This window comes from Macrotis lagotis, chromosome 1, assembly GCF_037893015.1.
Source record: "Macrotis lagotis isolate mMagLag1 chromosome 1, bilby.v1.9.chrom.fasta, whole genome shotgun sequence".
NCBI lineage: Eukaryota > Metazoa > Chordata > Mammalia > Peramelemorphia > Peramelidae > Macrotis > Macrotis lagotis.
Window position 1 is genome coordinate 925,861,413 of NC_133658.1, and position 71,806 is coordinate 925,933,218.

A 71,806-nucleotide genomic window follows, 5' to 3' on the forward strand; every position below is an offset into this window, starting at 1 on the left:
ATAGAATTCAGGGAGATTGATGAATTTACCAGAAGTCAGGAATCAATACTTTAAAACCAAAAAAATGAAAAATTAGAAGAAAATGTGAAATATCTCATTGAAAAAACAACTGATATGGAAAACAGATTTAGCAAAGATAATTTAAAAATTATTGGAATACCTGAAAGTCATGATCAGGAAAAGAGCATTGACATCATTTTCAAAGAATTACTACAGGAAAATTGATATTCTAGAAGCAGAGGGCAAAATAGAAATGGAGAGAATCCACTGACCCCCCTCTGAGAAAGAGATCCCAAAAAACCAACCCCTAGGAATATTATAGCCAAATTCCAGAACTCCCAAGTCAAAGAGAAAATATTACAAGTGGCCAGAAGGACACAGTTCAAATATCATGGAGCTGCAGTCAGGATCACGCAGGACTTAGCAGCAACTACATTGGAAGCTTGTAGGGCTTGGAATACAACATACCAGAAGGCAAAAGAGCTTAGAATGCAGCCAAGAATGAACTACCCAGAAAGGCTGAATGTCCTCTTCCAGGGAAAAAGATGGACTTTCAATGAACCAGGGGAATTTCAAATGTTCCTTTTGGAATGGCCAGAGCTGAACAGAAGGTTTGATCTTCAGATTACAGGACTCAGGTGAAGCATGGAGATTGGAGGAGAGGGGGAAAATATGAGGGACTTAATGATGATGAACTGCATGCATTCATGCATAGAAAAATGACACTGATAATACTCATATGAACCTTCTCAGTTAATAGAGCAGGTAGAGGGAGCTTTTATAGTTGAAGCACAGGAGAAAGCTGAATTTGAAGATAAAATATGGTGTAAAAATGGAGTCAATAGAAAAAAAGGGAAATGTAATGGGAGAAAGAAAAAGGAGAGGGGGAACAGGCCAAGATATTTCATATAATAAAATTTTTCTTTATTACAATGAGCTATTGCAATGATATGGAAGGGGGGAGGCAAGGGGGAATGAGGGAACCTTTGCTCTCAACAGAGGTGGCTAGGAGAGGAAACAGCATATATACTCAATGGGGTATAGGTATCTGGAGTAAAGGGGGGGTATGGGGAAGGGGGGATGTGAATGATGGAGGAGAGGATGGACCATGGGGGGAGAGTGGTCAGATATAACACATTTTCTTTTTTTACTTCTTGCAAGGGGCTGGTATTGGAGGGCCTGCCCAGGACCATAGGGCCAGGTGGATGCTGGGCCTAAGGGGTGGTATGGGGGCTCAGGGCTTCTTGGCCCCAGGACCAGGGATCTGTCTGCTGCGCCACTCAGCTACCCTACAGCAGAGTCAGAGTGTAAGGAGAGAGAAAATATAGTACATGGTAGTGGAGAAAAAGAAAGGAGGGAGTTGCGATCAGCAATGGCAATGTTGGAAAAACATGGAAGTAAGTTTTGTGATGGACTTATCATAAAGAATGCGATCCACCCATGACAGAGTTGTTAGTGTTGGAACAAAGACTGAAGCACATTTTTTATTATTATTATCTGGGGGAGGGTGCAGGGCAAGTGGGGCTGGGTGGCCCACCTGGGGCTGCATAGCAGGGTGATCGTTGGGTGTCTGAGGCCTGATTTGGACCCAGGTGCTCCTGGCTCAAGGGCCAATGCTCTGTCTGCCACCCAGCCACCCCTACTATTATTACTATTTTATTTTATTTTGGGTCCTTTTTTTTCCCCTTCTTTTTGGTTTTTGCAGGGCAGTGGGGATCGGGTGGCTTACATGTCACACGGCTGGGTGATTGTTGGGTGTATGGGGCTGGATGTGGGCTTGGATGTTCGTGGCTCCAGGGCTGGTGCTTCGTCCATTGCGCCACCTGGCCATACCTACAATTATTACTATTATTTTTTTAATTTTTTTAAATTTTAATTTTTTTTCTCTCCCTTTTACTTTATTTCTCAAGCAAGTCTCTATTTATGGGGGGAGAGGTATTGCATTTACTCTTAAACAAGAATATTAATGTAAAAAAACATTTGTACAAAAATATTGTAATAAATAAATAATACATATAATAGAAAAAAAATTTTAAAAAAGAAAAAAAAAGAAAACAAGAGAACCCCCAAACTGTAGAAACCTTAAAAATAGGGTTAAAACAAAATGGAAGAGGGCAGCTAGGTGGTGCAGTGGACAGAGCACTGGCTCTGGAGTCAGGAGGATCTGAGTTCAAATCCAGCCTCAGACAATAAATGCCTAGCTGTGTGGCATTGCCTTGCAAAAACCTAAAAAGAAATGGAAGAAAATATAAATTAGACATGAAATTGAATTCTCTATGATTTACTATTTAAACCTTTTTTTTTTGGCAAGGCAATGGGAAGCTCCCATAAGTGGCTTGCCCAAGGTCACGCAGCTAGGTCATCATTAAGTGTCTGAGGTTGGATTTGAACTCAAGTCCTCCTGACTCCACAACCGGTGCTCTATTCCCTGCACCACCTAGCTGCCCTACCATTTAAACCTTGAGAAGGTTAGTTTAGAAAAAAAAATGACCACATATAACTGGAAAAGAAATTCATCTTTTAAGCAAAAACAGAGTATAGAGAAAATTATTAAGCCATTTTGTGCCTTAACCATGAAAGTTGCACAATATTTCTACCCAAACAGACGATCATCCTTGAACAATAGTATCAGGTCTCTTGGCTCTTCCTACTAGGTCATCTCTGATCATTGTGATCATTGTCCTCAGTTTGTAATTAGCAATTGGTTATATTCTGGAGTCTCACTGTCTTACTGATATGTAAAGACTGAGTACTTTGTAAAGAAATTAATTTAAAACCAGGATTTCAGTTTTGAGAAATTATTATACTTGACAGTACTACAAGGCTGGAGAAGGCCAAATGTCCTGATTTCAAAGAGTGCAAAGATCAAAAACTGGGGGGCTGGCAAGCTTGGTTTTGATTTCCGGACTTTCCCTTCGCTGCCCACAGAGGTCTCTCCAGCCACCATAATGCCTGTTGCCTCAGTGCTCTTGGATGATCTCCCTTCTCCATCTCTGCTTCAATCATCTTCAGTGGATTCTTCACCCTCATTGCAGGCTTCCTCAACCCCTTCCTCTTCTCCACTTCCATTACTTCTGTTCTGCCTCACTTTTCTCCAGTAATCCTACCTAGAGACAGCCAGGTCTACATTCTCCTTAACCCTTGAATTCCCCTGTCCACTGGTCCTTGTCACTGTCCAGACTTCATCAGGCCCTAACCACCAGCCTTTTCTGCATCTTCTACCATGTTCTTGAAAGACATTGGACAAAGCACCTTGACCATGCTGACTCTGCACTCTGTGCTCTTGTTGCTGTATTCCATCTTGGGTTTCACTACTGTACATCCAATGCAACCAAAGTCAAAAAGGACTGTTTTTGGAAGACAGGGTATCAAGGAATGTGTTCAGAATTTAATAAACAGCAAATAGAACCAGCATTTTCATATACTAAGTAGAACCTAAAAAGAGGGGGGGATTATACATGAAATAATATTATATGCAGTTTGCTTTTCCTTTTAAGTATTTTCTATTTTCAGTATATTTCATTAGCCTTCCTCCTGTTGTTTTCAATAACCCTCACTTCCTTCTTTTCTTTCTTTGCTTAATGCTATGCATAGGCTCTCTCCCTGAATTTAAAATAAATGTTATTGTATAAATTGTTGGTCCTTGGTCCTATTTATTTCACTTGATATTTGTTCCTTAAAGACTTCCCAGGTTTCTTTGAAGCTAGGTCTCATAATGTTTTATGACACGATATCATTTCATTATATTCACATAGCATATTTGGTTCCGATATTTCCTAATTGATGAGCCCTTTCAGTATCTCATTGATAGCCTATCTAAGAGCCTCTATCAATATTTTTGTGCATGTGGATCCCCATGATCAAATCACACAATATTTGTAAAGTGTTTACACATCATCTGGCATACAGTTGGCACTTGATAAAGGTTTATTCCATTCCACACTTGCCAATATTCCTTGAGCCTCCAAGGAGAGTCAGGGTGCTAGGCTTTCAGTATTCCAGAATGACTTTCTTCTACATTATTTTTAAAAAGTGACTGTCAAAATTGAGAAGATCCAGTCTCTTCCATTAGATGTCTGCTTCCTGGTTATGGGACAAGGAACTCTCATTTGAGTACAAAAAGTCAAATGGGACTTTGTGAGGTGATTATCAGCACTCACTTCCTCCATTCTTCCCTGCAGATGGGGAAGGAAAGATAACTCTACAGGCAAGATCACTTGTGGGGATCACATTTGATAGAATGTAAATACAGTGAACAGAAGGAATAGTTTACTTTTTTTAATTCACTTTTGTGTTTTGAAGAGGCAGTGGGGGACCATAGGTCGAGTCACCCTGCACTTATTAAGTATCTATGACTTTGGCTTTTAAAGGCAAACCAGTGGAGCAGGGATAAAGCTTTGGGCATAGTTAGATCTGAATTTAAATTACATCAACACTTTACAGCAGTGCAACCCTGAGAAAATCACTTATTTTCTATCTGCTGCAGTTTTCTATCTGTAAAATGGTGAGGGCAGGTAGGTAGAACAGTAGATAAAGCTCTGGGCCTAGAGACAGGAGGGTCTGAGTTCAAATCCAGCCTAGGTCAATTACTACCTCTGTAACCTTAGGCAAGTCATTTCACCACTGCCTCAGTTTCTCATCTATAAAAATGTAACATAATGGAGAAGAAACTGCAAACTACCTCAGTACCTTTGCCAAGAAAGCCCCACCGACAAGTCCACGAGGCCTTGGAGATTTAGACATGACTGAAACAACTAAACAGCAAAAAGTCAGAATAGCAGCAGCAACTACTTCCAGAGTAATTGTGACAATCAAAAGCAAAAGTCCCTGCCCTGGAGGAGCTCCAGTCTACTGAGGAAGACAACCATACATAAATGAGTTATAGACAGGATCAAGTGGAGATAATCCACAGAGGAAAGGAACTAGAATTAAGGTCGATTAGGACTTACAGAAAGTAAAATTTTAGGGAATATGAAGGAAGCAATGGTAATCTGGAGGTGATAAAGGGGAAGAGCATTGTGGGTATGGGAACAACCAGAGAAGATGGACAGTGTAGGGACAGTGTCTTGTTGGAGAAGTGGCAAGGTGCTAAGATGACGATAGGAGTGAGCTGGGTTATGAATGACTTTGAAAGTCAAACATTTGATCCTGTAGGGGATAGAGTCATTCAATGGAGTGCTGGTAAACTGTTTTGCGTGTGTAGAGATACATATACATTATATTAGCAGTCTCCAACCCCCCCATTAAAATCCAATTCATGTGCTTGTCGTGGCATGACCTCCCCTGATTATGTCATGGTCATCTTTGAGAACAAAGGACAAATATCATCAGCATCGTGTGTATGTGTATATATATATATATATATATATATATATATATATATATGTATATATATATGTATATATATGTGCATATATATATATGTTTATATAAATATACGTTAAGTTGTTTTCATCTATGTCCAACTCTTTGTGACACCTTTTGAGATTTTTGTGACAAAGTATTGGAGTAGTTTGCCATTTCCTTTTCCAGTTCATTTTATAAATGAGGAAACTGAGGTAAAGAGGGTGAAGTGTGTGTGTGTGTGTGTATATATATAAACATGTTCATAAGTTTATATAAATTTTACTTAATATAAAGAAAGCAAAGCACACAGTTTGCAATTCATAATGAAATATATAATACTCTTTATTGTAAATTCCATAGAGCCAATGGATTCTTACATAATGTTCTTGATGACTTTTGCCGAACTCTTGTATCTGTAGCCAACCTATGATTGCAATTTAACCATGATTTGACAAATGGAGTCGCATCCCAATCTGCTAATTCTTTTCCCAATAAATTTATTGTCATTAAATCAGATACATGATTTACTGTTAAACTATTTCTTACCCTTGTACAAATTATATTCATTAAATGGAAACCTCTCTCCATTTCATCTGTACTGATGGCAATAGTGTTAACAATCTTTTTAGCTTTCTGTATGGTCGCAGGTATGGGAATGTTTGTTTCTACGTTATCTATAAAATCACGAAAATCACTCAAACCAATATCAAGCTTTAAAATTTCACTTAAGTGATGTAATTTTTTTTCAACAGTTTTCCATGGTGAGGTCAGCTCTTCGAAAGGCCAAGTAGATGGCTCTAATAAATCAAAATAATGAAAAATGCTTTCATCATTTCTGTCTGATAAGAGACGTAAGTTCATGTGTTGAATGATATTTTCCAGTAGCACATCCCTAGGAAGAGCATTAAATGTATTATATTTACCAAATGGAATGTCTTTAAACTTCTCTGACTTCATTAAATCTTCAACTTGAGATTCATGCTTTCCAACACCAATCTTTAAGCTCTCCAAAGCTCTTATGGTGCCTTTGATTACTTTTTGCGCTTTCTGAATATTGGTTGAGCTTGCCTGCACATGCAATGCAGTGGACAGTAATGAAAGTTCTTCAAGAATGTCAATCATTAAAGCGAGATCTTTCAAGAAATTAATGTTAGCTAATCTCTTTGCCAAACCAGAATAAGAAGAAGAAGAATGAGAAAAATGTGTATATAATGTCGGATATGCGCGCCATACAGCAGTAGCAGCTTGCAAACTGCATGCTGCCCATCTTGGGCCCAAGACTTGACCAATTTTAATAATTTCAATTTCAAGTTCTTTAGCTACAGTTTCCAGCTCAGTTTGATTTTTATTCGATTGGTGATAAATAGAATACATTTTATCCAAAAATATTTTTAAATGATTAACTTGTTTTATTTCAGATACTGAATCATCAAGTGATAACTGCAATCGGTGATTTAAACAGGGCCAAAAGAGGATTTTAGGGAAATTTTCTAGCAGCTTTGTAGTCACTCCAGACTTCCTTCCCAAAATTTTATTAGCACCATCAGAACAAAATGCAATTAAGTTTGCTTTCAAATATTCATTATTAAAGCCATAATCATCTAAAGTAGACAACAATGTATTGTAGACATACTCTGCTGTGGTTGACACTAATTCTTTTAAAGCAACAAATAACATTATGGGTGAAGGTGCAGACTGAACTGTGCACTGCAGATAAATCACTAGGGTGCTCTTCTTTGAAATTGCTGATACCTCATCAATGATGATGCAGATTTTGGCATTCTCTTCTATGATATTCTTAAATATCTTCAACTTAATTTCTTTTGCAATGTGTTCTGCTATTCTTGTTGCACTGTATCGTGTACGTAAACAATTGCCTATATCTATCCCATTTTTCTCTTGTAATTCTATTGCCCCCTCAATATCAGATAAAGGCCTATTACATTTCACTAAACTATAAACAGTTTTGAAAACTCTAACAGTAGCATCAATATTTTTATTATTTAATTTACGCACTATGTTTGAAATTGAGTCATTAGCTGACTCTTTTAACAAATTCTGAATTTTAGTGTGGGCTTTAGAAACATCATGTTCCCTAATTTTTTTCCTCAGAGAAGCTTGCCTAGTAATTTTATTACTACCATTTGGGGTTATTAAATATGCACTCCATTCTTTGGACACATGGACATGCTTTTCTGCTGTCATTCCTAAGTGCCGAAGTGTTGAACAATCCTTACATCCTAATTTACCTTCTTTTATCTCAAGCCATTTGTACTGTTCTGTAAACAGAAATGCTTGTTTTTTGTTCCAACAATCTGGAAGCACAAGATTATCTTCCTTTTGGGAACATGATGGCTCTTCTTCAATAACCAGTGGTTCAATAGATTCAAAATTGGATTCTGTTGCCATTAGTGCTTCCCAATGATTTTCATGGCTATCGTTATTTTCTGTATCTGTCTTCACCTTCTTCACATTTAAAAAACTCAAGAGATCACTTGATCGTTTTGGTATTTTAGGGAACATAATCTGAAAAATAATTGTATGTTAAGTTAGTAAAATTCTTTGATACCATTTGAGTAGAACTCACAATTTTTTGCAAAATTCATTATCAATTTAAGAATTCTGTTCCTAGCAATAGTGCCACTCTATGAAGAAATGTTTAATTATTATCTGATTCAGCAAAGAAGTCACTCACGTTATGTAGTTCCAACACAATTGTTGACTGATATTTTCATCTAAGTTAATGAATAGGACAAAAGTGAAATAAATTGTCACTCACTTGTCCATGATGAAGCTGACTTCATTGCTGAATTGGGTAACATTTTCGAAGACTGGAAGGAAACTTTCACAATTGTTTGTATTCTTCCCAATGTAACAGCTCTGACATACATGACACCCTTTTAAGAGGAACCTGCATACCTTTCTTAAATCTAGGTTGGAATGTGGATGGAGACTGGTCTCAGACTGAAATGTTTCCCAGATGCCTCACCTGTGGCATACTCACCTCACTCAAAGTGCTCTGGACAGCACCTGCTGCCTCCTGGGCCTGTGTTCCTGACTTGACCTCACCTTCTCCACATTCCCCTATTGTGGGATACCAGGGGCCATCCCTTGGTTCTCTTTCCTTGGCTGATGTGCCCAGGCAGATGCTCTGGGTCACAGCTGAGTCTTCAGTTTCATCCCAAGGCTCTTGATTGAGTGAGTCTGAAGGAATGTGTAAAAATGGGTCATTAGCCACTCTCTTCATCCTGAATTCCTTAGCTTCCATCACTGGGGTCAGGTGATAAAATAGTGGCAGTGGCAGACACCCCGCCCACAACAAAATCCTTTGTTTCAGGGTCCTGCAAGGACTCACAAATGTCATTGAAAACCATGTTTTCAAATATACAACTCCTGTTAAATAAAGTGATGGAAACATGGGGAAAGGTTCAAAAATTACTCTGCTCATTTTTCTCAATTTCTTTCCCATATTCTATTGTATACACTTGAATCAATAAATTGTTCAAACACAATGGCTATTCAGAACATTCAAAGGTAGAGCTAGACCTTGAAGGGATCTTAGTGGTCATCATGTCCAGATCCCTGACTCCAAGCCCATGGTGTAATGGTTCCCTCTTCTTGGTATACTACTTATCTTCTGGTTTTTTAAAAAATGTTATTTATTTAAGGCAATGGGTTTAAGTAACTTGCCCAAGGTCATACAGCTAGGCAATTATTGAGGCCAAATTTGAACTCAGGTCTTCCTGACTCCAGGGCTGGTGCTCCATCCACTGTGCCACTTAGCTGCCCCTGTTCTTTACCCCAACTCTTAACTGACCCCACCCTCATGAGAAAGAAAAGAGTTAAGCCAAACCCTCCAACAGACCCTATTCAGAGTACATACCATATTTGTTATTGAGACCATGAATACAACTTTTCATTACCCCATTGGGATTGTCTTGGCAGACAGCCAGGGGTGGTTTGTCATTTCCTTTTCCAGCTCATTTTACAGATGAGAAAACTGAGGCAAACAGGTTGAAGTGACTTCCTCAGGGTCACCTAGCTAGTATCTGAAAGGGACTTCCTGACTCTAGGCCCAATGCTCTACACCGAGCCACCCAGCTGTCCTTACTTCACACGCCACATTCCACACTGTTAATTCTCTACCTCTAAATTGAGATTGAGATGGGGGGGAGGGTGCAGAGAAAGATGGATTCTATTTCCAGCTATCTACTACTGAGCTGTCTAACATAATTCACCAAAGTCTGACAGCCTTTAAGACTCTATTATTTATGAGAATGTAGATACTGTATTCAATGGAGATTGATAAACTAAAGCCCACAGGTCAATATGGCCCAGCATCTTTTCTTGTATGGCCTTATGAGCAAAGAATGGTTTTTATACTTTATAATATTTTACTTAGTAAATACTTTATTGAAGAGTGTAAATACAATTCTCAGCTCATGAACATAAATAATGAAGCTATACTGGCTCCAAGGCTATAGTCCATCCCCTTTCCCTCTAGCATATTCTGTTCTCTCTGCCCTATGTTGCTTGAAACAAGCTCTTGTGTTTCTCTGAATCTTTCATATTTCTCATATAAGGCATTCTTCAAGACAAAATTGCAAAAATGCAATTCAATTGCATTCAGAGACCATAATTTATTGTCCCTGACTAATGGAAACCCATTTTCGGTATTTTGCCAGAAGCTTGAAGGAGCAGTTGTACCTCTTCCTTCCTTTTTTGTCTTCAGAGGACCAGGGAAGGCATCTCAAGGCCCAGATTATTTCTCTCATCCAGTTAAGTTTCCTGGACCAATTTCAATGTCCTTTAAGCAAACCCCAACATGGCCTGAGTTGTGAGGGTCTTAGGAAAAGCTAGTCTAGTCTACACAGCAGGGTCCTGTGAAATATTGTTCTGATTACCCTGTTGGACTTGACTCCTGGGTTGATTGGTTTTGCTCAATTCTCCCTTTCATTTTTATTCTTTCCTTTAAGTGAGGAGTCTCTGGTTGGGGAAGGGAGAAGGGACATGTTGGGAAATGAATGATATAGCAAAACATTAAAAAAAACCCCACATCTCCTCTAATCACAGAGCTGAAATTTGGCAATGTGCCCCAGAAACGAGTGAATGCAGTCATCCAGGGTTCAATAAATCAAATGAGGTAAACTACTGAGGAAAGAACATTTTCTTCAATGACAGCTGTTCTGAAAATATCATAGACGTCTAAAACCTTTAACTAAACATGAAGAATATACATTTCATATAAAAAATAAAACAGTAGTCTCAGGGGAGAAAATCAATCTTAGAAGATTATTTAAAAAACTATTCCAAAGCTATAATGACTTGACAAATTCAGCAGCAAATAATACTTCTAAACATGGTCAAGTAAGAAGGCAGATAAATAGTGCCGTGGAGAAAGTGCCTAGCCTAGAGTCAGGAAGACTGGAGTTCAAATCCAGCCTCAGAGACTGTGATCACTTAACCCTGTTTGCTTTCGTTTCCTCATCTGGAAAATAAGCTGGAGAACGAAATGGAAAATCACTTCAGTATCTTTGCCAAGGAAACCTCAAATGGGGTCACAAAAGCCCAAACCATGAAATGACTGGACAATTACTATTATAAGATAGCGTTCTCAATGAAAAAGTCAGAAATGATCAATGACCTCTTGAAAAACTGTTCAAATTCTCCAATAATTATAGGGAAAAAAATTTCTTAAAATTTAATGTTGATGGACTCTGAAGATATAGACATTTAATCATACTCCTAGAATTGGAATTAGAAAAGAGAACAATAATGAACAATAAATAGCATGGGTTCATGCTGGTGGGTCCAGCAAGCCTTATCCTAAGGGTCCCCCTCAAAGGAAAGGAAAAAAGACCTTCCTACCTGAGTATTCCCAATGCCTGACTGACAACAGCAAAAACTGGGGGGGAAGCCCCAATGTCCAGCAATTAGTGATGGCCAAAACACAGTGAAGTTCCCCTGGGAGACTGTAATCGCGTCCTATGAAACTACAATCATGAAGAAAGAGTTGCTGAATGCACCCACAAAACCGCCAACACTGAATCTCAGTGTTTTGAATTGCCTTTGCTAACTGCTGGGCATGAAGCTGACTTTAATTTAAAGTGGCTTTAATTGTCTCTTGGATACCAGTGAGATCGAGCATGATGTCAATAGACTATTCACAGTCTGTTTCTTCTGCTGAATTTTCTGTTTCCTTTGACCTTTTATCTACTTGGGACTGGAAACAACTGATGAAAAAAGGCAATCGAGGACAAATTGGTGGAATCACTGACAAGAGCTTTGATGCTTGAACAATCATTTTTCTAGGAGGAAGCAGACGTGATGCCAGGAAAGAGCAGCCAGTCTGGCTCACATGAACGACAGATTAAAGAGGGACAGTCAGACTCCCCAAAGACCCCCGGGCTTTCAGGAGAATACCTGCCGCTTTCCATGAGTCCCATGGGCTCACCTGGATAAAAGGTTCGGGAGACATTTGCCTGGAGCACCCCTGGGGTTCCTCCTCTCTCCAAAAGGGAAATCACCTTGGGCTTGGATGCTGGAAGCCCAGCTCCTGGGGAGAGAAATCCGGAACAACTGGGCTTAGGTCAGCCCTGGCCGCCTCCTCTTCAGGAAAAAAAGAAAAGAGCAGCTGAGAAGACAAAGAGGACAGAGTGTGCAAAGGGCATGGGTGGGAGTGGTTGGGATAGTCTGTCCAGATTTGAGTTCAGGTCTCCTGTCTGATTTGACCTACAGGCTGCTAGGAATGACCTGGCCCCTGATAAGGGGGGGGGGGTCTTCATCTGATGAATGCATCCCTAATATCCCATTCTTGACCCATCCTGCACATTGCACAGACTCAGGGAGCCTTCCACACCTGAGGAGGCAGAGAGAATGCCGAGGGGCCAGGCCCAAGGCCCCAGCCTTACCCACGGAGACCAGGTTCTCATAGTTCTCCAGCATCACATCCCTGTACAGGAGTCTCTGGGCCAGGTTCAGGTGTCTCCACTCCTCTGATGAGAAGTGCACAGCCACATCGTTGAATGTCACTGGAAGCTGAAACATCAATCACATCCCCACTCAGCCCGGGCTGTTCCGGGGGCTGGGGGTGGGGGGCTTCCTGAGGTACTGAGAGTTCTGGACTGACAGAAGGGAGGAGAGAGTCTGTTGTGACCCCTGGGCTCTCCACCATCCTAGTGTGCATTCAGATACCCAAAGCATATGAATGGAGAGAATTGGGCTGTTTCTATCTTTCCTCCTCTTCATCTGTGACTGGCCCATTTCTGCTCTGCATCAAGCCCAGAATACTTCCATGCCCCACCAAGACCCTAGGGAGAAGAGGAGCCCATAGCACCCAGAGCCTCCCACCAGATGGCCCATTGGCAGAGGGGCCATGACAGAGCTGCCCTCTCTATCTGCCAAGCTACTCAGAGTAGCCAGAACACTTTTGTCTCCAATCCTGGCCTTTGGTGAGTAGGAGTGAGGGGAACCACAAAATATCAACTCCTGAAATGGAAGCTGAGCTGAGGAGACCCAGCTGCTTGTTCCTCAAAGGCCCCAGTGCCCCTCCAGGCCAAGATCATCTGGGGGGCCAGAGGGTGAAGAGAAACCTCTAATAGGCAGTGGGGGGTAGGGGGTACTGTGACATCTGGTGATCTGATACCTTTAGAGTGAACACCAGGGTCTTCTTTTTGTCTAATTTTTATCATTTTTTGCAAGGCAATGAGGTTGACTTGACAAGACCACACAGCTAGGTAATTATTAAGTGTCTGAGGCCGGATTTGAACTCAGGTACTCCAGACTCCAGACCTGGTGCTCTATCCACTGCACCACCTAGCTGCCCCCCCCCCGCCTTCTTTAGACATGCATCCAACATAAGGCTTAGCAGGAGGAGGGATGACTGCTTGTCCCTTCCAGGGTCTCCCACAGGTACAAGGGATGCTCCAGGAGACTCAAATGTGGTACAGGAAATGGCCAAGGGGAGGGCAAGCACCTGAAGACAACAGGAACACAGGTGGGATTCCCCTCCTGGCCATCAGGGAGATAAAACTAAGTTTGGACTTGGATCAGCTGTCTAGCAAAATGGCACCTGAGAATGGACCCCTGCAGGGATGATGGACATCTGGCCAGGGATGTAGCCAGTGTGCCTCACCTTGGGGAGGATCCTTGTTGGGATAAAATGGAGGTCACAGGGAAGCCAACCTCTTCCACAAATCCCAAGGATCAGGGTAAGGAAATCTGAAAAGACTCCATCTAGAGCAGAAGTGCCCCAAAAGAGGGTCACACGAGGGTGGAGGCAGGGAGGTTAAAAAAGGTCCGAGGGCAGCTAGGTGGTACAGTGGGTAGAGCACCAACACTGGAGTCAGGAGGACCTGAGTTCAAATCTGGCCTCAGACACTGATTATCTAGCTATGCAACCTTGGGCAGGTCACTTAATTCCATTGTCTTATCTATAACCAAAAAAACCAAAACAAAACCCTGGAACAAAAAAAGAACAAGGTAACCCCAGTTAGCCAGCATATCTGCCCCCACCAGACCACTGGACCCCAGAGGCAGCAGGTGGGGCTCAGAGTCAGAAACCTCCAGGGGGAAAGGGCCGAGGCCTGGATCCATGGTGGACAGTCAGGAGAAGGCGGCAGGAGCAGGTCAGGGTCCCCAGCAGAGGACCCAGGGCCAGCCAACTCCTCCGGACTGGCCATGGCATCTGGGCTAGTTAAGGAGCAAGGAGGGAGCAGGTTTCCTTGGGAGTCACCAGTCCCATCTGCCCCCATGGAAGGGCATGGAACAGAGGTCAAGTCCACCCTAGCCCCCCCGGCTGGGGCTTCCCTCCACATGCTGCTCTGCCCCCAGGCAACTCCACAGAACAAGGGGAGCCCCCTCTCATGCCTCCCGATGGGCATCTCCCCCATGAGACCGTGGGCTCCCTGAGGGCAGGGGCTGGTGTGCCTCTGTTAACTGCTTCCCGGGGCTTAGCACATGGTAGGCTGTTCCCAGCTCTGCCCTGGGGCGACTGTGGGCCATGGTCAGCCCCAGACTTTATGCCCAGCTCCACAAGAGCCTCTAGTTAAAAAGGTACAAACCCTTCTTAGCCTGAGGCTGTGCCAAAACAGGAGGTGGCCGGCCAGTCTGGACCCTCAGGCTGCAGTCCCCTCTTATGAGGTGACTTTCAAGAGGGGTGACTGCTGCAGCGCCCGACCGGGGGCTCAAAAGCCAGGGCAGTCGTGACTCCGAGTCTCCCTGGTTCTGCCACCAGCAGAACGGCCACAATATTCGGGCTGAGGCAGACGGAGACCGCCGAGACCAGGGAAGGGAGAGGAGGAGGCATCTGGGAAGAGGAGGTGCTGCCTCACCTGCGGCCTGGCCGCCCGAGGCCCAGACATCATCTTGTCCTGGGGAAGGGCCGCGTCTTCACAAGGGTGGGCTGTGGGGAGATCAGAAGGGAGGACGGCCGCCGGTCACCCCGTGACCCCCAAGCCCTTCCACTGTCTAGCCCCTGGGGGCCCAGTCTTTCAGGAGGTGTGTACGTGTGTCTGTCTGTGTCACACAAGGGTGCCCCGATGCCCGCTCCTGCCAGTCCACCCCCCGCATCTCCTCACACTTGGCCACATTCTCCCACATTTTGGGTGGCATGTGAAGTGTCCGATGGCTCAGCATCCAAAACCAGTCATTAAAGCGTCCCTGGGTGATCCAGGGCCCAGAATGCTGGTTCTGGAGGCAGGAAGATCTGAGTTCAAATCCTGACTCTGACTCTTTCCGGACACGCGGCAAATCATTCACCACCCTCTGCCTCACTTTCCTCTGTTGCAAAATGGGGAGCACAGCCCCCTGCCCAGGTCACGAGAGAACAGTAACCCCCTGGCACCGTGCCCAGCTCAGAGCAGTCAAAGAAACTGAATGGGAATTAGGGAAAACTGTGCGGAGCTCGTGGGAAGCCTCGGTGCCAGCCTTGCCGCGGGGCCCCTGTGCCCGGGCTGCAGCGGGTGATGCAGCTGTGCCGGTGCCACAAGTTGGCAGTGCCTCCCCCGGGGACCCTCTCCCCTCCTTGCCAGACCTGGCAGAGGTGCCCGGCTGCCCTCGGCCTGGGCACCTGAGTGTCCGGGGCCTGCGGGCACCCCCGTTGGCTGGGTCGTGCCCTGTTCCGGGCCTTGTCCCCCCCCATGCCCCAGGCAGGTCCCGAAGGGGCCACGGGGGGAGGGCGACCCCGAGGGCGGAAGGGCCTCTGCGCCTGCGCACTCCACCCCTCCCCCGCGCTAGCCCACGCCTCCGCAGGCCGGCAGAGAAGCTTCTGCGCATGCTCACTCTCGCCCCCTCCGGCACCAGCCCGGGGGCCCGGCCGTCGTCAAGCGACGGAGACGCTGCACTGTGCGCATGCTCGCCCTCACCCTTTCACCACCCCCGCGATTTCCAAATTCACCCCGGTCCCCTACAGAGAAGGCCGCGGTCGCCCTCTGCGCATGCCCAGTCCCCCCCCTTCTGTAAACGCCCCATCTTCCTCGGTCGGCCGCCGAGCCTCTGCGCATGCTCCGTCTCACCCCCTCCTGCGGCCGCCCACGTTCCCAGTAGCCTAGCGGCCAGCCCCGGCGCGTGCGCAGTCTCTTCTGTCTCGCGCCCCGCGGCCCTCGCGGTCAGTCCGGCCGCCGAGCCTTCTGCGCACGCTCGGCCTCACCGCCTCCGGCGACCGCCCACGTCGCTAAGCGTCGGGCTGGCCGCGGGGCCTGTGCGCATGCTCAGTTCGCGCCCGCGGCTTCCCCCGCGCCCTCCCGCTCCGGCCCTGCTTCCGCCCGGCCGCCCCGCTCCCCCCGCCCCGCCCGGCCGCCCCTCCCCCCCTCCCGGCCGCCCCTCCCCCGCCCCGGCCGCCCCTCCCCCGCCCCGGCCGGCTCACCGGCGGCGCTCTGGAATGGCGGCCTCCCGCCGCGCACGGGCGCGCGCCCGCGCCTCGGCCAATCAGAGGCCCCGGGGCCTCCGCGGCCCGCCCCCGGCGCGGGGCTGTGCTGGAGCCCGCTCTGCCGCCTCCCCCGGGCCCGGGCCCCCGGCCGGACCCCACGGCGCGGCGGCGGGCGCCGCGCTGCCCCTGGTGCCCCGCCGGGCAAGGCCGAGAGGAGACCCAGGGGCCGCCCCCCCCAAGCCCCCGGCCTCCCCGAGAGGCCGAGGGGGCCCTGCGGCGCCCCGGCAGCCGCCACCCCGCGCCCAGCCGCGCCACATTTGCACTCAGAGCCCGGGCCTCCGGGCCAGTCACGCGCACGTTGGTCCCCCCCCACGGAGCGTCTTTAGAGCAGATTGGCCTTGACCTCTTTTTAAAAATAAGCCTTGATTGACATTGTGTTTGTTAGATCCTTCTAGTTATTCCAAGCATCCTGCCGCCCCTTCCCGCAGACCATATAATCGTTACTATTTGGGGGGAAATCAGTACAACATCAAAAGGCCCCAAACCGGCGACGCGGGCCGCCTGTGGACCCCCTCGGGCCGGCCTGGGGCCTCATCTCTGAGTCCTCACTCTTCACCCCCACGGCTCGTGCCTCTGCCCTGGGCGGCGCTTCTGGCCTTTCCCTTCTAGTCCCGCACGCGGTTTTCCTGCCCTGGCTGACCGCCAGCGGCTCCCGGGTCCCACGCGCCGCCCCACGCAGGACACGCAGTGCCACTCTGCACGGACCCCGGCTTGTGCAGCCACTCCCCACCTCAGGGCGACCGACTTTGTTCCCAATCTTTAGTTTTTGAAGCCTACAGGAATTTTTTCATATTCGTGGTTTCTTTAGATGATAAACTCAGAAGAGCCTCTGGTCTAAAGAGCAAAGGCCTTTTAGTCGTTTTATTTGCAGAATTACAAATTCCAAAATGGTTGCATCTCACAGCTCCACCAACAATGTATTTATGGGCCTATCTTTCTGCAACTCATCCAACACTGTTATTTTTTGTCATTTTAACCCATTGGCAGGGCATAAAACCCAGGGCTTTTTGATTTGCATTTCTCTTACTATTGACTTTGGGCATTTCAAAATAACACTACGAAAATTTTGAAGTTTCATGGAATAAAAGTTATCTCTTTAATTTTTTGGGACCTTTGTCTTTTGGTTAAGAATATATTGTCTTGGGGCGGCTAGGTGGCATAGTGGATAAAGCACCGGCCTTGGCGTCAGGAGTAGTTGAGTTCAAATCTAGTCTCAGACACTTTATAATGACCATGTGGCCTTTGGCAGGTCACTTAACCCCACTGCCTTGCAAAAACTAAAAAAAAAAAAAAAAAAAAGAATATATTGTCTCCCTGAGGCTATGAGAGCTTATTATCTAGTCCTTTTTTTCCCTCATCTTAAAAAAATATCTTGACCTTTAAATGAAAGTCCACTTAACCACTTAGAATGGATTATGGAGTTTAGTAGAAGGGGTTCATCTAAACCTTGTCTTTTGCCTCTCTTTGTAGCTCAGCACTTAGCCAAGGGCTTAATAAATACAGGGCTGACTTTTCACTCTAACTTGCTTGCTACTCCTCACTTCTTTATTGAGATTCACTTCATCCAAATATATCAGCCTATCAAGTCCTAACGACTCTTTATCCACATCCCCTCTTTCCTTTCTTCTTCAATCTCTCTGAACTTAAATTTTTTTTCTGAACAAATAAACACTAAACAAAAATAGGCATTGCCATATACATAAATAGAACAGAAAAAGGGAACCCTACATGAAAATTTAGATGGACAACTTCCTTTTTTTTCTAAATATTCAGATTCAGTACAGAATTTTAAAATTTTTTCAAATTCTTTTTAAATAAAAAAGTTTTTTTTTACTTTTTACAAATATATTTTTTATTTTCAAAAAAATTACTTTTTACAAATATCCATATTTTTTCCTTCCCTATCCTCCTTCCTCAATCCCTAAATCAAGCAAACTGAATTCCCACATTGGTCATGCTAAAAATTAATTCACTGCACTCTGGATGTGGGTCTGTCAGGAGGTGGCTAGTAACAGCACATAAATTTTAAAGCTGCTCTGCTTGGCTGTGATTCTTTCTGGCATCCTTTCTGTTTTCTTCTGTATATGAAAAACAAAGTGTCTAACTCTCCTTTCTCTTTAAGGTGGGGGTACTAGTCTTTTCTGAGCTTCTGTCTCCTCACCCCACCCCCATTAAAAAAATTTAAGATCCAACCCTTGTGCAGTGTCAAGCTAAACAAAGTTTTATATTAGTCACTTCAAAAATGTGTTTCTTGTTCTACATTTTGTTGTGAAGTCACTTGCATAGTTCGATGAAATTGTGAACTCAAAATGGACAGGTTCTGATGGCAAGTTCGGACAAAAGGTAATCTGGAGAAAGAAAGGGCAAGCCAATTCAGTATCTTTGCCAAGAAAACCCCCAAAACAGTACTGAAATGATAAAAGAGATGAACCCCACAGGTTGGAAGGAATTTAACAGAAGAAAAGAAGAAAACTACAAATAATCCCATACTAGACCAGATACTGGACCAAAATTGAAGAGAAGTTCAATGGCAGCTGTATCTAGTGATAAAAGAAGTAAACTTTGATGCTGCAAAGACGGAAACTTGGAATGTAAGATCTCTGAACCAAAGTAAGCTGAGGTCAAACGGGAGATGGAAAGTTTAAAAATTGACATCTTGGGTGTAAGTGAACTTAAATGGATCAGAATTGGTGAGTTTAATTGAGATAATTACTACATACCCAAGAATTTCTTAGAAGGGTTGAAGTAGTCCTGATAGTCAATACAAAGGTGAAAAAAGCAGTGTGGGGGTATATGCTCTAAACAAGACCAGATATCTGTTCAGATCCAAGGCAAACTTCAATATTACAGTCATACAAGTAATAGCCAGTAATGCAGTGTTCAAGAGGACAAAACTGATCAGTTCTATGAAGACTTACAGTATCATCTAGAAATAGCACTCTTTCCCCACTCCCTTCTTTTTTTAAAAGATTTTATTTATTTTGAGTTTTTATAATTTTTCCCCTAATCTTAGGGGAAGACAGTCTGATAGTCTTTACATTGTTTCCATGGTATATATTGATCCAAATTGAATGTGATGAGAGAGAAATCATATCCTTAAGGAAGAAAAATAAAATATAAGAGATAGCAAGATTACATAATAAGATATCAGTTTTTTTTCTCTAAATTAAAGGGAATAGTCCTTGGTCTTTGTTCAAACTCCACAGCTCTTTCTCTGGATACAGATGGTATTCTCCATTGCAGAGAGCCCCAAATTGTCCCTGGTTGTTGTACTGATGGAATGAGCGAGTCCATCAAGGCTGATCATCATCCCCACGTGTTGCTGTTAGGGTGGACAGTGTTCTTCTGGTTCTGCTCATCTCACTCAGCATCAGCTCATGCAAATCCCTCCAGGCTTCCCTGAATTCCCATCCCTCCTGCTTTCTAACAGAACAGTAGTGTGCCATGACACACTTCCTTCCTTCTTATCCCTGCAAATGTCACATTCATCTTAGGGAACTGGAATCTTAAAGAAGGAGACAAAAGACAGTTGGAATAACAGGAAAGTTTAGTCTTGGAGTACAAAATTAATAGGGGCAGAGACTAATAGAATTTGGTCAAAACAACTTACCAATCATAGCAAACAATTTTTTTAACAACTCAAAAAATACTTCTACACATGGATATGACCAGATGGTAGACAATGAAATCAAATTGATTATGTACTTTGTAACCAAAGGTGGAGAAGCTCTATTGTGGGTTAGTTAAAAACAAGACCTAGATCTGACTGTCTTAAATTGAAGGAAAAAAACCACCTGATGGAAAACCATCAGACTTCATGAATAACATTCTTCCTGAATATGAAGTTGTGATGATCAATAGATTTGAGATTGTGACCAGAAGTTCATCATTTTGTGCAGGAGGTAGGAACAAAAACATTACAAGAAAGCAAAATGATTGTCTGATGAGACTTTACAAATAATAGATGAGGAAAGAAGGAAAGCAAGAGGGAAAGGAGTAAGGGAAAGATATACCCAACTGAATGCAGAATTTCAGGGAATAGAAAGGAAAGATAAGAAGATTTTCTTAAATGAGCAATGCAAAGAAAAAGAACATAACAAAAGAGTGGGAAACAACAGATCTCTTCAAGAAAATTAGACATGGGAATGTTTCATTAAAAAAGACAAAAATGATAACAGAACAAAGATTAAGAGGTGACAAGAATACAAAGAAGAATTATACATGAAAGATCTTACTTTACTGATTACATTACTGATAAGTATAATGATGGAGATTGAAGTCAAGTGGACCTTAGGAAGCCTTGCTAGCAATAAGTCTACTGTAGGTGCGGGAATTCTAGCTGAGACATTTAAAACCCCCCAAACTGATACTGTTAAAAGACAACATTTTGAAAACTCAACAGCGGCCAATTGATTGGAAAAGATTAGTTTATGTCTCAGTCCTAAAGAAGAATAATACCCCAAATATTCAAATTACTAACATTTGTGCTCATTTCACATGACAGCATAGTTATTAAGATTCTGCAAACTAAGCTTCAGCATATATCAAAAGAGAATTACCAGAAAAGCAGGTTAGTTTTTGAAGAGGCAAAGGAACTAGATAGCAAATTGCCAACAAAAGCAAGGGAGTTTCAGGAAAAGGTCTACTTCTGTTTCATTAACTACACTAAAGCCTTTGTGTAGTTCACAACAAAATATAGCAAGTCCTCAAAGAAATGAGAGTACCAGAACATCTTACTTGTTTCATGAGAAACCTGTATGCACTCTAAGAAGCAACAGTTGGGACCAAACATAGAACAATTGATTGGGTTAAGATTGGGGAAAAAAGTAGGGCAAGGCTGTATATTATCACCTTATTCATTTAACTTTTATACAGAATACATCATGTGAAATGTCTAGCTGAAATGAATTAAGGTTGCTGGGAGAAATATCAACAATATCAGATAATATCACTCTGATGGCAGAAAGTGAAAAAGAATTAAGAAGTTTCTTGAGGAGAGAATGTGAATGTTTATTGGAAGGAAAACTATGGCAGATCTAGACAGCATACTAAAATGCAGACATCTGCTTGCTGACAAAGGTCTAAAATCATAGCTTTGTTTTTTCCAGTAGTAATACATGGCTTTGAGAGTTTGACTGTAAGGAAAGCCAAGTGCTGCAGAATTGACATATTAGAATTCTGGTGTTTGAGAGAATTTTATTTTATTTTAGGTTTTTGCAAGGCAACAGGGTTAAGTGGCTTGCCCAAGGCCACACAGCTAGGTAATTATTAAGTGTCTGAGGCCATACTTGAACTCAGACACTTCTGACTCCAGGGCCGGTGCTCTATCCACTGCGCCACTGCTTGAGAGAATTTTTGAAAGTCCCTTGAACAACAAGGAGATCGAATCAGTCAATACTTAAAGAAATTAATTCAGGCTGTTCACTGAAAGGTCAAATAATGAAGTTGAAGCTTAAATATTTTGTCTACATAATAAGAAGGTGAGACTTATTGGAAAGGACCCTGATATTGGGAAAGATTGAAGGCAAAAGGAGAAGGGGATATCAGAGGTTGAAAGGGAAGCATGGGACATGAGCTTGAACAGACTTCGGGAGAGAGCAGAAGAGAGAAGGTCCTGGCTTGTCATGGTCCAAGGGGTCACAAAGAGATGGACATGACTGGAATAACTGATAACAACAAAAGTCATATAGGCTTTAACATTTTCAAAAATACTTTACAAACATTATATCATTTGCTCCTCATAACAATACTGGGAAATAGGTACTATTATTATCTCCATTTTACAGATTTTAATTATCTAAAGGAGAAAAAGAATATAAAAATGTCTCTTGCTACCATCCATCAAAGTCTTTATGAGCCACAAGGAAGTGTTATGACATTGTTAACACAAACAAAACATTTTCTTTTTCAACTGTTTTATCTCTATCAGCTAGAATTTCATCAGGCACAACTCAATTAAAAATTTTTTCAATTAAAAATTCTATTTCTCTCCCTTTCATTTCCCTCCATTGGGAGAAAAAAAGAAAAACAAAACCTGGTCAAAGTCAGGGATAATGAATTCTTATTTTGCCCATATCCAAAAATACGTATTTCAATTTGCAGTCTGATGAAATATGCTCTGCATTTGCCGACAAAGAGGTTATGGACTCAAGGCAAAGATTGAGAGGTATTGTTCTTGGAAAAGGTCAAAGGAAAAACTGATTTTCCTTGTTTTTTATACTGCTCCAAACTCTTAAGCTTTCAAAGTTGTTTGTCTTTATGTTATTATTGTATAAATTGTTCCCCTGGTTCTTCTCATTTCACTCAGCTTCATTTTATACCAGTCTTCTAATATTTCTCTGAAACTATCCATTTCACCATTTCTTACAATACAATAATATTCTATTACATTCATTATTCATTTACCATAACTTTTTCAGCCATTCCCCAATTGATGTGCATCTCCTTAGTTTCCACTTCTTTGCCACCACAAAATTGCTGTTATATTTTGTTTTTGTGGGTCCTTTCCCTCATTCTTTCATCTTCCTGAGGGTATAAACCCAATAGAGATGTCTCTGGCTCAAAGGGTATATATATATATATTAGTAACTTTGGGGGCATAATTCCAAATTGCTTTCCAAAATGGCTGGACCAATGTGGCTCCACCACAATGAAATAGGGAAAGAAAATAAACATTTCTATGACCCCTACGATGTGCTAGGAGAGGTCCTATGAGAAACACTTTTTATTATTTGTATCTCATTTGATCCTCAGCAATCCTGTGAGCTCAGTGTTGTTATTGTCCTCATTTTATAGGAAATGTCTGGGGATAGATTGGAATTCAGGTCTTCTTGATTGGAGGTTCCATTTACGGCACTACCAGCTTTACCTCTTTTCTCACTATCTTCTAACATTTGTCATTTTCATTTTTCTTTTATACCAACTTTGCTATTTGACGAATATGAGGAAGAACTTCATTTTCAAATTAGTGATCCGGAGTATTTTTTTAATATAGCTGTTGATCATTTCTTCCTCTGTTTACATTCTTAGAGCATGTGTCAGAGTGGCTCTTGTTCTTATAAACATGAATCAGTTCCCTGTACATCTTGGGAATGATCATTACATAAGCTTGCTGCAGAGATTCTACACACACACACACACACACACACACACACACACAGATCCATTATCTGCTTCCAGTTTAACTTTAGATGCATTGGTTTTATTTGTGAAAAATATATCTCATTTTTATTTAATCAAAAGTGCTTCTTTGGCCTTCTTGATCCTCTGTATCCCTGGTTTGGTCTGGAACTCTTCCCATAATCAGATTTGAAAGACACTTTCCTCTTTAATTTGCTTATAATGTCATCCTTTATGGAGCTTATCTTGGTGTATGCTGTGAGATGTTGGTCTGCACCAACTTTCTGCCAGACTGCCATCTAGTTTTGTATTTTGATCAAGTAATATATTCCCAGCCCAGGAGGATCTTTGAGTACATCAAATAGTAAGCTAAAATCCTGTGTTTATTTGCTTAAATATATTTTGTATCTAATCTCTTCCACAAAAAACTCTGTTTTTTAACCAGTACCAAATCTTTCTGTGCTTGATTACTGTTTTGGAATAATATATAGCTAGGCTATGATTAATGTATGTTTCAATAATGAGAAATTAATTTTGTGCAAATTATAAAATGTCAGATCTTATATAATGTGAGTCAAAATTCGATTAATGTGATTTGCGCAAGTTAGTCAAAGGTTTTAACACTGCTGTGTGTCATCAAACTGCACTTCTGGTCACTGAATGTGAATAGAATGTTCTTCTGTGTACCATATTACCAAAAGTTGAATTAAACTTTTTTGAAAGATCCCTTAACAAAATGGACAAAGTAAAAAATGCTTCAAAAAATGTTTACAATGTGCCTGATCAGGTACAGATAAAAATACTGTCAGTGCAAAGAAGAGGCTTGTATCACATCTGAACAAAAATTTGATATAACTGAATGGCGTTAAACTCTAAAATAGGACAAGATGTCAGAATACTTAAATCTATGGCATAGGATATTATAAAATGCAGACAAAACAAAAAAAAAGGCAAGGTTCCACAACTTTTTGTATTTGTATGTGACTACAAGGAACAGCAGTGCTACAATGATAGAAATAGAACGTCTTTTACTGTGTGAAGAGTGAAATGAAAAAAATGCTTTCCTCTTAACTAAGCAGTCATGCCCAAAGGATAATAAAACTGTATATAACCTTTGATCCAGCAAATACCACCACCAGTCTATTTCCCCAAGAGGTCATCAAAAAGGAAAAAAAGACCCATATACACAAAAATATTCATATCATCTCTTTTTGTAGTGATGCCCAACAATTGGAGAATGGTTAAATAAATTATGATATATGAATGTTCTGAAAAAAATTTTGAATGGGCAGACTTCAGAAAAGCCTGGAGAGACTTGTATAAACTGATGCTGAGCGAAGTCAGCAGAACCAGGAGAACATTGTACAAACTAACTGCCACATTGGGTGATGAGGATTCAGCTCCTCTCAGCAATTCAGGACAATTCTAAAAGGCTCGTGATGGAAAATGCCATCCACATCCAGAGGAAAAAATGGACTCTGAATGCAGAGCAAAGCAGACTATGTTCATTTCGTAAAACTTCTTTTGTTTTTTCTTTTTTTCTCATGGTTTTATCTCCCCTTTAGTTCTAATTCTTCTTTCACAAGGTAACTAATATGGAAACATGTTAAACACGATTGTTTATGCATAACCTATATCAGAATTGTAACTGCCACGGGGAGGGAGGATGGTAGAAAATTGTGGAACTCAAAAGCTTACAAAAAGATGAATGTTGAAAACTATCTTTGCAAGTAATTACAGAAAATAACATAACAAAATAATAGCAACAGAAAAGGAGAATGCCCAGTCAGGGTTTGAAATGTGTTGTTCAAGAAATGGCAAAGAGGTCAGTGTCACTGGGTAAATGTGTAAGGTAAAGTGTCAGAAGACTAGAATGGTGGAGTGGGACAGGTTATGAAGGACTTTGAACAATAAAGTATTAGATTCTGGAGGTGATAGGGAGCCACTGGACATAACTGAGGAAGGAGTGACATGATCACGACTATACATTAGGAAGATAATCGCTTTAGGAAGTTGAGAAGAGGAAAGAGTCAAGGGATGAGAGGCACATTGTGGCAAGGAGATAGCCAGTTATGTGTGAGGTGATGAGAGCTGGCATCAGAGTGATGGTAGTGTAAGGAAAGGAGGTGTATCTTGAGATGTTAGAAAGGCAAAATTGAGAGGCCTTGACAGTAGCCTGAGTATGAGGTGTGAGAGACAAGGATGAGCTCTGAATTGTGACCCTTAGGGACAGGAAAACTTTTCCCCTTCTCATTTGTTGCCTTGTTTTGGAGTTTTCTTAGTTGGTTAGGGTTGGAGTTGGATCCCTTTTCTTGCTTCATTCTAATTGATTCTTCCCTTCTTCCTTTTCCCTTTTCAGTTAAGTAGTCAAATAAATACCCACTATTCTCCATGACTCTAACTTTTGTTTTCACAATTCTACTCCCTTTTCATCATTTTAAACTCCACAAATCTGTTTCAGTTTCTTGAAAACAGTGTTGCCTTCTGCTTTAGAACAGATTTGGTTATTCTCTTTTTAGTTTATCCCATTTGTTATTGCTAATTCTTAATTTTTCTTCATCATAATTCTCTTCCATCTCTCTTTACAGAAATGATAGTATGATCAATGTTAGTGATGTATATTTGAAACAAACTGCCTCCCTTCAGCCAATACACAATCACTTATGTTTATATATTTATTTAAATACTCCCTTTAGGACGTTTCCTTAGAAGTTCAAGTTTTGCTTCATTGGACTATTATTCCATCAATGCTGGCTTCCTCTGAAATCCTTACCCATATTATTCATGCTTATTTCTTGTTGGGTTTAATATCTTTTCACACTATCCTCTCAATCTCTTTATTCAAACATCCATTTTCTGATTCAGAAGAAAGTGGACCCAGTTCATGCTATAACTTGCTCTGTGACACCTGAAGACATTAGGGTTCTGATGAGAAGCTATTTGGGGGAGTAAGTAATCAAGTCATCATCATAATAGCCTCTTTCAATTACTCAAATGAATGTACTTATCTAGGTTTTTCCTATAATCTGAATTTGCATTTCAAATGTTCTTCTTGATTCTATTCTTTTTTTAAGGGGAATGTCTTTTAAATTCTCTTCCATTAAAAATCCATTTTTCTCTTCCAGGATCATGTTGAATTATTATTGGTTGTAAACATGCATATTTTGTCTCTAGGAATACTGACATATGATCCTGATTGGTTCATAGGCTTTGTTTTTGACCCTTAAGTTCTGTTTTTTTGGCTATGATATTCCAGGGAATTTCTGTTTTGGAGTTCTTTTAAGGAAGTGATTGGTGGATTCATCCCATTTTCACTTTTTCTTTTGGTTCCAATAGAGCTGTGTTGTTATTTCTGATTTCTTAAAACATTTTTAGTTTTTATTGTTATATTCTTTCTTCATCTTTCATTTTTGGTGGTAGTAGGAATTCTGGATAGGTCTAAATCTTAGCTTATGTATGCTTGACCTAATTCCTAAGTTGTTTTTGCTGGATTTTCCCCCACAGTGCTGGGTTTGATGAAAGTGATTACTGAAGTTTCTCTTTGAATTTCTTGATCATTATTCATTTTGGTGTTTTTTAGATATCTGAAGAATATGTGAATGGTAGGCTCCTCTGTGATTATACAGCAATCCCAATATGAAATCACCTCCCACTGCTTCAAGGAATTCCCTCAAATCTACTTCTCACCTCCCAACTAACTGACATAAACAGGCATGTATATTCTCCTTATCATTGAGTGTCTTTTTATATAAGCAATTGTATTTGATTCAACATGTTAATCTACTCAAGCCTATATGACAGTTGGTTGGTTGGTTCTTGTTCTTTGTTATAGAAGACGACCAAAATGACATCACTATGTTTGAGACAAATGACAGTGTGTCTGACTATGGCTGATCAGACCAATGCAAGCTTGGAATGCTCTACCACAGTTCAGACACATATAGACCACAAGAACACCTTGTGATTTCTCTAAACTTACAAATGTCACATTTCCTTTGAGTTACTTCCATTCTGCCTTCCTCATAGAGTGCAGCCCCCTCGCTGATAAGGACATGCCATACTAAGTGGTCCTGCGCCAGTGTCTCCCAGGCTGCACGATCAATTCTAAAGTTCTTAAGAGAGAACTTCAGGGGGTCTGGGTATTGCTTCTTCTGACCCCCTTGTGAGTGCTTGCCCTGTGTGAGTTCTCCATAGAATAGTCTTTTTGGCAAGCATCTTTCTGGCATTCTAATCACATGTGCAGTCTATTGCAGTTGCACTCTCTGAGGTAATGTTGGAATGCTTGGCAGTTTAGCTCGACAGTATGGCTAGGAGAACCTCACCATTCAGTCTAATGAGTAGCTCCACCCAGAAGCTAAGACCTCATTGTCCCTTACATAGAATGGTCAATGGTGTCTTTTTTTGTTTTTTGCTTTTTGCAAGGCAGTGGGGTTAAGTGGCTTGCCCAGCTAGGCAATTATTAAGTGTCTGAGGCTGAATTTGAACTCAGGTCCTCCTGACTCCAGGGCTGGTGCTCGATCCACTGCGCCATCTAACTGGCCCTCAATAGTGTCTTAAATCAAATATAGCTGCATTGTATAGCACTTTAGCTTAGTTTGATATATTGCAAATGTTATCCTCACAATCCTGTGAGATAGGTACTATGATTATCCTCATTTTACCTAGAAAGAAATGGAGGCAGAGTGATTTCTCCAAGGTCAGATAGTTAGTAAATAGAAGGTTAGATCTGAATTCAGGACTTCTTCCTGACACCAAGTTCAACACACTATATCCCTTGTACTATCTAGCTTCCTGAAGTGAAATTTCAAGATTGTTTTGATTTGTGACTGTTAATGTTAACTGATGGGAGCATTCTTTAATACTTAAGAGTTTAAAAATTCATTTGAGAACCAGTTAATTAACATGCCTTGACCACTTATCTTTAAGAGAAGGCTTTTGGTTCTATGTATTTTTGTTGACTGTCCATAAATCTTACTTAAGAAATCTGATGCAAAGATATTTCTCCCATTTAACCAATTGTTTGGTTCTTAGCCTTTGTTATTGAAGAAGACCAAAATGGTATCACTAAGTTTGAGAAAAATTACCATGGCTGATCAGAACAATATGAGCTCAGAATGCTCTACCATAGGTTGGGCTCCAATAGTGCATGTGAACCCCTGGGATGGGTACTATGGATATTTAACCAATTACCTTTTTTTAAAGATACCTGGTAAAATTTAATTCAGTTAGCTCCAGCTACATTTGATAGAATCTAAGTTCCATGAAGGGGAAACTGTTTCTCCTGTATCTTTGTATCTATATTGACCTTTTGATCATGACTGATGCAACCTCAAGTGATGCAAAATTTGAGTTAGCACAAATTGCAAAATAACAGTTGCACTGAATGAGTCAAAATTCATTTAATGTGACATATGAGCTTGTCGAGGGATTTTAGCGGGTAGTTGTATCTTTATTCTGCACTTTCCTGAAGTTGTATGTGGATATGTGTGCTGCTGCAAACCATATAACCCACCATTATGTTGCATTTATATTTTAGAAAGTCTTTTACAAAATGGGCACATGGAAGAATACTTTAAATGGAAACATTACCAGCCCAAAAAAGAAAAGGTTTGTTCTTATAGCAGAACAAAATTTTGATGTATCTGAATACTAGCATGAAGGCACTCATAATAAATCTAGACAATATAAAGAATATTATAAAGTGCGTAGGTAATGAAATAAATGAGATAAAAGGAAAAGGTCAAGTTGCATCAGCTTTCTATAGTTTGCAAACAACTACTATGAATAGAAACGTTGGAGTGACAGAAATGGATCTCACTCCGGTTGTATGAAGACTGCAATAAAAAATACATTCTCAGCAGAGTGGCCTTTTACACCAAAGCCTTTTTTAAGGCAGTGACGGAAAGCAGAATTGAAGGGGAAGGTAAAGAAACATTTATTGTAAACACTAATTGAAGTGCTTTAAAAATTAAGTTCAACTGAATGTTAAATGATCAGAGAAGCGGTTGGTGCAGACAAAAATATAGAAGTGAAACATTCTGTTCTGAAGAAAATAAGTGAAGAAGGTGGATACACAAATCCACAAAATATTAATGTGGATGGAACAGACTTATTTTAGAAGTGGATGTCTTCCAGAACTTACATTTTTAAGACGGGAGGAAAAAAAACAGTGGATTTAAAGTTTCTAAGGTTTACCTAGCATTTTTGTTGATAGGTAAGGAAGAAGTGGATTTAGGTTTTTTTAGATTTTTGTTTGTTTTTTTGCTAGGCAATGGGGTTAAGTGGCTTGCTCAAGGTTACACGGCTAGGTAATTATTAAGTGTCTGAGGTCGAATTTGAACTCAGGTCCTCCTGACTCCAGGGCCCGTGCTTTTATCCACTGCGCCACCTAGCCGCCCTTTTTTTTAAAGGTGTTTTTTTTTTTTTTTGCTAGGCAATGGGGTTAAGCGGCTTGCCCAAGGCCACACAAGGAAGAGGATTTAAAATCAAAGTCAATGCTTGTTTATCAATCTTGAATTCCTTGTGCTATGAGAGGTTTCTAGTTCTTTGGCAGTGAAATAACAACCTCTGGGAGCCTGGAGTCATTTTCTTTTTTTTTTTTAGGCTTTTTTTTGCAAGGCAATAGGGTTAAGTGGCTTGCCCAAGGCCACACAGCTAGGTAATTATTAAGTGTCTGAGGTCGGATTTGAACTCAGGTACTCCTGACTCCAGGGCTGTTGCTCTATCCACTGTGCCACCTAGTCACCCTGGAGTCATTTTCAAAGACCATTTTTGAAGTTATGCTGGCCCTCTTGTTGAAAACTATTGCAGGGACCACAACATTTCATTTTAAATGAGTAATTAAAGAACAATGCCCCAGGTCATCCAGCTACACTTGGGTGTTCAGTATGTGAGAATATAAGCATGCAAATCCTCCAAATGAAATCTGGAAAAAATTCTTTGCATTTGTCAACATTTGTTTAAAGATTAAAAAAAGGTAGTCTATGCTCCAAAAATATTTTTAAAATGAAAATAAAGACTTTTTGACATATTTGGAACATAAGCTTATCTTTAGATATATTTAGTAATTTTCAAAATTTTGCTTTTTATACCTTCTCTATTATTTTATAATAAACATAAATCCAAAATATATTTTTTGTTATTGTTACATTAATAAAAAGATAAACATTTAAGTTTTTTTCATCGCATATTTCCATTGGGCTGGAATCAATAAAAATGTTTTACACATAGCTTTGACTAGTATGAATTTTTTTTGTTTATTAAGGCGATGGGGTTAAGTGACTTACCTAAGGTCACACAATTAGGTAATTATTAAGTGTCTGAGGCTGGATTTGAACCCAGATCTTCCTGACTCCAGAGCCAGTGGTCTATCCATTGCACCACCTAGCTGCCCCTGACTAGTATGAATTTGAACAATGTGAGAACAGCATGGGATTCGTTATGTGCACTAATCAGGCTCTAGCTATATAGCTAGCATGGTGGGTAGCTGGACAGCACATAGTGGGCACTTAAGTAAGGTCTGTTGATTGATGCAAAGCCATCATTATATTTGGTGGCTAGATAGATAGATCACTGAGGCTTGAGGCCCGAATCTAGCCTCAGACACTTGACTCTTATTAGCTGGGTGACCTGGGCAAGTCACTTAGCCCTGTTTGCCTTGCATTCAGGGCCTCCTCCAGTTGTCCTGATTTATGTTGGCCACCGGACCCAGATGGCTCTGGAGGAGAAAGGGAGGCTGCAGACTCACCACAGCACCCCCTCACTCAAATCCAATTCATGTATTTGTCATGGCATCACCTCCCTGATGTTGTAGTCTTCTTCAAGAATGAAGGACACACATTATTATCATTTCATTCACTCCAACAATGGAGGTCATCGGGTTAAAAATGAGAAGCACTTCTCCCACTGCTATTAGCTTTGTTCCTGGTTGAATAGTCATAGGAATCAAGTTCAAAAGCCAGAAGTAGTCTCAGAGGACATGTAGCACAGCCCATTCCATTTTTACAGAGGAAAGGAAGCTTAGGCAAGTCAAGGAACTGTCCAAGGTCATACATGACATATGTGGGCTGAGTTTTGATTGAAGCCTGTGTCCTCACACTCCAAACCACAATACCACATTACCTACCTCTTTTGTGGAGTCATGGAATTCCTATAGTTCAAGTACTAGGCAAGAAAGCATTAACTCTATGTTCAGTACCTCTATCTCCCTTTGGAAAGAGGTTGTACCCATTCTTCATGAAGTTACAAACCCATTGTTATTCTAATCTAAGTACCTGAATCATCACTGACTTCATTTAATAGCAATGGATTATCACTGCATGGCAGAGCTCATTTGGCTGAATTTTCATCACTATTTTAATGCTTCTCATCAAAAAGTCTCCTAGTCTGTTTCTTTTACCTACAGGCAATAGTGCTTATTATGTAGAAAAATATTCATCTCATCTACCTTATGCTTTCAAAATTGTTGAATAATTTGGGTCTCTCAGTGAGTACTTACAGTTAAAATGGTCTGGCTATTGGGATCCTATTTTTTTTTTACCTTCTTTCAAAAATGAAAAAATCTATACACAAAAGTTTCAAAGGCTTGATGGTGCTTTGAGAGTCAGTTGACTAAGCTGGTTGCACATTTCTTTAAAGTCACTGAGCACAAAACCCATCATAAACCTCAGTGGTCATTTTTTGTATTTTTTTTTTGGCTCTTTGCAAGGTAATGGATTTAAATGACTTGCCCAAGGTCACACAGCTGGGTATTCATTAAGTGTCTGAATCTGGATTTGAACTCATGTCCTCTTGATTCCAGGGCCAGTGCTCTATTCACAACATCTAGCTGCCCCTCAGTTGTCGTTTTTGAGCTTGTTCTCTCTTGACCCAAGTATTAACACCCCTCCTAAATCCTTTAGTGTTTTCATAGTGATAGAGAATAATGCCTTCAGTCACAGATAGGTTTCAGTACCTTATTCCATTGCATACTTCCAACTTTTGCCATCTGCACAAAAGGTGTCTTCTAAAGAAACATTTTTAGGTCCACAAGGTTCAGTTCCTAGCTTTTGAACTTGTAACACATTTCACAGAGCCCCACTTTACAATTGCTTACAGCAATACATCATCCAAGGAAACTCCAAGGCAAGGAGAATTAGTTGTTCGATTGTTTCAATTAAGTCCAACTCTTCACAACCCTATTTGGAGTTGTCTTGGCAAAAACATTAAGGCAAACAGGTTAAATGACTTGTCCAGGTTCCCCCTGCTAGTAAATGTCTGAGGCTGGGCTTGAATTCAAGTCTTCTTGATCCCAGTCTATCCATTGTGACACTTATTAGAATTAGTACATTATAACAAAAGATATTACTAAAGTATGTTCTCTGGAGGAAAACTCAGAATCTCAGCCTCACTGACTATGTGCTTGGTGAATTCCTTATTTGATTCAATGAGTTTTGAGTAAATATGAGTCTGATGATGGCTAATAAGGGCTCTCCACCACAAGGCTTTCCCACCTTTAGTACATTAAAAGGGCGTCATTCCAGGATGAGTTCTTTGATAGTGACCTTTCCTATGGAAGGCTTTTTCCAAGATTCATCAGATTAAAAAGGGTTCTCCCCAGTTTGAATTCTTGGATGGCTAATAAGGCACCTGCAGGATCTGAGGGTTTTTCCATTTACTGCATTTTCCATTTACTGCATTCAAAGTTTCACTTGAGCATGAATTCTCTTAGGCTGACCAAGGATTCACTTCTCACTGACATCTTCTCTACTCTTTTTACATTCACTCCAGTATGACTCGTATGATGTCTAGTATGAGGTCTGTCTCTTGGAAAACTTCCCCGCACTCATTGTATTCAAGTGCTTTCATTGAAGTATAAGGTTCTCTGATGATAAATAAGGCCTCATGTGTGGCTGCAGATAAACCCCACATTAAAATTGAAGATTTCACTCCAATATGGACTCTGATGGCTTCTAAGTATTTCTTAGGGCTGAAAGCTTTTCATGTCCCTTATATTCTAAGGGCTACGCTCCAATATGAGTTCTTTGATGTCTACTGAGGCTTCCTCTCTGCCTGAAGGCCTTTCCACATTCATCACATTCAAAAGCTCTTGCTCCAGTATGAATTGTTTGATGACTAAGAAGGTATCCTTTCTGACTGAAGGATTTCCCACATTCATCACATTCAAAGGGTTTCCCTACAGTGTGAATTCTCTGATGTCTTATAAGGTTCTGGCTAGCACTGAAGGCTTTCCCACACACATTACATTCAAAAGGCTTCCCCCCGGTATGAATTCTCTGATGTCTAGTAAGATTCTGTCTGTCATTAAAGGCTCTTCCGCATTCGTGACATTCAAAGGGTTTCACTCCAGTATGAGTCCTCAGATGCCTAATAAGATTCTGCCTGTCATTGAAGGCTTTCCCACATTCGTTGCACTTAAAGGGCTTCACTCCAGAGTGAGTTCTCTGATGTCTAATAAGGGATTGTCTGTCATTGAAAGCTTTCCCACATTCATTACATTTAAAGGGTTTCACTCCAGTGTGAGTTCTCTGATGGATAATAAAGTGTCCCTTCTGACTAAAGGCTTTCCCACATTCCTTACATTCAAAGGGTCTCACTCCACTATGAGTTCTCTGATGGCTTTTAAGACAATCCTTCCTCATAAAAGCTTTCTCACATTCATTACATTCAAAGGGTTTCACACCAGTATGAGTTCTCTCATGCCTAATGAGTGTCTGCCTCTCGTTGAAGGCTTTCCCACAAACATTACATTCAAAAGGCTTAACTCCAGTATGAATTTTCTGATGCCTAATAAGGTTTCGACTGTCATTGAAGGCTTTTCCACATTCATTACATTCAAAAGGTTTCACTCCAATATGGGTTCTCTGATGACTTGTAAGGTAATGCTTCCGTCTGAAGCCTTTCCCACATTCATTACATTCAAAGGGTTTGATCCCTGTATGAGTTTCCTGATGGCTAACGAGGTTTTCCCTCCAGCCGAAGGCTTTTTCACATTCATTACATTTAAAGGGTTTCACTCCAGAATGAGTTCTCTCATGTCTAATAAGGGACTGCCTCTCATTGAAAGCTTTCCCACAGTCATTACATTCAAAGGGTTTTACTCCAGTATGAATTTTCTGGTGTCTAATTAGGTTCCGACTGTCATTAAAGGCTTTCCCACACACATTACATTCAAAGGGTTTCACTCCAGTGTGAGTTCTCTGATGGTTTTTAAGGTAATGCTTTCGTCTGAAGCCTTTTCCACATTCATCACATTCAAAGATTTTCTCTCTAGTAGGAATACTCTGATGATCAATAAGATTTACTCTTTTGTCAAGGGCTTTTCCACGGTCATTATATTCACATAACTTTCCGCTAGTATATGTTTGATGACATTTGATAAAGTCTGAGTGCTGATTAAAAGTTTTCTTGTCTGTGCTATGCATAGCAAGTTTCTTCCCTGAGACAACTGCATTACATTGAATTCTGTCTGAAAACTGTCTGAAGGTCTTTCCAAGTGTATTACATTTATAGAGACATTTTCCAATGGCAGCTCTCCAACGTGGGAAAAAGACTGACCCTAGACTAAAAGATCTCAAAAGGGAATTACAATCAAGGATATTGGCCTTACAAAATGTTCCTTTGGGAGTGACTATTAACTCCTGGGACTCTCCCTCCTGAAAGTTGTTCTGGCTCTCCAATCGGATCTCACATTTCCCAGCTTTTCCTAAGTTGAGATACCAGGGGCTGTCCTGTGATTCTTTCTCCTTAGTCAAAATATCCAGGCAAGTGTCCTTACTCTGAATGGAGTCCATGTTTTCATACCAAGTCTCCTGATTAAAAACATCTGAAAGAAATAAAAATGTGTCAGTGACCCTCTTTCCTTTAAAAGTTCTAAATTCTGGGGGCAGTTAGGTGGCGAAGTGGATGGAGCACCAGCCCTGGAGTCAGGAGGAACTGAGTTCAAATCTGGCCTCAGACAATTAATAATTACCTAGCTGTGTGACCTTGGACAAGTCACTTAACCCCATTACCTTGCAAAAAAACCAAAAACAAAACATTCTAAATTCTGTCTTTTCCATCAAGGAGAAAAATATTCAGTATGAACTAGTTGGAATGAACATTTTAAAAGGGAAATTGAAATGAAAAACAAATGAGGAGAATAACAAGGTGCTTAGCTGTGAACAAAACTGATCATATAACAAAAGCCCAAAAACACTTACAGCTAGCACTTAAAACAATGAGCTCAATGAAAAGGAGACTATCTTTGGGGAGACAATTTCCATTGGGATGAAAATAAAATCATTGGCTCAGAAAAATCATTGAAGTGGAAACCAATTTGTAATCTATGACCATCTATTCCAAAATATTCCTAGCAGAATCATTTGTTTGTCTGGGAAAACAAAACAGACCTTACTGACTACAACTGTTTAAGGCAACAGCTACAGACAGAAAGGAGTGCAACAAAGGTTGCTGAAAACAAAGATTTGGAGGGAGATTAACAGTCATTATATAATGGAAGTTGACAGATAAATATTCAATCATTTACAACTTCTGAAGCTTTCCTTTTCATTTTTTTTGGTTTTCTTTCCCATAGGCTAATGTATGTATTTGAATAGTAGTAAATCATCACCATGAACTAGTTTTATTATTCCCTCCTGTTTGTATACCAAGCATTTGCTGTCTTAACTTTGCCCCATCATCCCAGTTAACACTTCCTTATGATAGTAAATAGTAGTAGATGAGAAAGTAGGGAAAGAAGAAGCAGTATTTTAGTGTCCACTAAGAGCTAAGCACTTTTCTAAGACCTTTCACTGGATTTCATCAGTTTGACATCTCTGAAATGTCTTTATTATTTATAACGTAATCCCTGTGTATATTGTTTTCTTGGCCCATTCTTCCCTATGTGACAATTCATAAGTCTTTCCCTATTTCTCTGATTTTTGCATACTTGTCTTTCCTTGTAGCAAAATTATATTGAATGGCAATCACATACCATAGTTTGTTCGGACCTTCTTTCACCAATGGGCACCCATTCCTTCTCAGCACTTTGTTACCAGAGTGGGGGTGTGATTGTAATACAGAAAAGACCTTTAGTTTGGTCTAGATTGAGAACAAAAATGGTTTGATGAATTTCCTCAAATAACTCCAATCCAGAACAGATGGCCAATTTATAGTGTCACCAAGTACCGATGAGTATTCCTATCTGTCCAGAGTACCTTTAACATTGCTGTTTTCAACATTTTGGGTATCTCTTCTAATAGAGAGATAAAACTTCATGGTACTTTACAGATTTCTCTTATTAATGACTAGGAATTTTTTGGTAAGGTTGTTGACCTTTGCATTTCTTCAGCAAACTAGAAATCACTTGATCATTATTGGAAACTTTTTTTTTGTCTTACATATTTGTGTCAATTCCTTATGTAGCCCTGAAATGAGATTTGTATCAGAGTATCTTATTCATTTTCCTCAATGAGAATTTTTTCCAGTTGTGTTCATCTTTGTTTTCAAAAGTCTTTTAATTTTTCTATAATCCAAACTGGCTTTCTTATTTTGTGATGTCTTCTACAGCTTAAAATTTATTTTCCTAAAAACTTATTGTACCTAAAAAAACCCCCAACTTACTGTACTAGTTAAAAAACAGAAATTTGGGGATAGCTAGGTGGTGCAGTGAGTGGATAGAGCACTGACCCTGGAGTCAGGAGGACCTGAGTTCAAATCCAGCCTTAGACACTTAATTATTACTTGTGACCTTGGACAAGTCAGCTAATCCCATTGCCTTGCCAAAAATAAAAAATAAAAAAAACAGAAGTTTGTACATAGGAGAAACTAGATAACATGAATGGAAAATAAGTGAATTCAGAAAACAAAGTGTCCCATAAACTCAATAGCATAAATTCTTTAAGAACTTATTGAACTTGGTGCTCAAAAGTTCATCTAAACCATGTGCTTCCATTATTGGGGCGGCTAGGTGGCACAGTGGATAAAGCACTGGTTCTGGAGTCAGGAGTACCTGGGTTCAAATCCAGTCTCAGACATTTAATAATTACCTAGTCTTGTGGCCTTGGGCAAGCCACTTAACCCTATTGCCTTGCAAAAACCTAAAAAAAAAAAAAAAAAGAACTTATGTGATACATTCAGTTTTGATCTATGCTTATCATGGTCGCAAATGTAAAGTCTATTTTAGCTTGCCTTCTATTGGGGGGAAGGGGGAGGGAGAAAAATTGTAAAACTCAAAACCCTGTAAAAAAAAAAAGATTGGTAGAAACTACCATTGTATGTAGTTGGAAAAACAAATAAAATATTTATATAATTTTAAAAAAGCTTATGTGATGAAAAATGTCTAGAAAATCTGGAAAGAAGTTGGGCAGAAATGAGATTTAGAAATTTATACCCTATACCATAAATGAAGAAGATAATAAGAAGGTAGGTGACCTCAGTATTAAAGATTTACTTCATGAAATAGAAGAGAACTAAGGGAAGTTTTATTATTATGACTAAGAAGATTCTCAACCAAAGGCAATCAGAAAAGTTAAACTAGATAATTTTGATTTTAAGAAATTTTTGCACTGCCTAAAATCAAAAAAAGATAAGAAGGAAAACAATCAACCAGGGAAAACCTTTTGTATTAAATATTTCTGATAAGTAATTGATATCCAATATATGAAAAACTAATAGAAACAAATATTCAATGCCAAGAATCATTCCACAATGGATAAGGAGTCAAAAGATATGAAGGTTGCGCCACTAGGTGGTGCAATGGACCTTTGTAAAAAACAAACCAAAAAAAAAACACCATATAAAGATTGCAAGAATCATGGGGGGCAGCTAGGTAGTGCAGTGGATAGAGCATTGACCCTGGAGTCAGGAGGACCTGAGTTTAAATCTGGCTTCAGACACCTAATATGTACTTAGCTGTGTGACCTTGGATAAGTCACTTAACCCCATTACCTTGCAAAAACTTAAAAAAAAGAAAGACTTCTTCAAATCACAATTATTAATACAAACCATCTGAAGTTTTATCTCACATTCAGTGAACTGGCAAAGATAACAGAAGAGAATGATGGAAAAGTTGTGAGATTGTAAGTACAAATTCTGAGGAATAATTTTCAATTTTGCAAAGAAAGTTACTAAAATGTCCATCCTAGAGATATCACTAAGCATACATACTAAGGAGGTCAAAGAAAGAAAGATAGAAAGGTCTAATCCACACCAAACTATTTGTAGAAGTTATTTTTGTAGGGGAAAAATAGTAAGATACCCAAACAAACAGCAGTACATAAATTTAACACAGTAATACTTTGTTTATAACACTAATATGAAGAAGACATGGCAATATAGGAAAACCTTTATAAACAGATGGAAGATGAAGAAAGTCGACTTTGGAAAACACTATATACAATGACTACAAGATGAAAGGAAAGAACAATAAAAATCAAAATTGCACCAGTTATGTAATTATGAGCAAAGTTGGCCTTGGAATAAAGAGCTGTCTTTATACAGTTTGGGGGTTATGGCAGTAGAACATGACAAACAATGTTTGCATAGGCTATTTTTATTAGTTCAGGTCTGAGAGGAGAAAGAGATGAGACACTGGTGAGAAAATAGCAAAAAAACACTATGGAGAGTAGAAGAAGGCTACTCAGCAAGGAGGCAGTGTTGTAGTGAAGGATGTTCATGGTGGTCTTTGAGGCAGAATTGCAGAAGGAGTCTACATTCCTGTCAAACTCATTCATGTTGGACTTAGAAGACCAGGAAGCAATGCCCATGGCCAGAGCCTTTATTTACCCTATTCCCATTAGGTCTCAATGCTAGTTTCAATAACTTCTTTTTAAAAAAATTTTATTTATATAAAGCAATGGGGTTAAGTGACTTGCCCAAGGTCATAGAGCTAGGCAATTATTAAGTGTTTTTTTAAAATTTATTTTAAATTTCAATAACTTTTAAGGAAAATCTATTTAGACTGCTGACAGTAGGTTCTCAGGACAGGCTCTCCCAAAATTTCTGTGAGTATCCAATCAGATCATATTCATAAAATGCTTTTGCAAATTTTAAAGTGCTATATAAATCCTAGCCACGAGTGCCACTAGTGGTGGTGTTCTCCCTTCAGCCTGTTTGTCACTTACTCACCTGGGTAATGGTCACTTGGGAATTCTCCCTCAGGTATCCATGGCTCTTCTTTCTCCAACTGGGAGATGACATCTGGTTTGGAAACTGAAAGCCCTGATCATGGAGAGAGAAATGGGAAATGATTGAGGACAGAGGACCATCTCAGAATTCAGCCTTTCTAATTTCAAGGAAAAGGGGATATTAAGCAGGGTTAGAGAATGGAAAACAAGACCTCTGACCTCTCTCATCTGACAGTGGATCACTGATCTGATTTGGACTCAGGAGGAAAATGAATTCATTTGACTCAAGCCCTGTTGAGAGAGCAAGATCTTTTCTTGTTGCCAGGGATCTGTCATGTGACTTTACCAAGAGACTTTCACTTAGGACAAAGGGTTTTTCCTTTCACTTGAAGGAAGTTAGAGATGCAGGACCAGTACAAAAGTGCTATGGGATTTCCATTTGTATAAAACAGAAACTATTAACCTGAAAAAGGCTGCAGTGGAGTTTGGACTGCCTGCTTCTCCCATCCTAGCTACTGTATTGGTGAATAATGCTGTACCCCCCAGCAAAAACTCAGAGCAGTCCTTCAGATTCCTAGGGTGAATAGAAGAGAGAATGCAAATACAGCCCAGCAAACAGGTGGTGGGTGCTGAGGGCAGCTGTTCTTACCCAAACAGACCAGGTTCTCGTAGTTCTCCAGCATCACATCCCTGTACAGGTGCCTCTGGGCCAGGCTCAAGCATCTCCACTCCTCCAGTGAGAAGTCCACGGCCACGTCTCTGAATGTCACTGGATGCTAAAACAGCAAACACATTCCTGCTCATTCAGGGACTGCGTCTCATATCCAAGGGAGACACACAGACTTGGCAGGAAATATAAGGGGCTAAAGCATTGTCAGTTTTGAGTATTCCATGTTGACTGTTTTGACTAGTGACTTTTACAGAAGTGAATTATGGGAGAAGAATTAAGAGAAGAGAGGAACATCAGAAGGAAAAGAAGGTGATAACTGAGGAGGTGGGACAAAGAGGAAAAGGAAACTAAATAAAGAGCAGGTGAAACAAACAGTGAAAGCAGAGGGTATTCTGTAATGGGAGAGGGAAATTGGGTATGGCCCGGGCACAGAAAGACAGGTAAGATATAAAGTTCCTGAGCAGGAGATGCTTTGGAGGGGAGAGGCAAACCTTTACAGGGAGATCCAAACCTAGGCAGAGACAGATTTCCATCAGTAAGGGGAGCAGAGCAAATGTTGCATTGACATGAATTGAATTTGGTCATGTTGGTGGTACAGCCAAGTCCATCCCACATATGTTTCCATATTGGGGCTGGTTTCCCTCCTACAGGAGAAGATGAAAGATCTTGAGAAATCTCTCTCCAGATACCAGGGGGACAGAGAAATGTCCCTGAAGGGAAAGGAGGATAAAAGGACGTGGACTGGCCGTGGGGAAACCTAATCCTGGGACTGTTAGGACCTCTGGGCTCCTCCTGAGGTCCAAGCAGCAAACAGAACCAACTCCTAACAGATAATCTTCTAAAGAGAATAAGACCACCTGAGGTCTGAACCCACAGCAGACAATTAGAAGATTAAGACACAAAGAAAGGAATTGACCACTACTGGGCCTATACCCTGATGGAAAAGGGTAAAAAATTACTTATACAAAAATATTCATAGCAGCCCTGTCTGTGGTGGCAAAGAATTGGAAATTAAGTGAATGTCCTTTATTTGGGGAATGGCTTAACAAGCTGTGGCATATGTATGTCATGGAACACTATTGTTCTATTAGAAACCAGGAGAGGGAGTGCTAGGTGGTGCAGTGAATAGAGCACCAGCCCTGGAGTCAGGAGTACCTGAGTTCAAATCCGGCCTCAGACACTTAATAATTACCTAGCCGTGTGGCCTTGGGCAAGCCACTTAACTCCATTTGCCTGACAAAAGAAAGAAAGAAAAGGAAAGAAAGAAAGAAAGAAAGAAAAGAAAGGGAGGAAGGGAGGAGAATACCATCTATATCCAGAGAAAGAATTGTGTAGTTTGAACAAAGATCAAAGACTATTACTTTTAATTTAAAAAAAAAACCCCATTATCTTATTATGTCATTTTGCTATCTCTTATACATTATTTTTTTTCCCTTAGGGAAACTGAATGTCTCTCATCACATTCAATTTAGATCAGTGCATACCATGGAAACAATGTACTAACAGACTGCCTTCTGTGGGGGATGGGGGAGGGAAGCAAGATTAGGGAGAAAATTGTAAAACTGAAAAATAAATAAATAATTTAATTTTTAAAAAAGAAAGATTTTGAGGTGGAGAGTAGGGCCAAATATAGCTGTTCCCTCAAGATCAGTAGCAGCAATAGTATCCAGACTATAGGGGAGACCTTCCCAACCTCTCCTAGAGGGTCAGAGGTACTGGACAGAACACAAATCCCAAGCCCAGAATGGAGGCTGCTTAACAATCAAAAGAACATGCCCAACACAATGAGATATCAGAGGCTAAGGCCCAAGAAGTAATCCCAGAATAGAGAAGCTCTATAACCCATGGGGACCACTGGAGCAACTGGAAGACATTAAACCAGGGATAAAATAAGATCACAAATGAAATGAGAGTTTCGGAGGAAAAAATGGAAAAGAGGTTAAATGGTTTAAAAAAAAAAAAAAGGATAACCTTACCCCAAGGAGTAAACTTCCTCAGAAGTAGAGGAGCAAACAGAACTGAAGGACTCCATGAGGCAATAGGAAGCATGAGGGAAAAAAAATCAAAAGATTGAAGTATAAAAAAGAAGAAAAGGTAAGATACCTACTCCCCAAAACAAAGACTTGAAAAATGGGTAGGAGGGAACATTTATCAATCAATAAATGGTCTAGGTGGATAAGAGTATGAACAGTTTTCTTTCTTTTTTAAATATATTTTTTCTTCTTTTTTGTAAAGAGGATTTTATTTTTCCCAATTACATGTAAAAATAGTTTTCAACATTCATTTATAAGGTTTCAAGTTGCAAATTCTTCTCTCTCCTTTCCTCCCCCCCCCCATTTTCTTCTCAAGAAGTCAAGCAATCTGATAGAGATTAGACATGTGCAATTATTTTAAACATATTTCCTTATTGATGATGATGCTTGTCCTTCATTTTCTTTTTTTTTCTTTTCTTTTTTAGGTTTTTGCAAGGCAATGGGGTTAAGTGGCTTGCCCAAGGCCACACAGCTAGGTAATTAATTGTCTGAGGCCGGATTTGAACCCAGGTGCTCCTGACTCCAGGGCCGGTGCTCCATCCACTGTACCATTTAGCCACCCCTTGTCCTCCATTTCCGAAGAAGACCATGACACCAGGGAGATGATATCATGGCAATCCCATAAATTGGATTTGAATGAGGGGCTGTGTTAAGTCCCCAGTCTCACTTTCTCTTCCAGAGCCATCAGAACGACTGGAGATGGCTCTAGATGTAGGACAATGAGGATTAAGTGACTTGCCCAAGGTCACACAGCTAGTAGGTGCCAAGTGTCTGAGGCCAGATTCGAACTCCTGTCCTCATTACTCCAAGGCCAGTGCTCTATCCACTGAACCACCTAGTTGACATAATCACTATCTTTAATATTAGAATAGGCCCCAGAAAGTTCTAATCTGTAAAGACTTTGTCCCATACATAAACATATTTAGGAAATAGTCCCAATTTCCTTATTAGTCATAATGCGAAAGAAGAATCAGAACAAAAGGGAAAATCATGAAACAAGAAAAATAGTATAAATATGCTACTATCTGCATTCAGACTCCAGAGTTCTTTCTCTGCATGGAGATAGCATTTTTATTATGAGTCCTTTGGAATTGTCTCAGATCACTATATTGCTGAGAAAAATTGTTGATCCTAGTAGGTCACTGCACAATGTTGCTGTTAATGTGTAAAACTTTACCCAGGCTCTGTTCACCTCACTCAGCATTTCCAGATGTTTCTGAATTCTGCCTGCTCCTGATTTATCACACAACAGTACTCCATTAAATTTATATACTGCAACTTGTTCAGTCATTCTCCAATTGATGGGCATCCCTCCAATTTTCAGTGTTATGCATGTGGGTTCTTTTCTTTCTTTGATGATCTCTTTGGGATACAGAGCTAGTATGAGTTTTGCCAGATCAAAGGGTATGCAGAGGCTTATTGCCCTTTGAGCATAGTTCTAAACTGCTCTCCAGAATGGTTGGATCAGTTCATAACTCTACCAAGGGTGCATTAGTGTCCCAATTTTTCCACATCATCTCCAACATTTATCATTTTCCTTTACTATCACATTAGTCAATCTTATAGGTATGAAATGGTACCTGAGTTACTTTAATTTACATTTCTCTAATCAATAATGATTTAAAGCATTTTTTTTCATAAGACTATAGTTTTAATTTCGTCATCTGAAAATTGTCCATTACTTTAACTATTTATCAATTTGGGAATGACTTGTATTCTTATAAATTTAACTCAGTTCTCTTTATGTTTACAACAAATGAGGCCTTTATTGGAGACCCTTGCTATAAAAATTGCATCTCTTTTAATCTTGGTTGTATTGGTTTTGTTTGTGCAAAAATTTTTAAAATTTAATGTAATCAAAAATATCCTAAATATAATTTTTTTCTGTCACCAAGCATTTATTTTTTTCTCTTGAGATACTGGATATACTTGGAACAGGAAACAAGGGAACCTGTTCCTTAGTAACCCGAAGAAAAGAGTGCTCTTTTATTGAGGAATGAATATAATGGATTCAGGGGTCAAAAAAATGATGAAACGAGCAGCTTTAGAGAAACAGGGAAGCCCTTTATGAAGTGTTGCAGAATGAAGTGAACAGAATTAAGAAATTAAGTCATATAATGACAACAATGTTATTATTACTATTATTGTTGTTGCTGTTGTTGTTTATGCAAGGCAGTAGGGTTAAGTGGCTTGCCCAAGATCACACAACTAAGTAATTATTAAGAGTCTGAGGCCAAATTTGAATTCAGGTTCTCCTGACTCCAGGGCCACTACATCATCTAGGTGCCAGTGACAACAAAATTATAGATTTCACTTGACCCAGGATTCTCTTTTTTATTTTCAGTTTTATTTTTTTGCAAGGCAGTGGAGTTAAGTGACTTGCCCAAGATCACACAACTAAGTAATTATTAAGAGTCTGAGGCCAAATTTGAATTCAGGTTCTCCTGACTCCAGGGCCACTACATCATCTAGGTGCCAGTGACAACAAAATTATAGATTTCACTTGACCCAGGATTCTCTTTTTTATTTTCAGTTTTATTTTTTTGCAAGGCGTGACAACAAAATTATAGATTTCACTTGACCCAGGATTCTCTTTTTTATTTTCAGTTTTATTTTTTTGCAAGGCAGTGGAGTTAAGTGACTTGCCCAAGGCCACACAGCTAGGTAATTACTAAGTGTCTGAGGCTGCATTTGAACTCAGGTCCTCCTGACTCCAGAGCTGGTGCTCTATCTACCGCACTACCTAGCTGCCCCAATAACAAAATTATAAAAAAACCCAACAACTTGGAAACATTTCAGAGCTCTGATCAAACAAGACCATGAGAAGTCATATTTCCAAACTGAGGATGAAGCACACTACTTATCTGCTGCTATGGAGGTCCTGAGATCTGCTCTTGGTCATATTCATAGGGAAAATTTGTTTTGTTGGATCATGCACATTAATCATGAGGATTTTCTTTTTCTTTTTAATTTTTCAATTGGGGTAAGAAGTCGGAGGGAGAGATAATAAATTTATTTGGGAAAAAAATTAAAAGAATTGACCAAACTCTCTGAATACTATGGCTAAAGCAAAGACCTGGAAACTACTCACTTGACCAATTAGTGAACACAGATGAAGCACTTGAAAGCCTACAAGTTCAAGAGTCAGCAGCAGAGTGATCAGGTAACCCCCAACACTAATGCCCCTTGGGATGAATGGAGAAGCTCAATGTCCAGGAATAAGAGGGTAATGATAGTCTCTGAGTAGACCACAGGTGGAATGTTGTATTCAGTCCTGAGATAATGACAAACTATGGTATCTAAAGGAAGGCAAGCAAGATGCTAAAGGGCCTTGAGTCAATGGCATATAAGGATCCTTTTTTTTTTAATGTAAAGCAATGGGGTCAAGTGACTTGCCCAAGGTCACAAAGTTAGGCAATTATTAAATGTCTGAGACTGGATTTAAGCTCAGGTCCCCCTGACCCCAGGGCTGGTGCTCTATCCACTGTGCCACCTAGCTGCCCCCCTTCACCATCTAGCTGCTCCCCAACATGAGGATCCTTTGAAAAGAATGAGGACATGGATTCTGCTGAAAAGAAGACTCTGGGAGGACATGGCAGCCATGTTCAAGTATTTGAAGGGTTTTTCCCATGGAAGAGGGATAAACATATTATTTTTGATTCTGCCCAAAAGGGCAGAACTTAGGTTAACATGTATAAGATGCTAAGGGGCAAATTTATTCCTTCTTTTGGGAAAAGGTTCTTTAATCATCAGAGGCCTCTGGAAATCTCAGGAGGCAGGGGCTTCCCCTTCATTGAAGGTCATCAAACAGAGACTAGAAACAAAATAGTTCAATATGTAAGAGTAGTTATGCCTTTTCTGCTCTGAACTGGACTAGGTGCCCTGAGGTTAGACTTTATGAGTCTATGAATCCTACTTATATTTGGCTTCATCTTGTGTTAGAATCTCTACAATGACAATAAAAGGTACTACTAGCTAAATTCATATGAGTCCCAAGAAAACAATTCAAGGATATATGATCACTGGACTTGATGTAAGACCCAGAATTCAAAGAGATCGAAACGAGGATGAAATTTCATCAGGCTAAATGTAAAGTCTGAGATGTAGGTTCAAAAAAATCAATAGCAGAGGTATGAGGAAAGGGAATCCTGACTCCAATGACCTGTGGGCTTCATATCATCCACCAGAATGGCATAGATAGTCTAAGAGAGAATGACTGAGGGGTGGCTAGGTGGTGCAGTGGATAGAGCACTGGCCTTGGAGTCAGGAGTACCTGAATTCAAATCTGGCCTCAGACACTTAATAACTACCTAGCTGTGTGGCCTTGGGCAAGCCACTTAACCCCATTGCCTTGCAAAATCTAAAAGAATAAAAAATAATAATAATAATAAAAAAAGAATGATTGAGGCCCAGATGTATATGGGGACCTGGCTGAGAGAAAGCTGTTCAAGAGAAGAAAAATTAGATAGTTTGAGAAAGGGAACCTTAACTTACCTGAAACCTGGTTGTCAGTAGCCCAGAAGTCATTCCTTCCTTTATATTCTTGCCCTGGGAAGAACACGGTCTTGAGAAGTCCTGGCTAAGAGATGAGAACAGTTATGAGGGACAGCAATCAAACACTGAAGTTTCCAAACATAGTCCTCCCCTGAACCCTCTTGCCATGTCAATCATATGGTCCATGTCACCCCTCTATCAGTTTTGCCCCCCTCTCCCTGGACTGCCAAGCATTTCTGAAGAATGTCATAAAACTGTGATTAGACTGTTATAAATCTATATTATCTCCTATTGGTAACCCTCTTCTGTTTCATCTGTTGGCTCTTTTATCTTAGCCTCCAAAATACTGAAGCCCAAATCCCCACCCTTAACCCACCTTATAAGCTTGCCTCTGACTCTGAGTTCAAGGCTGACACCATTCTTCCTCCTGTGTCTCCCCTTGCATTTCCTGCTTGTCTCCCTGTCCAACCCCCAAAGAAGCAGTCTTCCTCCCTCCTCATTAGGTTACCACCTCTTGGACTCGTGTCCAAGGTAATTTATCAATTATCTTCTTATAGGATGGGTTGGGGGGGCAAGGACCATGGACCATGCACATTAATCATGAGGATTTTCTTTTTCTTTTTAATTCTCAAATTGGGGTAAGAAGTTAGAGGAAGAGATAGTAAATTTATTTGGGGGAAAAAAATTAAAAGAATTGACCAAACTCCCTGAATACTATGGCTAAACCCAAAACTTGGAAACTACTCACTTGACCAATTAGTGGGCCTAGATGAAGCACTTGAAAGCCTACAAGTTCTTTCTTGTATGTGCATGTGTGTTTGATGCCCGCCCCCCCCCTCCGCCAAAGAGACTGTGAGCTCCTTTCACCCCTTTCCATATCGCAGAGATATGGCACTCTCTAGCTTCCCAAAAGTTATCTGGATCATTGAAGGCTGCTCCTGCTCTATTATCTGGCTGTTTGTGCTCCTATATTAGAGAAGGCAATGGAAGTTTCTAGACCCAACCCACTGTCTCTATCCTCTCTGGCACCAGTGGCCTTTGATTTTGTCACATTGGATTATAGAATGACTATCTGTTTACAAGGCAGGTTTTCCCTTTTTTTCCTTTTAGGTTTTTGCAAGGCAATGGGGTTAAGTGACTTGCCCAAGGCCACACAGCTAAGTCATTATTGTGTCTGAGACCAGATTTGAACCCAGGTACTCCTGACTCCAGGGCCGGTGCTTTATTCACTATGCCACCTAGCCGCCCTGAAGGATTTCTCTTTCAGGGAGCCCGAGCTCCTTTTGTCTTTGGAATCTAAGCACTTAATATGGAACAGAGTAAGTCCTTAATGCTGGTTAACTGATTGAAGTGTCTGTCCTTGGGCCTGTGTCATTCATCATTTCTATCCCTACTTTTTATTATTGTTTTTGCAAGGCAGTGGGGTTAAGTGACTTGCCCAAGGTCACACAGCTAGGTAATTAAGTGTCTGAAGCCCAAATCTGAACTCAGGTCCTCCTAACTCCAGGGCCAGTGCTCTATCCACTGTGCCACCTAGCTGCTCCCATCCTTACTTTTGAACAAAAACCATTTGGCAGTTTCTTGAAGGACGACATACACTGGAAGACAGAATCTGGCTCTTAGAAGATCAAGTAGACCAGGAAAATGGGCCCAATACCATGAAATCAAATGGCAGGACCTTAACCAGGAACGTTCATAATTTGTTTAAGAACACAACTCCACCAATCCTGGGCTATCATGCATATTGAAACAACATCCCTGTGGAAAGCAGTTCGGTCTTTTTTGTGCATGATAGGCCAGCTTCTGTTTGGAGTGATGCAAGCTGATTTCAGAGGTTTCACGATGAAGCTGAGAATGGTCTCAGGGAACTTCCAGAGACCATTTTGGGGCTAGTGAGGCTATAAGAGCTGGCAGAGCATTTAATGTGAGCCTATGATGAGCTAAGAATTGTGCGGTCTTTGGTCTCAGGGAGCTCCCACTCTGATGAGTCGTGTACATACGCAGATGGTCTTCTCAGAGGAAACCTACCAGTAAATGAGAGGGAAGCTTGGAAGGTCTCTAATGAAGGAAGGATGTGGACCAAGTCTTGAAAGAGGGAAGTCAGGAGGTAGAGGTGAGAAGGGAAGGCCCAGCAGGGAAGAGGTACAAGAGAGGAGATGGAGGGTGGATGGAGGAAGAGGGGGCAGGCTGGTCCAGCCGAAGCACAGAGGAGGAGGTGCAATAATGGAAAGGTGGGAAGGGGTCAGGCAGCTGAGGATTTTCTATTTGCTTATTCTGGAGCTGTAGTGAAAGCTCCAGGTTAGACAGTCTTCTACGGGGGTGGGTTCCTATTCCTAGAGGGTGCTGCCCTCTCACACTGGGTGGGGCATGGAGAGGAAGGGAAGAAGCATAAATACCTTATACTTAAGATCTCAGGAAGGTACAATCATTATTTCCATTTTACAACTGAGGCAGAGTTGCTCTTGGTGGTCATTCTGGGACCAGGCTTTCCACATCCCCTCTGGACCTGGGTTGTAGCAGACAAAATCAAAGGCCACTGGTACCAGAGAGGATAGACAGTGGGATGGGCCTAGAAACTTCCATTGCCTTCTCTAATACAGCCAGATAATAGAGCAGGAGCAGCCTTCAATGATCCAGATAACTTTGGGGGAGCTAGAAAGTGCCACATCCCTGTGATACAGAAAGGGGAGAAAGGAGCTCATAGTCTCACTGGGGGAAGCAGCAAATACACACACACATACTACATAGAGGAGAAAAGGGAGAAAAGCAGCAGAGGAAGGCACTAGCCTTGGTTCATGTATTCTTTGACAGCTCTCAATGAATTCAGTTTACTTGACCCAAATCAATCTGTAGATGGCGTTTTATTCAGAGCTAAAAGATCTTGGGAAATGGGAGAGGGTTCTTAAAACCAGAGAAGGGCCCTTGCCATCCACATTTTTATAAAAAGAAATGAGACTAAAATCTTCAAAGTAAAGACCAGGGAACTCAACTTCCATTCCTGGGCCAATGCCAAAAAAAGGATTGTTAGGGAAACGGTTGATGGAAATTCAGAAAGGGAAACAATGACTCCAAAGAGCCAGGCTGGCTCCATGCTTTTTTTTTTTTTAGGTTTTTTTGCAAGGCAAATGGGGTTAAGTGACTTGCCCAAGGCCACCCTGCTAGGTAATTATTAAGTGTCTGAGGCCGGATTTGAACCTAGGTACTCCTGATTTCAGGGCTGGTGCTCTATCCACTGTACCACCTAGCTGCCCCTCCATGCTTTTTTGATAGTGTTACAAAATTAGTAGATGGGGGAATGGTTTGGGCATAGTTCAATCAAGGGGCTGCTCCTGTGCAGAGGAGGGTGTGATCTGGAAGAGACAAGAGAAGGCCAGATTCCAAGTGAATGTCAATGGCTCCATGGTGACGTGACAGGAAGCCTTGGTTGGGGGGGAGTGCCCCAGGGATCTATGCTGAACTGGGGGCTGTTTCACCTTTTTAAAGGTGATTTGGATAAAGGTGATATTGGTTTACTCATCAAATATGTGCAGAAGAGTGAATGGACACTAGGAACAATATAAAATGAAATTTGACAGGTCAAGTTTTGTCATCCAAGGAGAAGATGATTGAACAGTAGGACTCAGCAGTGTGCTGGGGCCATCAGAAATCCCATGGGTGTTCCCGGGCAACATGCATGGGGAACAGACTTATAGGAGCCCCTCTATCCTCTGCCCTCAGATCTCATCAGGAATACAGGGCTCAATTTGGACTGGAAAGTGTCCAAGTGGTGGAAGGACCCTGAAGAACTGGATATATTTGGCCTAGCACTGATAATAATAATGATTGCCCTTCATTTTCAAAGAGGACCTACATCATGCCATGACAAGCACATGATTTGGATTTGAGTGAGGGGGGTGCTGTGCTAAGTCACCATACTCTGGGTCCAGCGACCAGATATGAATCAGGACGACTGGAGATGATCTAGATATAAGACAATCAGGGTTATGTGATTTGCCCAAGATCACACAGCTAGTAAGAGCCAAGAGTATGAGGTTGGATAAGACTTTGGGAAAGAGGGGAGCTGGGTCCTCTCTAATAAGGTCTTCCCCATTCTCAAAGTCCCCTTAAGCCATCCAAGATAGCTGCTGAGTTTCACCCCAACTCTCTCCTCCTGGAGGAGGGGTCTCTTCATCTGCTTTTTTTTATTAATATTTTTTGCCAAGGTAACGAGGCTAAGTGGCTTGCCCAAGGTCACACAGTTAAGTAATTATTAAGTGTCTGAATCCAAATTTGAACCCAGGTCCTCCTGACTCCAGGGCTGGTGTTCTATCCACTGAGTCACCTAGCTGCCCCTCCTCATCCTCTTCTTCATTCTCTAATGCCTAGCTTCAGACTTCATCTTTCCACCCACATTTCTCTCTCCAAAATTACCAAGGACTTCTTAGCTACTACATCCAATGGCCTTTGTTCAATCCTCATCCTCCTCGACCTCTGCAGCATTTCACACTATTGGTTGCACTCTCTCCCCCCCCCCTAGTTCTCCACTTGCCTAGCTGACTATTCTTTTCCTGTCTCCTCAGATGAATAATTATCTAGGTTCTCATGCCTAACCACTGGTGTCCACCAAGGATCTGTCCTGGATTTCTTCACTCTACATATTGCTTCCCTTGGGGATCTCATCAGCTCCAATGGAATCAGTAGTCACCTCTAGAGAGAATGCTCAGATCGACTTGTCTAGTCTGACATTTTCTTCTGATATTCAATTCCCTTTTATATACTGCAAACTGGACATCTCTTGGACATCTTAAACCCAACATGCCTAGAACTGACCTCATTATCGTTCCCCCCAAACCATTCCCTCTTCCTAATTTCCTCTATTATTTGAGCATCCTGCTGTCCTCCTAGTCACTCAGGCTCCCAATCTCCTCACTCCCTCTCTCAGTGGCCCAGTCAATATGGTAGCATGCCAGTTTTCTGATTTTCCAACCTCCAGTCTATCAGTTTTCAAATTGTTCTTCCTAAATCACAGATCTGACTATGCCATTTCCACCTAAATCCTATGCAATAAATTCTAGGGTCTCATCACTTCCAGGATCAAGCAGGAAATCATCTCTGGCATTCTGGGCCCTTCTTAACTGGGCTCCTTACCACCTTTCTGGTTTTCTCATGCTTTCGTCACCTTCCTCATTTTATTTTACAGATGAGAAAACTGTAAACTCCAAATCAAAGAAGTATTAGTGGTGAGATTAGAACCCAGAGCCTCAGACTTCATAGGCAAATCTCTTTCCACTGTCACTATAGCAGAACAGTTAAGTCCACAGAGTCAATTGGGAGAGTTTCTCAGTACCTACCAGAAAAAAGGAGACAAACCTTCCAGACCTAGGCCTGATGAGTCAAAAGGGCAGGGAAGGCGGAAACAGGGGACACCATTAGACTGTCATAATGGGATGTGGAAGTCTCAACCGGTCCTTAAAGGCTCCCAGTCAGCCTGAAGGGGTCAGAAGGCAAACTGCATGTCCATAAATCAGATGTTCCAGAGTGAGGTCATTTTAGAAAAAAACAGAGAAGAGAAAAGCTGGTGACAAAGAAAATGAAGCCAATTGGCTCAGGGGCATCCTTTCAAGGATGCAGATCACCCCTGGGCCCTGAGTAGACAAGGGGGGTTCAACAGATACAACCAGAAGGGCCCAGGAGCTTGACACAAGAACAGCACCACGCCCAGTGGCAGGGGGGTGCTAAGCTCTAGGAGATGGACATACATCATGGGACAGAGAATGTATATGTGGGGTTCTCATGGGTATTGATGTGAAACAGAGGATAGAATCAGGACTAGAGCCCTGGGTCTACAGCTAAGAAGTCCTGAGTTCAAATGTAACTCATACTTGTTAGCTGTGTAATCCTGGGCAGGTCATTTCACCTCTGTCTACCTCAGTTTTCTCATCTGTAAAGTGAAGATAGTTCTAGCACCTTCCTCTAAGGGTTGTTGTGAGGATCAAATGGAATAAATCTGGAAAATACTTAGCATGGAAGAGGCATTATGTGGATGTTAGCTATGAGGATGATGATGAACAGCTCCTTTTCATTTGGGGACCCAGATGAGAGATAGCAGAGGAGCAATAGAGCAGAGAATCTCTAAAAGGCAATGGAAAAAGTTAAGCTGAAGATATTGTTGGGAATGGTTGGGCAAAACTTGAATGATATAAAGAGAGAAACAAAATATGCTAACTGTCCATAAGGGGGCCTCTGACCTCCACAGAGAGCTGGCTGTTTACTCTTTGCATGACTAACTGTCCAGGCTTCATGATGCTGGTTCAGTTGATAATAAAAAGAAAATTGATATAAAAGTCTATAGCTTGTCACTGTCAGCATCTTCCTCATGGAGTCTCCCAGTTTGAAGGCCTCACCCACAGGAGCTGGAGAGAAGGTCTCAGACAAGGAATGAGAGAATAAAAAGGGCCTAATCCAGGAATTGCCTTTGTGTGGCAGAGGATACTATCAGATCCCAGGGGCAGAGGAATGAACAGCAGACAGCTGCACCTGCTCACCAAATCTTTCCAGTTGGGGCTGCCCCCCCCCATTAGCTCAGGAGAACTGTCATTTCTAAGTGACATTTGGAGAAGATACCAGGAAATGTTGCTGTTTATGGAAAATCTCAACAACTGTGAGAAGACATTGGCAGAGTTTGAGAAAAGGCAAAGTTATAGGCCTGGTGGCTAAAAGATGCTGACCTAAAGCTCCTAGTTAATAAATACAGGCTATCAGAGTGTCCATCAAGTATGTGGGTCACCCAGGGTCTCAAAAGAAGGAATCAACTTAGAAGGATGGGTGGGCTTGTCAGGTTCCAAGTCAGAAAAGCTTTCTGGGCTGACTTTCCTAGGATTTGTTTGCCACAATGGACAATCTGGGAAGAACTGCCTTTATGGTGATCATTACTGAGATGTCTACTGTCCTCTGTCATGTGAATATGGTTCAGAGGAATCAAAAGCACCAATTCAATTACATCTGAGGAAACTAAGGATAAGGATAAGAGGCTCCCTGGGATCACACAGAGAGCCAATCCATGGCTGAGCTCAGGTTTGCTGAGTTCATCCCAGCAGATCCCATGGTCAGAGGGGTAGTGGATCTTGAAGGGAGGGAAAACAATCTGAGGTGAACAATAGGATGAATGGGAGCAGAGCTTTCTGGTTGGAAGGAATGGCAGTGTGCTCACTCTGGGAATGCCTGGAGCACCCAATAATTCAGGAGAGTAAATTAGCATAGGTAGCATGCAGAATGAGGAAGAGCAGGAAGGGAGATGTGGAGGATATAGCTTCAGGATGGCAGACAAGAAGTCAGGGAGAGGGAGGGAGGAAGGATGGATTGCAGAACTGATCCGGGGGCCAGGGAAAAGTCCATCCCAAGCACGAGGAAGGACCCAACACAGGAGAGTTTAGGGAACAAGAAGTCAGATCTCATCACTCAGTCGGGATGTAGGGAACATTCTGGGAAACAGACTGGGGCGGACTCTGGCTCCTTAGGATAAAAGGTTAGGGATCAGGGATTCTGTGGGAAGAGACATTCCAGGAGGAGAAGGAAACCTCTATCAACTCTAGAAATGGCACTGCAGGATGGGAAAGAAAGGAAACCGATTCTCCTTGTCTCTACTAGTCCGGAGCCAGCTCCTGAGGGTCAGACCATATCCCAAAAGACAAAGCTCAGGAGCAAAAAGGAATCATGGGGAGAACTCAAGGAGCTGGAAACCTTTTATGCCATTCCCACCTGCTCACAAATAAGGATTGAGTGAGGGTTTCTCCCATCTTTTTTATAAAGGGAACCCCACTTCTTCCAAGATGAGGGACAAAGGCCAGTAGCTGCCTCAAAGTCCACCTTAAGTCTGATGGCAGAGTGGATTTTGAAAGACAGGGCTGAGACCCCAGGGTCTACTTTTTTGTCACCTGTGTCACCTGTGTCTTCCTCAAATTAGAACACACAGAAACTGAACCTGAATTTCACAGGCATAGAGGAAATGCCTTCTCCTAATGGAGGTCTACCCCATTCTTTCTGACTTCTATTTCTAGAAAGCAACCTGGAAGAGACTTTTAACTGACTTAGCCCAAGTAATAAAGCTGGTATGAAGAAGTGAGGAGACATAGCCAGGAGAGCATAGGCCCTGGAGTTAGGAAGACCTGACTTCAAATCCAGCCTCAGACATTTACTCTCAGTGTGACCCTGGGCAATCATTTAACCTGCCTGACTCAGCTTATTCATCTTTAAGATGGAGCTAATAATAGCACTTACATCAAAGGGTTGTTGTAAAGATAAAATTGTAGATTTGTAAACTTTAAATATAAATGCTGATTATTTGTAATAATAATAATAACCAGGACTAGTAAAAGAATATATTGTAAATTCTGTACAATTACAATTAAGTCATATATAATAGAATCCAGTTTATTAGTATTAATATTAGTATTTAATTGGAGCATTTAATTTTTTGTTCTTTTTTGAATATGTCTAACCAACCCTTCCTGACCTCATTTGGAATCTTTCTTGGTGGAAATACTGGAATGGTTTGTTATTTCCTTCTCCAGCTCATTTTGCTGATGAAGCAAAGGGACATGTCTAAGATCACACCATTAGTATATGAAGTTCGATTTGAAACCAGGAAGATGAATGTTCCTGACTCCAGACCCAGCTCTCTCTCATTGCCCTATTTAGTATTTAATTAGAAGCAAAATTTGAATCCAGGTCTTCCTGGCAGTTTCTTATAGGATACAACACAGCTTCTTTTCTCAAATTCCTGACTGTGGGGCAGAACGGAAGCACTTGTCTTTCTTTAGTGCTTCTCACCTGTCAGGCATGTGCTAGATGATTCTGGGGGTTTTCCAATAGTCTTCCCTGTGACTTGACAACAGGCTATCAATCGCTGGTTTTGGGGTCTATTCAATCCACCTGTTTCAAAGTCTCTGAATTGTCCATGTCTATCACACACCTCTGATCTTTTTTTGGTTTGTACAAGAGGGTAAGAGATAGCCAACTACTAAGATCTAAAGAAACCACTCCCTGTCTAATCAGGCAAAAACCCCAGCAAAAAGAACCAGTGAATCTTGCGGGACATGCCTCTTCTTCAGAAGCTACGAAGTTCTCACTTTCTGCTCATGATTGTCCCTAAGGCGCTGGGTCTAAAAAGGTGAAAAGCCTGTCCTCCAGGGGCTCTATTGGGGGGATGAGGCATCTGGGAAGTTCGCTGGCCTGAGGTCGGGGAGGCTCCTCAGCCACTAACCATCTGCGGGACCCTGGAAAAGTCATTTAAATGATTTGTCTCCGTTTTCCTTGTTTGTAAGATGACCTGGAGAAGAAAAGGCTGAAGGACCAATCGCTCCAAGAAAACCCCCCAAAGGAGTCCCAAAGGTTCCGACCCGACCGAACAGCACAAAGAAGGTAAAAGGGGGATCAGCGCTTTGTTTTCGGGGCCGTTCTCGAATTCCGCCCAGGGGCCAACAAGCCGGGGCACCGGGCTCTCTGCGGGCCGGCCTGCCCCCTGGGAGTCCTCTGGCCAGAGGCCTGCGGCCAGGCGGTGCCAAGGCGCCCAGGCGTGCCAAGGCGGCCAGGGGTGCCAAGGTGGCCAGGCGGTGCCAAGGCGGCCAGGCGTGCCAAGGCGGCCAGGCGTGCCAAGGCGCCCAGGGGTGCCAAGGCGGCCAGGCGTGCCAAGGCGGCCAGGGGTGCCAAGGCGCCCAGGCGTGCCAAGGCGGCGCCAAGGCGCCCAGGGCCCGGGACGAGGCACTAGTCCTCGGATCGGGGCGCCGGGGCCCCGCAGCGGCTCCGCGGGCAAGCCCGTGCCCTGCGCCTCCTGGGGGGCGCCTCCTGGGGGGCGCCCCGCGACCTCCCCACCTCGCACCCCCGCCCGCCCCGCGGAACGGCCAGGGCGCGCGGCCCGGAGCGGGCGCCGGGCTCGCCCTCGCGGTCCCGGCCCGGGCTTGGAGCTCCGCTCACCTCCGGCCTCCGCGCCGCAGCCTGGGCGCCCCCGGCGCCACCTCGGGAGGCTCCATTCCGGACTCGGAGCTGTCTTCCCCCCGGGCCGCCCACACGGTCAAGGTCAAGGCCCGCCCTCCGCGCATGCTCAGTCACCACTCCTCCCCTCCCCCTCCCACCCCGGCCCGTAGCCTCGTCCAGCCGGGCGGGTCATCCAGCCAAAGCGCATGCTCAGCCTCGTCCCCTCCCCCGCGGTGTTCCCGCCCCCGCCGCCCCCAGCCCCGCCGCGTCTCCTGTGCGCATGCTCGGCTACTTCCCCCCCCACACACTGGACGACCAGCCTCTGCGCATGCTCAGCCTCCCTTCCGGAAGCGGCCGGGCCCACACCGCCCAGACGCCGGGCCGGGCTGTGCAGCTTCTGGGGTGCCCCCTCCGGGGCATCCTCTCCCCAGCCCCACAGCCCCCCGGCCGGGGGCCCTCTATTTACTCGCTTCAGAACCGTCCTCAAGCCCAGCCTCGCCTCGGCCAATGGCACCTGCACCCGAGGCTCGGCGGGGCCAATCAGCGGCTGCCGGCCGCGCCCCAGCCCACCAATCCGAACCCGGCTTGCCGCTCCGCCCCCGGGCCTCGGGGCCTACATTTCCTGGGGCCTGAGGCCGGGGCCCCGCCCTGATGGCGGAAGGTATGGCGGGCGCGGGCATGGCGGAAGGTGTGGCGGGCGCGGCCATGTGCCTTCCAGATGTCCCCACGCCGAGCATCAGGGTCTCCTCCAGCCCCCCGGAGCCTCATCCAGAAAGATGCGGGCGGAAACGAGTGTTCAAAGAGTTGATCAAAACCTAAAGTAATGTATTGGTTAAAATTAATTTACTTTCATCCACATGCACATGTATATTTTTAAGTTTCAAAATTTCCTTGCACCCTCCCCTCCCTCTTCCTCTCAGTGGCAAACAGTCAGGTTAGCATCATACGAAAATATTTTGGAGAAACATGCTTACATAGTAGTCATTTTGGGGATGAGAAATAGGATTCAGGGAAAGATGCAGAAGAGATCGTTTTTATAAAGTGTTCAAAATAAAGATTCTGAAGAGCTGCTCTTTTCTTTTTTGGTTTTGTTTTTCTTCCTCCGGATAGGGATAACATTGCCCATAGCCCGTCTAAGGGGTTGACCTAGCCCTGACCTGCTGAGAGGAGCAGGTTGATGACCTCACAGGGGTGTTAATGTTCTCTTGCTTCTGCCCCCTTCGCTCAGCATCAGACCCTGTAAGTCATTCCACGCTTCTCTAGAGTTCGACCATTTATGGTTTCTTATAGAACGATAATATTCCATAGCGCTCACGTACCATCACTTGTTTAGCCATCCTCCAATGGATGGGCATCCCCTCAATTTCCAATTCTTTGCCACTACAAAAATACTGCTATGAATATTTTGGAGCATGTAAGCCATTCCACATTTTTTTATAATTTCTTCTAGATATAGTATAGACCTAGAATTGGAATTGCTGGGTCAAAGGGTATGGCCAGTTTTATTGCTCTTTGGGCATAGCTCCATATTGCTCTCCAGAATGGTTAGATCCATTCACAACTCCACCAGCAATGCATCATTGCCCCAATCCTCCCACAACCTCTCCAAAAAGATCATTTTCCCCTTTTCTCATCTTGGCCAATCTGATAGGTGTAAGGTTGTTTTTTCATTGTTGTTTTAATTTGCATTTCTCTAATCAATAATGATTTGGAACATTTTTTTCATATGATTATATATAGCTTTAATTTCTTCATTTGAAAACTATTCATATCCTTTGACCATTTATCAGTTGGGGAATGACTTGTAACTTTATAAATTTGATGCAATTCTCTACATACTTTACAAATGAGAGACCTTTACCAGAACTCCTAGTTGTGAGGATTGTTTCGCAGCTTTCTGCTTTTCTTTTAATTTTGGCAGCATTGATTTTATTAGTGCAAAAACTTTCTAATTTAATATAGTCTTCTTTGGTCATAAATTTATCCTTTTCCCATAGATCTGATAATTTCTTGGTTTATTAATTTATCTTTGGTGTTGCCCTTTATGTCTAAATCCTGTACCCATTTTGACCTTATTTTGGCATAGGGTATGAGATGTGGGTCTATGCCAAGTTTTTGCCATACTATTTTCCAGTTTCCCAACAATTTTTGTCAAATAGAGAATTCTTACCTCAGAAACCAACATCTTTGCATTTGTCAAATAGTAGATTGTGGTAGTCTTTCACTGTGATTTCTTTCACCCCATCCTAATCCACTGATCCATGACGCTATTTCTCAACCAGTACCAGGCAGTTTTGATAACTGCAGCTTTATAGTATAGTTTTAGATACTAATACTATAATATAGTATTACTATATATTACTATATATACTATAATATAGTATTAGTATATTATAATATAATATTAGTAGCTAGGCCACCTTCCCCTACATTTTTTGTCATCAGTTCCCTTGCTATTCTTGAACTTTTGTTGCTCCAGATGAATTGTTCCTATTTTTTCTAGCTTGATAAAGTGGTTATTTGGTGCTCGGGGACCTATTCCGAGCCTTCCTGCTCGAGGACCTATCCCGAGCCTTCCTGCTCGGCCACGCTACCCCGAGCCTTCGCCTGGATACATACCTTTCCCCGGTCTTCGGTCGTCACGGACCCGTCGGTCTTCGGACGCCGGACCCTCCTTTGGGGAAGGAGGGTAATAACTGGACAGAACACCCGGTTGCAGTCTAACAGCAGGTCTTTATTGCTTACATAGCAGCGAAAAATGGCTCTCTCCTTCCCCAGTCCCATCCCTTATATAGTCTTCTGCTCCTCCCCCGAGCTCCTCCCCTGTTCCTCCCTCATGGGCGGAGCCACTCCTGTTACTGGGGCGTTCCCAGCACCCATGTGGGCGGGTTCACACCCCCAGGCGTCTCCTAACCCATAGGTGGCCAAGGTCCAGAGCTGGGTCCAGAGCAATTCCCCCTTTTTGTTTAAACAGGGGTAGTGTCCATTTTTGGTCGTTCTCTGGGATTCTGGAGAAGAGCACGAGGGTCAGCCTTTGATAGCGTATTTTTGCAGCAAGCATATGTAGCAAAAGCCTATAATAATAATATTATTTCAGATCTGATTTAAATACACATACACAGACATATGTACGAACTCACAGAAAACAATCATTTTTAACCAAGCTGTGATTGATGCCCTGGCCGGCATCAATCCCAGAATATAGGAACATTTTCCTATCCCTCCAGGCCAGTAGAGAGATGTGAAAATGTCTCATTGAAATTTAACTACACCTATCATTGTTTTTAATGAACCAATTAAGACCGGTCAAGAAAAAATAACCTTTTTAGAATCAATTAGAATGTCTTGAGGAACCTCTTATATAAATTTATTAAAAATTCTTAAATAACCAATTAATATAAAATTTGAATGCATTCTTAACTAACTCTATAAAATATAATTTTAACTATTCTAGCACACAAAAAATGTAGTTATAAGTACAAGTACTAGTGATGTCTATTTTGCAGTAACACAGGACAGTTCTGGCAGAAGGCCTCAATCCTTAGAGAAAGCGCTGCCTGCAGTCGCTTTCACCAGGAAAGATGAAATGCAAAACGGTGGATAATAAATATTTATATTGGTGCTGAACGAGGAGTGCGATGAATAAGAGACATGGTATCTGCCTTGATGTTGGTCAAGGCAGTCTTCATTAGGGATATTAAAAACCGTATCAAGCAGGGGCCAAAAATACAAAGGAGAAATAATATGGCAACAGGACCTATCCAGCTGAATAACCACTGTAAAAATTGTAAATGCTTGAGATAATTAGCAATATTAAAGGCAGCAGTTTGATGATTTGAAAAATCAGTCGAAATATTTCTCAGTTCTTGAAGCAATAAGGCTAACTAATGAATGTCTGATGAAGCATTATGAGATAGTAGTGCACCCTGTAATGCAGCCCGTATCCGAAGCCATGAACCAACAAAGGAAGAGTTGGTAAGATTTACCTGTAATGGAGTGACACACAATGGTTTATATCTATAGTGACAAGGAATTTGGGTTATCAATTCATGGTAAGCAAGCTCATTTCCAATGTAAACTACTACAGGGGCCAAAGCATCTATTTCCTTTTGAAGTGCCCAATTTATATGATTTTGGGTGGTCCACATGGATGATTGCTGGGCCAAGAAGTTCTGCAATACAGATGCCAAATATCCTTGTCGTTGGTAAAGATCCTGAATTTGGAATTCCTCATAAAGTGAGAAAGCAAAATTTATAATATTAAAAGCAAGATCAATCACTTCACGCTTTTGCAATGGAATTGAAGGAAGATTCCCATGAAGTTCATTCCACAACTCATCTATAGGATGTTGTGCCCATGGTTGTTTAGCTTTTACCGGTACAAGTTGATATTTTTGGCGTTTCAGGATAAATATTGCACGACCATGATGCCGAGAAGTTAAAGTGTCAGTGAGTATGGCATTAGGACAAGAAATGCGGTAAGGTTGAAGACCTGCGTGTTGTTGATCATGTTTTTCAATAGATGCGTTTTTGGTATGACAAAGGAAGAAAGCATAGTCGGGAGGTGCACGAGTCTCAGCTACGAACCGATAACATAACTTGTCAGTATGTCCTTGAGTATCATGGCAGATCGAATTCAAATTGCCAAAAATAGAACGCCATGTCCCAAATGTAAAATCTGAGCAGGATGTACCTTGCTTACAGGGGAATATGCGGAGGGAAGCATCTATTGGTGCAAATGGTAGACCCAATCGCCACAAATGTGGGTGGGCAGTCCCCAGGGGAAAGGCAACTGGTGCAGGAGCTGCTATTTGTTTGTATTTCTTCGTAGAGGAGATATAATCCCAAAATCGTAGGTGCACAGAAGAATCGTATATTGTAGGGCCACATGTTGGAACCCCAGTAGAGCAAGCATGTATCGGAACCCAGGTATCTCCATCTCCTTCAGGGCAGGCAGCGAAAGACACTGTACCATTATAATAAGAGGCAAGCTGCATGTATGCCTGTGATGTTTCATGGGTGCAATTCAGGGAATGTGGGATGGATAACATGGTTACATTTAGACGGGTGATATGATTCTTCAATTCTTGTGTATGATGAAAAGAGGAAGAAAAAAGTTTACTTTCTAGTTTGATACATGTGTTATCTAAGCTTGTATCATCCGAAAGTATGGTGTCTGTATAAAGACATATCGGTGGATTAGAAGCATATACTGTAAAATTGTACTTAGTTATCTCAGTTTCCTGTACTTTCTGCATATCTCGGTGTTCAGTGTCCCCTACTAACTTGGTGGCATTCCCTTTTATCTTAAATGGAGGTGTCATGTCATGCCATCCTAAAGCTTTAAGAGCTGGCGGGTCCACTACCAACCCCCAGAACCATGCACCTTGTTGATCTTCCTGCACTCTATGTGCCTCAGTAAGATTATACCATTTACTGTTGAGAGCTTGTGTCCCGGGTAGCAGACTCAGGGCAAGGAGGGCAAGAGTCAAGGTCTTCATTCTCTTTTCTCTCCTTGGGTGTCGCCGTCCTCTCCATCTCCGTCTTCTCTTTCTTATTTTTATCTTCTCCGAGGTCTCTGACCCACTTGGTTGGAGCCCAGACTGGTTTCTCCTTCTCTTTGCCATCCGGATTTGGATCTGGTTGAATACAAAGATACCCTTGTCCATTTATAATTACCGAGCCTGGGCCATGCCATTGGCCATCTGGGCTTTTCCACAGTACTCGGTTGCCTATTGGGCAGGGAGAGGGATGGCTAGTTGCGTGTGTGTGGAGTGTTCGTGAAGTTCCTGCGAAAAAACGCAAAGCTGGGGAGGTACCATCATCTCTCAATTGAAGAAAATTCATGGTGTATATGGCCTGTGCTAATTGTGTATATATAAGGCAGCCACGACCACTGACTCCCCCTTTTTGTTTAATGAGGAGGGTTTTAAGGGTGCGGTTAGCACGTTCAACTATGGCCTGACCAGTGGGATTATATGAAATTCCAGTTTTGTGTAAAATGGAAAATTCTTGACAAAAGTTTGCAAATGCCTTGGAAGAATATGCAGGGCCATTATCTGTTTTTATGGCTGTAGGAACTCCACAAGTGGAAAAACAGGTCAAAAGATGTGCTATAACATGGCGGGCTGCCTCACCAGGTTGAATTGACGCCATGACAAAATTAGAAAAGGTGTCTATGGAGACATGAATAAGGGTTTTCCCATAGTGGGTAACATCCATCTGCCATAAAGCGTTAGGACGGTCTCCGTGGGGATTAATAGCACAATCAATAGGTGGGGGACAAAATGGAGCACAGCCAAGGCATCGTTTCACTATGTCCCTGGCTTGATCTTTAGTGATGCCATACAGATGACGAAGAGAACGAGCTGAAAGATGGTACTTTTCATGTGCCTGATGGGCTTCTGAAAGTAAAGGGCATAGCAATGATCGATCTACCGTATCATTACCACTGTAGATGGGCCCAATAGTAGAGACATGGGAACGGACGTGCAGCACAAACACAGGACAGTGACGAGAGAGGAAAAGATTTTGAAGGTCTGCTAACAAAGAAGCAATAGCACTAACACGAGGATTGATAAAAGCTGTAGGGAGTTCTCGAAGTGCTGCAGCACAATATAGACTGTCAGTGATAAGATTAACAGGCACGTTGGCAAGATAAGCAAGAGCACGTGTAACAGCAAGTAGTTCATTTTTCTGGGCTGAGGTATACTCAGTGGTAAAAACTTGCAATATTTGCTTTTGTGGGACGTAAAAGGCTGCCCGTTTATTTTTGGTGGCGTCTGTGAACACATTTGGTCCATCAACAGGGGTAGGGGAAATAATTCGTGGTGGGGGTTGTAATGGAAGACTGTCCCATCCACGCAGCGTTGGGGGTAATGGAAGATTGATGACATCACATGAAGTAAGTAGGGCAGCCCATTCAGGGATAGAGTCAGTAAAATAGCGAAGAGCACCTTCAGAAGCACAAATATTTAAAACAGGATATTTTCCAAACATACAAAGACAACGATCAGACATAGCTAGGAATAAATTGGCCAGCATTGTAAATTTACAAGGGATGCTTCTTTTACTTCTCTGGAAATATTGCCATTCTAGGACACCTTGCTTTTGATAGAGACAACCAATATGTGACCTTTGATTTAAAATTGTAGCAATTATAGGTTGCTCAGGATCAAATTGAACTATAGACTCATGACACCTGGACAAAATCTGTGTCATGGCCTCCTTGGCTTGTGGGGTCCAATTCCGGGGTGAGGTCAATGTAGAATCTCCTTTTAGGATATCATAAAGAGGGTACATCAAATCATCAGGAATAGGAACTGTAGAACGTATCCATTGTATGGAACCAATAAGTTTCTGGAAATCATTAAGGGTACTACATTTCTCTAAATTCACCTTTGGGGGTATTCTAGATGCCCTCCCTTCACTAAGGGTGTGACCAAGGTATTGATAAGGGCTAGTATCTTGTATCTTATGAGGAGCCACTTGAAGCCCATATTTACTCAAGGAAAGGAGCATTTCTTTTGTTAATTCTTCCAGCTCCGTGGCTTGCTTAGTAGCCATGAGAATATCATCCATATAATGGATTATGATGGCCTTTGGGTACTTACTGCGCAGCGGGTGAACAATAGCTGCAACATAAGCTTGGCACATAGTTGGACTATTGGCCATTCCCTGAGGTAATACAGTAAACTGATACCTGATTGATGGGCTTTGAAAATTTTTTGATGGTACCGAGAATGCAAATTTGTCTCTATCCTTGGGGTGAAGGGGAATATTATAAAAACAATCCTTAATATCTATTATCTTTATAACAAATTCTCTAGGTATAAAGGCAGGAGAAGGAAGACCCGTCTGTAGCGGGCCCATAGGGACCATTCTTTTATTCACCGCCCGTAAGTCAATAAGCATTCTCCAGGTGCCAGCTTTCTTTTTTATTACAAATACTGGAGAATTATAAGGGCTGGTGGTAGGCTCAATTCTGTGTTGTAACAATAATTCCTTAACTATATCTTTTAATGCAGTGAGCTTCTCCGTAGAAAGGGGCCACTGTTCCACCCACACAGGGTTATCACTCCTCCAAGTAATCTTTGGGCAGCTCACCATAACAGTAGCCCCTAGGAGTTTGTTGCCAAATGTTCAGGGGTGGTAAGATACAATTGTAACTGATGTAACAAATCTCTACCCCACAGGGCAGAGCCTAGTCTCGTAATCTTTAAGGGACGGATAAAACCACTTTGTCCTTCATAACTCCATCTTAAATGACGTTCTGCTTTTTTAGCCCCTTGGTGGCCTCCCACCCCCAAAATAGGGGTGATAGATGACATAAGTGGCCAAGAGGGGTCCCACTGTGCTGAATCAATAACAGAGATATCAGCTCCAGTGTCGATCATTCCTGACACTAATTTGCCTTCTATATTTATTTGTATAATAGGCCGTTGTAATCGGACTTCAGTGCACCAATTTACTTGTGGGACACTCTCACTCTCAATCCATGGCAGAGATATTCCTCGGCCAATAGCCATGCCAGGGGGAAGGGTTACTGGGTAGCAGTGTGGGTTGGTAAGGTATACAGTAGTATCACCAGATGGCAGTAGTTGGGTGTGGACAAGTACAGGAGAATATCCTGTAGCACCCACTATCAGTCGGGGAAATGTGGCCGGGACCACTTCTATGGAGGCAGTACACCAGGGGTTGATTATTAATGAGTCCTTTTCCTTTCCCTGTTCGGCAACTGTTAGAATAGTTTGACCTAGATCCTCTCGTACTGTAGTTCCCTTTGATATCGCTCCTGCAACCCTTTTGGTTCCGGGTCTGGCCCCATGGGCATCTCTGAGGCTACTGTGATAGGATAGGCTCTGGTGTCGGGGCCCCCACGAGGAGGGCCCCTCCTCCCGTTTCCCGGAACCAATGTTTTCTTAGATCTACAGAACTTTGCCATATGTCCACTTTTTCCACAGGAATAGCAGGTGGGCTGTATATTGCCCTTCTTTTGACCTGCACGACACTGTGCCTTAAAATGCCCTTCTTTTCCACAATTAAAACAAACGCCCTTTCGTTGTTTAAGGCCTTCACTAATCCCCTGAGCTATGGCCATCGCCATAGCTTGGTGTTCTCTACTTTTAGGAGGGGCCTCTAAGAGGCGCTCGATTATATCACTTATGGAGGGATTAGCGCCCAAACCAGTCAAGAACTGTTGATATTCAGGGCGAAGACCCTCTTTTACCACCTGTGGAATAAGCAGTTTGGAACCAGTTGCGTGTCCTAAAACACGTACGACTGTTTCTTGTACCCTACTGATAAAATCTGTAGGGGTTTCATTGGCTCGTTGTTTAAGACCAATAAGTTTCTCCCTTTCTGCCCCTTGGGCTTCTAGCTTTCCAAAGGCTCTGACATGGCAGAGTTGGATAGCTGCGAATACCATAGGCTGTAAATGTATTTGGTCTCTAGGTCTTTTCCATCTTCCTGTCCCTGTAATCATCTCATAAGCCTCATCAGGGTTGGTGATACCTCTCTCCTCTATATACTGTTCTGCCTCTCTCTTTACTAGGGCAGTAAAAGTAACTGCTTGCCCTGGAGTGAGCACTGCACCAGCAACCTCTTGCCAATCATAAGGGATCCAGGGCCATGCAGCAGTGGCATTAGTTAATAAATGTTTCACATATGGTGAAGAGGGGCCGTACTTGGCAACAGCTTCCTTGAGTTCTTTCAATACTTTAAAAGGAACTGGCTCATGACGGCGATTGCCACCCTGGCCATCATCAAAAACAGGACAAAGAGTTGGAGTAATACCCCAATCTTCCCAATCTACAATTTCCCCTTCTTCAGCAGCCGCTTTAAGACTGCGTGCTATGAGACTTCCTGGAGCAGAACCCCTAGAAGAGCCAAAGGTAAAACTGGCTCGGTGTTTCAGAGTCATGGCGGACAGAGAGGTGGAGACTTCTTCCTCATCTGTCTCTGCCTGTGGGTGTGGCCTAAACACTTCCTCCTTTCTCACTGTTTGCTGCGCCACAGTCCTGGGTCTTAATTTCTGCTGCGCCACAACCTTGATTCTAACTTCCTCCATATTCTTTCTAGCTCTTGCTCTGTCCTCCAAATAGCTACTTCCTCCTTCTTCTTCCCCAATTCCATATTTATTATGTTTCTTAAGAGTTTCTCTAAGTTCTGCCCAAGGATAAATCGGAGGAGGATTATTACAACCCTCCTCCTCAGAAGATTCTCCTAATGATTCTCCCACTTGTGTGCCAATTGTTTCTCGCCCACAGGGACGAGAACTCCCCTGTAACATTGTATTTATGAGAGAATAAAAGGAGAAGTCCTGTTCAGTTAGGATTCCAGGGCATGACTCATCAAAAGAAGCTAACTGTTGCCCAACTGTCTCCCAGTTCTCTTTGGTAATCCCTGAATGTTCTAACCAAGGGGAGAACCCCCACACCTTATTTACAAATTCACGACACTGCTTAATATGTGGCTTAAATTGATGCCGCTTTCCTAATTTATATAACTGACAAGCTAGAACTGCCTTTTCTTCGGGTCTAATCAGGGGAAAACCCATTCCCTGCCCCATAACTTCGTCCCAGATTAATCTCAAGTTAATCTGAGGCTGTCCAGCTCTTCTCCCTGTTAAGGGAGGCCAGGCGGAAATTCCCTTGGTCCCTGTTCGGGCGCCAATTGCTCGGGGACCTATTCCGAGCCTTCCTGCTCGAGGACCTATCCCGAGCCTTCCTGCTCGGCCACGCTACCCCGAGCCTTCGCCTGGATACATACCTTTCCCCGGTCTTCGGTCGTCACGGACCCGTCGGTCTTCGGACGCCGGACCCTCCTTTGGGGAAGGAGGGTAATAACTGGACAGAACACCCGGTTGCAGTCTAACAGCAGGTCTTTATTGCTTACATAGCAGCGAAAAATGGCTCTCTCCTTCCCCAGTCCCATCCCTTATATAGTCTTCTGCTCCTCCCCCGAGCTCCTCCCCTGTTCCTCCCTCATGGGCGGAGCCACTCCTGTTACTGGGGCGTTCCCAGCACCCATGTGGGCGGGTTCACACCCCCAGGCGTCTCCTAACCCATAGGTGGCCAAGGTCCAGAGCTGGGTCCAGAGCAATTTGGTAGTTTGATTGGTATGGCTGAATAAATAATTTGATTTGGGTGGAATTGTCATTTTCATTATATTAGTTTGACCTAACCATGAGCAATTATATTTTTTCCAATTATTTAGATCTGACCTTTTTTGGGTGAGAAGTGTGTTCATATAGTTTCTGGGTTTGTCTTGGGAGATAGATTCCTAAGTATTTAATGTTGTCTATAGTTACTTAAATGGAATTTCTCTTTGTATCTCTTTCTCTTGAACTTTGTTGTTCATATATAAAAATGCTGATGATTTATGTGGGTTTATTTTATATCCTGCTACTTTCCTGAATTTGTTAATTGTTTCAAGGAGTTTTTTAGAGGATTCTCTCGGGTTCTCTAAGTATACCATCATATCATTGAAAAAGAATGAGAATTTTATTCCTCATTACTAATTCTGATCCCTTCAATTTCTTTTTTCTTCTCTTATTAATTTCTAAACCTAATTTTCTGATAGTTCTACATACATGGATCATTTACTGTCTTTTGACTTCTGTACCCCTACCCTTTTTTGATGCTCTTTCTCTATTACCCTCTGATTCTACTCCAAAGAAGTCAATATTAACCTTGGACTCTCTCCCTTGGGAATCATTACTTTCTTGGCTTCAATTTCAATTTTCTACTAAAATGTCCAGATCGTTTCACCCAAATTCTACATTATCTGACCATTACTTCAAATGACTAATTTATAACTCTCTGCTTTATAACAAAAAGCCTAGAAAAGATCATCTGGGATTATTACATCTGTTGAGGAATGGATTTTGTTCTTATGTGTTTTTTGTCTTATGTATCTTGAATACAAAACCTTACATGAGAAAAGTAATACAAAGCTTCTCCCATCCCTTAGTCGAGAGAATTCCCTTAATTGATATTTATCAGTTTTATTTTATATAAATAGCTTTTCAAATTCACCTAATCAAAAGTACTAGTTTTATTTTCTCCAGTTGCCTCTATTAGATGTAAGTGGGAAGAACCAACACAAAAGAATTGAACATCGTGTTGCAAAATTATAAAGAATAAGCCTGACCCCAAAGAAGTCATTTGAAAAGGCACCTCCCATCATTCCTTTGTAGAGACAGGAATTTCACAAGCATGAAACAATACATGTGTATGTATGTCCATATATACTTGATGTGTGTGACATGCATGCATGCACATTGTTTTCTGTACCAATGTAGGTGTGTGCATGTATACCACTATGGCTACATGTGTATCTGTCAAATGAAAAAGGGAATAACAGAGGCTGAGATGGATAGTACCATAGAAACAATGAACCTGAGCTTGGACTCACTTAGTAGAAGATAGAAGGGCCTGGCGTGCCATGGTCCATGGGGTAATGAAGAGTTGGACATGCCTGAACAACATTTATATGTACATACACACATATGCATTTATTTAATCAAGTTTTAATGTGTTGGTTTTGTCAATTTTTGTAAAAAATTGTTATAATAGGGGACAATTAAGTGGTACAGTGGATAGAGCACCTGCCCTGGAGTCAGGAGGACCTGAGTTCAAATCCAGCCTCAGACATACAATTATCTAGCTGTGTGACCTTGGGCAAGTCACTTAACCCCATTACCTTAAATAAACATTTTTAAAAATCAGATCTAAAAACAAAGTATAACAGTTAACATGAAAAGGGCAGAGGTTATAAAGGAAATATAATGTTCAAAAGCTATCAATTAAAGTATCTTTAAAATGATGATTAAGCTTGAACTAAGAAAAATATGAAAAGGTAACTTCATTCTTTGGAGATCAGGAACCATACATGGAACACTACATGAGAACATTGCTTTTGGATGGGATGTATCCACTTCATTTTTTAATAAACTCATATTTTTGTGCATGGTGCTCTTGGAGGAGGATATATTGAGCAAAGTAAGCAATATAAAACAAAAGATGCTAAATTTGAAAAAGGTAAGAACATTGCAATGACAGGCACCAATGTCCCAAGAAATGTTTTCTTTGAACACATAGTAAAACCAATTCTGTCATTTCCATGATTTGACCAAGGAAAGTCTCTGAACTATTCCACTAGTTTCCTTCTTTCTTCTTCTGTTTTTGAGAATGTCAAGGTTGATGTAGTTTAGTTCTTATATGTATCCTCACTGCTGACTGGATGAGAACATTACTTTTATAGTATAAACAGTCAAAGCAAACCCTGTTGATTTTATAAAAACTGAGTCCTTAGTTCTCTTTCCCATAATCCTGTCACCCTCACTTCAAAGGGAAAGGAGCTCTTCAGGACTGAGGGTCTTTTTCTATTTTTTTCTTCATCATTTGGTTGGAGGATTGGTGACAAACCTTTCTTCTATAGTTAGTCAGTGAACAAGCCTTTATATTAAACAATGACTCTGCACTAGATATTGTGCTCATTGGGTGCTAGAGATGAAAAAAAAAGGCAGAATGAGTCTCTGCCCTCTAAGGGTTCAAATTCTAATAAGACAGGTGACATTTAGATGACTTGGTACCTATAAAACATACTAAGCCAATAGGAGCTAAGCCTTGGGGACACCAGGCAAGGCCTAATTTAAGAGATGATATTTTTCTGTGGTCTTGAAGCAAGCCAGGGAAATGACTTCAGTAGGAGGCTGGGTTACATTTCCCCAAATATCCTTGGATTCAGCAGTAAAGGGATTTTTCACGGGTCTGTGCCATCTTCTCTAGAACAAGGTCACTTTCAAGCCTCCCTATCAGAATCATTCTTGGGATCATCACTCATATGCTAATTTGAAGCTAGTAGATGGGCTTTTCTTGGAGTCAAGTTGGTTGAATTTCTGTTCCATGAATTTTCATTGTTCTTGTCCTCATAATTCATCTGGAAATTTGACTTCTTGGTTTATGTTTAACAGGTGCTTGCATGTATTGCAATCTTTTGTAGGAGCCAAAATGTTATCTGGGACTATACTGAGACCTGACAACTAAACCAGACCAGTAATTAAAGTACATGTTCTTGGTTTATGTAAATTCATATTACACAAATTCAACTTCATGTAGGAATTTTAAAAGAAATCCCCATTCCAAAAAAACCACTTATGTTAACTTTACTGGATATACTGTTCTCTCTTTGTTCCTGCTGTTCTACTTAGCACTGTCTTCCCTTTCCTTCCCCCTTTTCCCCCCAGACAAAAACCTTTTAAAAAATCCTCCAAGTGAAAGCAGAAAAGATGTGAGGTCAGGGGCTTGGCTTGAGACTTATAGTGCTGAGAAAGGAGATCTTTGCTCCACTTTACACACTGGCCCAACAATTCAATGGATCCATCTTTGTGTACAGCTTGGATGCAGGGTGTTTGCCCAACCCCTGTATGACTTCCATTCTCTCTTCTCTGTGTCCATCCCTACCTCACATGTTTTTCCTCCTGGTTCTGGACTTAAACTAGGTGTTGGCCTCGTCCCTCCAAAGGCATGTATGTGTGTGATCCCCTTCCTTCTTCCCTCCCTCCTTCCCCCATATCTGCAGGCAAGTTTACATTATGAAAAATCACACACAGAGGTCTGTGGAATATTCCACTTATATAAAGTGAGAACTGTATATATTGTTTGTTTAGCTTGTTTAAACTTCCCTGGAATTTAAACTACATTAGTCTGCTAGGTTGCATGCTACTTGCACATTACATTTTTTTTAAACATGATTTTCCATTACACTGTCTCTTATATCCATGAAACTCTGAGTGAGAACATAGGTCCTCCAATGAGACTGAGAAATGTATGGGTGGAGAGTTTTGCCATTTCCACTTTTTCCAACCAGACATCAGAACATTTGACTAAAAGTTTCTAGTATCATTTTTGGTAACACTGCTCACATACACTAGAAGCAAGTGCTGACTCCTCTGCCCCAACAGCTCAGGCCTCAGGGAGTCCATGTGATTAAAAACATTAAAAGCAGGTGAGTAAAACATTCAGGCTGTGGGTCTCCCTAAGGCTGGAGAAATGCATTTTTTGGCTTATGCCAAAGTCAATATCTAATTAAATTTTTGTTTTCAAGATCTTTTCCGGGCTTAGAATGTATCTGAGAAGGGAAAGCCTAGATAAGA

General features: G+C 41.9%; 2 protein-coding genes across 6 annotated transcripts; both read right to left on the bottom strand.

Annotated features, from left to right (window-relative positions):
* Window positions 1-5,688: 5,688 nt before the first annotated feature.
* On the bottom strand, window positions 5,689-15,899 carry KIAA1586 (KIAA1586 ortholog). Of its 2 annotated transcripts, none has more exons than XM_074220067.1 (6): window positions 15,861-15,899; window positions 14,679-14,749; window positions 12,258-12,384; window positions 11,801-11,902; window positions 8,351-8,550; window positions 5,689-7,872 (listed from the first exon to the last, which is right to left on the bottom strand). In XM_074220067.1, the coding sequence occupies exons 2-6, from the start codon at window positions 14,709-14,711 to the stop codon at window positions 5,689-5,691; spliced, it is 2,646 nt and encodes an 881-aa protein (XP_074076168.1). In that variant the 5' UTR covers window positions 14,712-14,749; window positions 15,861-15,899. The 2 variants fall into 2 exon arrangements, with proteins under 2 accessions (XP_074076168.1, XP_074076169.1); XM_074220068.1 differs by lacking the exon at window positions 15,861-15,899 and adding an exon at window positions 15,380-15,608.
* Window positions 15,900-19,227: 3,328 nt separating this feature from the next.
* Window positions 19,228-57,127, bottom strand: LOC141510075 (uncharacterized). Of its 4 annotated transcripts, none has more exons than XM_074220073.1 (5): window positions 57,113-57,127; window positions 46,696-46,780; window positions 40,148-40,274; window positions 39,500-39,592; window positions 19,228-35,216 (listed from the first exon to the last, which is right to left on the bottom strand). In XM_074220073.1, the coding sequence occupies exons 2-5, from the start codon at window positions 46,726-46,728 to the stop codon at window positions 33,394-33,396; spliced, it is 2,076 nt and encodes a 691-aa protein (XP_074076174.1). In that variant the 5' UTR covers window positions 46,729-46,780; window positions 57,113-57,127; the 3' UTR covers window positions 19,228-33,393. The 4 variants fall into 4 exon arrangements, with proteins under 4 accessions (XP_074076174.1, XP_074076171.1, XP_074076173.1 ...); XM_074220070.1 differs by lacking the exon at window positions 57,113-57,127 and adding an exon at window positions 56,647-56,743; XM_074220072.1 differs by lacking the exon at window positions 57,113-57,127 and adding an exon at window positions 56,647-56,714 and having other exon boundaries at window positions 46,696-46,776.
* Window positions 57,128-71,806: the final 14,679 nt, after the last annotated feature.

Coding starts and splice junctions, on each gene's coding strand:
- LOC141510075 (XM_074220070.1), bottom strand. CDS start 56,702: ATGGAGCCTCCCGAGGTGGCGCCGGGGGCGCCCAGGCTGCGGCGCGGA. Junction 46,781..56,646: donor CTGCGGCGCGGAGGCCGGAG/GTGAGCGGAGCT, acceptor CTCATCTCTTAG/CCAGGACTTCTCAAGACCGT. Junction 39,593..40,147: donor CGAGAACCTGGTCTGTTTGG/GTAAGAACAGCT, acceptor CTCCATGATCAG/GGCTTTCAGTTTCCAAACCA.
- KIAA1586 (XM_074220067.1), bottom strand. CDS start 14,711: ATGATGTCTGGGCCTCGGGCGGCCAGGCCGCAG. Junction 11,903..12,257: donor TGAGAACCTGGTCTCCGTGG/GTAAGGCTGGGG, acceptor TTCTCTCCCCAG/GAGCTGGGCTTCCAGCATCC. Junction 7,873..8,350: donor TCCAGAGCACTTTGAGTGAG/GTGAGTATGCCA, acceptor ATTATTTTTCAG/ATTATGTTCCCTAAAATACC.